Raw genomic sequence first — 71,096 nt, 5'->3', positions numbered from 1 at the left:
GTGCTGGAATCTGGGTGCCACTGAGGCAGAGAGTAAAACTGACCCTGGCAATGCTCCCTCCCCACCCATCCCACCAGGCTCATCATTTCAGCCTCAGACTGTCTCAGCAACTGAACACAAAGTGTGTCCACCAGCCAGGATGGTGAACATCAAGCAAACAGGGCAGGGCAGGAGTTTTCTCCCTTTTTAAGTACCTACAAAATATCCCTGGATCTCACCTCTTGGCCTCCAAAGCCTAAAATATTTATTTTCTGACCCTTTACCAAAAAAGTTTGCCAACTCTTGACCTAGAAGACAGCACAGAAACTTAAGAGATTTGGAAAAATGTAAAAGTTAAGAGGTATGTAAGACAGAATAAAAAGTCTGGAGTCTCTGAAAGAAAGAATACAGTGAATGGGAACACAGGTAATTTTTTAAGAGATGATGGCTGAGAAATTTTCTGAATTGATGCAAGAAGAGAATCTACAGATACAAGAAGCACACACTAAAGCAGGACAACTAACTGGAGAATATCAAAAACAATAGGAATACCTTAACAGCAGCTAGAGAACTAGGCAGATTATTTCCAAAAAAAAAAATTATTTGAAAAAAGATCCTATAAGTAACACATTTTTAAACTTAATTTAATGGACATATATAAAACCTAAGAATGATTAAAGGAGAGCCATTCTTCTCAAACACACATAGAACATTTATAAGAATTGACTACAATCCAGGCTATACAGCAAGTCTCAGCAAATTCACAATGAGAAGAAAGGGTCTTCTTTAACTGGTGCATCTTGGGTTCTATATCATAACACTCTTTTCTAGATACTTAGGAAAGAAAATTCAATAGTATGTTAAGGTGTTGGGATAAAAATCATCTGCAATGAGAAGCTCTTACCCATGCCAACTGTCTTTAGATGCACATGTGGTTTTAGGTTTGGTATCATCCACTGCTGTTCTGACTGATGCTCTGACACTTGTGCCTTCTCCAACAGACAGAGATGCTACGGACCTGAAGACAAGAACAAAGTTTACTGCTTAGAAAACCATGAAAGGAGGAGAACATATTGCTCTCATCAACCCAAATGCAACTTGTATTAATACCTTTATTATCTTTCTAGTTTGGGTTTCTCAAAAATTGCTCAGCTTTTAGTGTAAATTTTCCTCCGAAACCAAAGTTGGAGTATCCCTAAGAGCTCGCAGTTGCAAAATCATAAGCAAAAGAATGATTCTTAAGTATAACCAGCAGTGGGATATAAATAGACTTTAGGCTGTTTATCTGGGGCAGATCAGGCCTTATGTCCAGGGAGAACGCTAACGACAATGACCACTTACTTTATATGGGCAAACCAGAGCCATGGAAACTAAGCTTAGGAGCAAAAACTTTAGGAGACTCAATCTAACTTTAGGAGACTCAATCTAAATGAATACTTTTTCAAACAGCATACAACTTATACAAAAATATTCTAATTTTTACAACCAATAAACTTGAAATATTACTCAGAGCTAAATCTCTGCAGTTTAAAATTACACAAGTAACATGGGTTCCCAGTAAAGATGAAAAAATTTAAAAGAGAGAAAAGAATCATCTATAATCTCACAACCCAGAGATCACCAACATTAACATTTAACATCAACTTCTTTTGGACCTTTTCAATACACACATACATACACACATATACAGGGCTCCTACTATACATGCTGTAGTCTTGATAAATATCCTTTAGAAAGAGACAATCTACTAAGTAAAAAGATGTTCACTAAAATATAGTTTAAAATAAACTTAAATGTCTAATAATAGAAAATACTGTATTATATAAATTATGGCCAATCTGTACAATGGAATATTAGGAATTTATTAAAAATTAACTGTGCAAAGAACTCTTAATGACATGGGAGAATGTTTATAACATAATATTATGTTATGCTTGTAACGTAAGAGAAAACAGCATGGATAAACACCTGTACGTATATTATGACCTCAACTGTGTAAAAAAAGTGAACGCTGTTATTACAGATGATCTAGATATTAACTGTGGTATTGGTAAATTGTGATTTTTTACTTCCTTTTTTATCCTTTTTTTTTGTTTTTGTGATTTACCCATAATAAGCATGTATTATGTTATAGTCTGATGAAAAGGACTATGTTGTTTTACAATAAATATATAAAGATTTGTCCTGATAAGACAAATACCATTAGAAACCAAAACCTGTTGAACAGGATCATGCTAAATTCCTGGCAAGGCTTGGTTACTTTATGAGTCAGTACCTCACATGTTCCATTCGTAAATCAGCAACAATACAAAACAACTAGAAACGTATGATACACTATACAAGTCTTATTCTGCTTAGTCACAGTAATGACTCACCCCTTGTACTCTTATTTGGTTTTCTCAAATGTTCTGCACTGCTCCTTCTCTTTCTATAACTTAACTCAAAGTAGAGCGCATGCTACAAATATATAATATTTGACCATATATTGTACAGACATTTTGAAGTTTTTTTTATGTTCCAAGTAAATTTTAGGGGCATGGAACTAGCTTAATTTTATGCTCCAACTTCTTACAACATCAGGAAAGAAGTCTGTATATCAAGAGTTATATAAATTTATACACTAAGGGATACATGTACGTGTGCATTTATACATTCCTAGCATTTTCCTGATTAAAAAATATTTATTTCTATACCAGAAATCACAAAGGAATACACTATGACTGCAATCTGGAACTATTTGTTTTTCTGCTTTATTTCTGTTTCCCAAAATAGCTTATAAAGTACTAATCAATTCTAATGGCAAGATGACCATATTGGAAAATCACTAGGAGAAGATACTTATTTGAAGTATCATGGAAGCAAATGTAAGCACCTGTAACAGCTACTGTGCAAATCTATTAGCATAAATTCTCTCATTTGATAGGCCAAAAATAGTACTAGCAATAAGCAGACAGCTATAACGACAACTAACAACTATTTAATTTTACATGCACCAGGTACCGGATGCATTTCTTCATGTTGTCTTCAAGGTACCATATAAAGGAATGGTTAAGAGCAGAGGTTCTGGAGATAAACTGTCTGGGTTCAAATCCTGGCTCTACCACTTCTTACCAATGTGACCTTTTGCAAGTGACTTAATTCATCTGTAGCTCCTCTGTAAACTATATAGTATACTCTGTAGTATCTATCTTCTAAGTTGGTAGTAAGGATTAGATGATGTGTACAGAGTACTTAAGCCAGTGTCTAGGGCATAGTAAATGAATAATAAATTTGAGCAATCATTATTTACTCCTTGCTGTGGAGTGTTCAGTTTCCATTCATGAAATGAAATATTCTTATATCCATTAAAACTTTGAGATTTCTTCTGGCCTGGGGCAAAGAAGGGGGATGAAAAGAGTCCTGCATAGAACATTTTGCAAAGGGTGAAATATTAACATTCAGACAGCAGCTGGTCTGCAGGTGCTCTAATTAGTTTGGCCAAAGGGTCCAAGATTATTGATCTCAGTGACAGAACCCTAATGAACAGGTTTCCATAGTGATAGGGTCAGCAATCAGAGCCCATGAAATTGCAATGTCTGCAGAGATTCCTATTGAGCCAATTCACTTTTAGTGAAAAATACTGTGATTCCCTAGAGATGTATGAGGAACTCTCTGATGGGACACTGCCTAATGTTTGATTAAAAAGAGGTGGGGGGAGGGGGAAGGGGAACCCTCCTCAAAGTTAAGAAGAAGAACCCTCAGCCTTGGAGTACAAATGAGCACCTACTTTTCAAAATTTAACAGAAGAGTTTCTTTTATAAGTAAAACAATGCTGTACAGAATTTGGTAAAATGTCACACTATTAACATTGACACCTTCTACAAATAAAAAGAAATTTTAGAAGAGAAAGAGCTCCCCTGAGGAAATGTCTATTTAAATCTAGTAAACAATTCCCCAATAATATATTCCATATTTAATTACCCTGATGCATCCACTCTTAATTTCTTGAAAGCAGTTTGTAGACTCTCCTCCTCTCCATCCTTGGCTTCAGATTTCATTGTGAAAGTTTTACACTACTATGGATGCTCCCGTTAATACTAAAAAGAAAATAAAATGAACAAAGTGAAAACAGGTGAGTTCAAACATATACTTTTGTTAAAATCTATATTCCTGATACTACCATTGCTTGTTAGGGGGAGAAAAAGCAAATTTCTACTTCTAAAAGGAAGTTTCAATGACTAGGAAACTGTAGGTTTTATTTCTTAAGAGAAGACACATGAAATAATACAGAAAAAGTATATTTATTATGATGGAATTTAAACTGTCCAAATACTTGATGCCAATATCCTATTACACAGTTTTGGAAACTACGTCACCTAAAATCTGTGTTTAAGTATACTTTTTAACAGGAGGTGAAATCTCTCCAGTTGTAGAAGTCTAGAAACCTACAGACAAAATGACCTCTACATCAGAAATATAAGGGAAAAGCTCAACATATAGGACTCTGAGCTTTAAAACACTACTGAGGGGACTGCCCTGGTGGCGCAGTGGTTAAGAATCCGCCTGCCAATGCAAGGGACATGGGTTCAAGCCCTGCCCCCGGAAGATCCCACATGCCGCGGAGCAACTGAGCCCATGTGCCACAACTACTGAGCCTGCATGACACAACTACTGAAGCCCACACGCCTAGAGCCTGTGCTCCACAACAAGAGAAGCCACTGCAATGAGAAGCCCAACGAAGAGCAGCCCCTGCTCACCACAACTAGAGAAAGCCTGCGCGCAGCAACGAAGACCCAACGCAGCCAAAAATAAATAAATAAATTTACTAAAAAAAAAAAAAAAGAAAAAAAAAACCACTACTGAGTGTTTGTCTCATCCAGCTCTAAACATTTCAGGTAAGAATAACTTTGTGACACATGATAGCATTTCTCTAAAGCAATCCTGACCCAGATATCAATGTTTATACTCATATTAATATTCATACCCACGTATCAAGATGTTACCATTACTAAGGCAGGATTGCAAACAAGTTTCAATGATACTGCTTACTCCACACTCAACCTTTGTTTTCTTTAGCTTCAAATACCTTCTTACAAGAATAGATGAACTATACTTGCAACTCAAAAACAAACTTAAAACAAAATTAGCTAAAAAAAGAGGTAGAAAGTAAAGGAAAAAACTGAAATTGTTCTATAGATGTGCCTTTAAATGATCACTTAATCAACTAGCTTGATTAACCAAAGTTCTCCATTGCTTCTACCCTGATTTTTATATTTAAACCAAAAAAAAAAAAAAAAAAAGATGGGAGAGAGACCAACCAAAGCAACAAGAGATACAATAGAGAAGTTAATAAATTCTTTGACTCTAGTCTCCCATTTTTTTTTACTCAGGGTAAAAAATTTCTTAATACCACATCCTGAACAAAGCATAAATCAGTCTCTATAAACATATCACAGGGAATCAGAAAGAAAAAAAGTAAAACAAAAAATATAAGATGGGGAATTTTTGAAGCGAAGAATTCACTTTACCTCCTCTATTTCTAGAGTGCCCTTAGGCACTCTCAGAGGGAGCAGTGCCTCTCTGTGGATCCTTGGATCCTCTCTGATTCTATATCTGCTCATTTCTCAGGGGTGGGTTTGATGTTATTGTGAGACCTCTAATATTCTACAGGTCACGGTGTCATAACATGTTTGATATAATGTAACCATGCAGTACCAGTGGCAAAATTAAGAAGCAAGTGATCAAGACTATTTGTTTCATTTATTAATGTGTAGAAGGTATTTTAGGCAGATCTCTCTGGGGAGCACTGAAAACAGTGTCAAAAGAATTCAGCTAGCTTTCACCTCAACTTCTTAAGACAAAAAATTTAAATACACTCCCCATATGTATTTTGCTGGTTTACTTAACCAGTACATCAATTTGAGGAAACATTATCAGTTCCACATTTCACTGGTTCCTAATTCTTCAGGATTCAGAGGAGGACCCTCTCCCAGATACACAATAATGTCCTATATACTTGGGGAGAGGGGTGAGCAAAGATCACGTATTCTATTATTTTTGAAGCTCCACAGCATCTAAAAGGGTGCTTCTGTAGTCTATAAACAAATTCTTCCTGCTGAAGAATACGGGGATACAAGGGAGATACAAGGGAGAACCTGACACCAGGACTGTGAACCCTATTCCTGTAAGGACTGGAATCTCATTCCTGCCCTAACACTGTGCTAAGATGCTCTGCACCCAAACATGGAACTTTTAATTACACAGTGTTAACTTAACATTACTGCAGGTGACCTCTAGATGTTAATACAAACTCAGCTAATATTCTTGTTGACACACTAAAAGATCCATCAGTTAAAAACCAAAACAGACCAAAATAAAACTGGCTACAGAGTAAAACTTTAGGAATGAAGTTCCAACTAAACTAGTCTCAGACTTCCAGCATTTTGATTACTCACCTTTTCCCTCAGTTATATTAACCCAGGGCAAAGGTGAATCTTAGGCATGACCGTAAGAGCTAAATCAGAGCATGTCTGTAATTACAAAAAGGCTTATTATGCTCCTCCCTCTTCCCAGCTTCCCATTCACTCAAGAGCTGTACAACTAACTCCGGGAAACATGTACATGATTTGCCCTTCTTCATTAATATTAAATTTGTGGGAGGCATTCTTGCAGTTTTTACTGCTCTAACTTCTTGAAATTGAACAATCCCCCCAAAGATCAAACTTCTACTTTGTTTTAAGTCAAATCACATGGGGCCTCGGATTTTCCCTAACCTTTCAGAAAACACAAAATTCTTTTAAGTTCCTCCAACAAAAGGGCAAATTCCGGATTTTCTCTGACTTTCAACGAAGAGTATGTCTCACAATCTTATTTACATCTTGCAGTTTTAACCAATACCTCTTTGAACCTCAAGCCTAGGTCCAAATTTCCAGGACCCTGAAAAGAGCTGAGAACGATCAATAAAGGATCTGCGCGCCAGAGTGTCATCACAATGTTAAAGATTTAGAAAATTTCCCTGCCCACCAGGAAGTGTGGAATCCGGGGAAGAAAATCGCGTCCAGCAACTCTGGAAGACGCAAACAAGACTAAGTTGCAACAATCTGCCCCCGAGACAAAACACGTTCACGCTTCTCTCTACTCACTCAACCCCTACACTCTAGGTGCAAGAGCACTATGTTAATTCTTTTTACCCAGAAACTGGATCGGTCGTGCTTAAACATGGGGAAAAAGGTCGGGACCTGGGGGGTTCGGAGACAGGGGAGCTGTCCAGGGCCCTAGCCGTGCCCGCCCGGGGTCTCCCGCTGGAAAGCTGCTCCTTGAGGATACTCCCCGGGCCAGAATGAGAGACTTGGGTCAGGCCAATAGGCAAGGGATGCAGGAGGAGGCGGGGGCAGAGCCGAAGAGGCACACAACGAGACTGGGGCTCAGGAACTAGCGGGAAAGGGCGGGAAAGGGCAAAGGGCGGCCGAGAAAGGCGAAAAGAGGAAGCTACGGACGAGAGGGAGAGGGCGGAGGCGAGGGACGGGGCGGGAGCAGCGGAGGCGGGAAGGGGCGAGAGAGCGGAGCTCGGGCAGGGCCAGGCCGCAGCAGCGGCGGGGGCGCGGAGAAGCGCAGGCCCTGCCCGGCCCAGGCAGCTAGCGCCGGGGGAACAACGCGACGCGAAGCTGGACGGCCCAGAGGAAGCCGCCCGTGGCCAGACCGGGCCTGGAGGCCGAGACGCGGTGCCGCAGCGTCTCCCCGTCACGTCTGGGCACGCACCTCCTGGCGCCAGGGGCGCTCCGGTGAGCCAGTCCGGTCACTTCAGATCGTCTCTCCCCGATCGCGGCGCCTGACTGACCCGGATCTAAATCCGCGGAGGGGGCGACCCGCCCCTCCGGAGTCGCACTGCGCCTGCGTCACTCAGACACGCTCCCCGCCCCCTGTTCGTGCTCCTCCCACCCCAGTGACTAGGCAACGCAGCAGGCGGTGGCTGCGCAGGCGCGGGGCGATGGCCGCGCCTCTCAAACGCCTGACGCCCGCCCCTCGCGAAGCACGTGTTCCTGACGTCATTTCCTGTTTTTCTCTTCATTAGTCCCGCCCTCCGCAAAGGATTCGCTTTGGACCGGGTTTTGGGGTGTGCCTGCTTCCTCCTCTCGGTCAGGTGAGTGAGTGGGCGTTGTTCTTCGTTGTCGAGCTGCCTCCACTTCCCCGCGTCTCCCTGTGCTTGGTGCTCCACCTGGAGTCAGCGAGGCTGCGGAATTCTGCGGGGTGAGGCCGGAGTGGGGGGATTTTCACAGCGACGGAGCCCGTCTGAGCGCTTGGCCCAAGCCTCCTCGATGCTGGAATCTGGACGGCCTGCGACATCTCCAGGGCTCCGACGCCAGCCCTGGACTCCCGGGGATCTTCCAGGGCTGCAGAGAAGCAAGGAAGTATTGGACACGGTCAGGACCGTGAACGTGACGCCGGAGTTGGAACTGAAATGCCTTCGCTTTAATACGCCTGTTGTTTGACTTGAGGCAACTGCGTTTCCCTCTCTGGGCCTCATTTTCTCCCTTACGTTAAGTGAGGACCTTGGACTGTTTCAGCGAATCTCGTTTTTTTCAGGCATGGACTCCTTTGAGAATCTGGTGAGAACTGTAGAACACCTCGACAGAGAAATGCACATGCATACTAAATTTTGCAAAAAGTTTTGGACAGTCCACTTAAGTAGGTTATTTTTAGGGATCTTTTCCATTTGTATGACTCTGACGGTTGCTCAGATGGCAGGCAGAGAAGGGGTGGGCTGAGCAACAAGCTGCCACTCCCTCCAACACCGAGACTGGTTCTGCTGCGCTAGCTGTGCCCCTCCTCACTCACCACGCCCCAGCTCCACGTCTGCACTTCTCAGAGCTTTATAGGAAAAGATGGCTTTCCTCAGTAGAATGGGCTAGAGTTGGTTATGGCCCAACCTTCGTGTGAGGTTGTCACCTGAACCAAAACTTGACCCTCCCACTCCCCAATACCTTAGCTGTAATCACCTAACTAGATAGGCTGCTGAGAATAGCTTAGTATATTCAACTTAACTACAGCCAGATCTTGGAATGCCTGGCCCATGCCTGGGAATGGAATCTACAGGTCATTGGATAAGGTTGTTAAAGCATGTCGCGGGTAAAACATTTTAAATCCTTCTTGTTCATAGGAGAGGCTCAGTAACTGACAAGGGATGAAAAAAACCTATTGGGACTTACCCGGTGGCGCAGTGGTTAAGAATCCGCCTGCCAATGCAGGGGACAGGGGTTGGAGCCCTGGTCCGGGAAGCTCCCACATGCGGCGGAGCAACTAAGCCCATGCACCACAACTACTGAGCCTGTGCTCTAGAGCCCGCGAGCCACAACCACTGAAGCCCGCGGTGCCTAGAGCCTGTGCTCCGCAGCAAGAGAAGCCACTGCAACGTAGAGTAGCCCCTGCTTGCCGCTAGAGAAAGCCTGCGTGCAGCAATGAAGACGCAACACAGCCAAAAGTAAATAAAATAAATTTATTTTTTTAACAAAAGAAAGAAAAAGTCCTGTTAATTGTGAAGTTCCAACATCAAACCTAATGATGCTAATAATGACTACCCTGTACTATGCAGCAGCCATGCACATGTTCACACATTTAATATTCCTGTGTTTTTACACATTTTACAGATGAGGATGACTGGGACTCAGATATTAGGTATCTTGTTCTAGCTCCCGTTCTGTGTCACACAGTGCTAGGAAGTGACTGAGTCAGGATTTAAACAGTCTCAAAAGCCTGGTCACCCACTGCTGCCCATCTCTCAACATCTCTTATAAAAGAATAAGCAACAGGAAAGTATTGGGATTTCCCTGGTGGTCTGGTGGTTAGGATTTGGTACCTTCACTGCCGTGGCTGGGGTTCAATCCTAGGTCGGGGAACTGAGATCCCACAAGCTGTGTGGTGTGCCAAAAAAAAGGGAAAATGTGCATTTTTTCCATCAGAAGATGTCAAGGGAATTTCATCAAGACCAAATACATGTTTTTAAGCTGTCATTTGAAAGTATTCCTTCGGGTAAAACCACACATCCTTGAGGGCAAGGACTGCATCTAGATCAGTTGAATTCCCAAAGCCTAACACAGTTCCTGGTTGGTTAGTTCCTAGGTACGTACAGTTTTGGTGAATTCTTCATTTTACCTTATTTCCACCCATACAGCGTTAAAATCCTAAAAACTGAAACGTCTTCAAATGCTTTGTTTTAGGTAAGCATGTCTCCATCATAAAGTTGGGTGGCTCATTCTGAGGATGTGGCTCATTGATCGGGGAGTATTTGGAAGGCGAGAACCTCTCGGGAATAAAGTCTGTTAACTCACACTACCTGATGTGGCCAGAAATTTCAAGTCATTAGATATAGGCCTGATTCACTGTGTGGTACCTCATGACAGAATGAGAGAGAGAAGCCACAAAATGTGACCTGAGGGAACAAAAAGCCCGATCTGCGCTCCTACATCAGTGACACAGGATCTTTCCAGCCAAAGAAAAAGCCCTGAACTTATGTGGAGACTATATTCAGGAACTTAATGCACATAGTAATGCCATCTAACCAGAAAGCTATGGTAGCTGTAAAATTCCTTTAACAGTATACTTCCTTCTTGGTACATGAACCTTATAAGTGATTGAACAGAGGAAACCTAGTTCCATCAAATTATACTCAAAAGCAATCAATTTATATAGGAAGGTAACTTTTTTTTTTTTTTGCGGTACGCGGGCCTCTCACTGTTGTGGCCCCTCCCGTTGCGGAGCACAGGCTCAGCGGCCATGGCTCACGGGCCCAGCCGCTCCGTGGCATGTGGGATCTTCCTGGACCGGGGCACGAACCCGTGTCCCCTGCATCGGCAGGCGGACTCTCAACCACTGCGCCGCCAGGGAAGCTCCCCACTGGCTTTTGAGACCTGTAACTGGGGGCTTTTGGCTCCTTTGACAGTTGATTTTAGCAGCACGGCCCTTCACAGCAGTCTCTTGTTTGGGGAGGAATAGGCGAGAGGTGGGGAAGTGGAGATTAACTGTGTTTTCCTGTCATTCTATTCATAGCCCCCAAACCTATTATGATCTGTTAGTTGATAGTTGCCTTCCTCAAATATTGGCTCACAGAAAGGGGAGGGAATGGGAATTTCGGGATGCCTTGATAAGTGACCTCACTCTATCCCTCTAGGCACTGGTTCTGGTTAAATCTGCAGCAGCTTGAGTCCCAGGACTCAATCCTCAGAGCCTGGAGCGGGGATGGGAGGCTTTTCCTGGTAACTATTGATCACCAGCAGGGGGAGCGCGAGGATCGCAGATTCTCTTAAGTGTGATTAAAACCCTTTACAGAGTAGAGTGGGTTTTCAAAACTGTTGAAGACTGATAGTTATGAATCACTTGCCTTCTAACTCAAATTTTCATTCAACTTTGCAATTTAAACTGTATGATGACATCAGGAAGGTATTAAGGCCAAGAATTAGAATCAACCAGTAAAGCAACAGAAGAAAAGAATCTGTAAATGGTGAGGACAGGAAGGGATTATTGAGAAGAGCTACTGGGGTGCTGGTAATACTGTTTCTTGATCTGATGTTGGTTATAGGAATGTGTTCAGTTTGTGAAAATTCATCAAGCTATAACACATAGCATAGGTACATTTTTCTGTATATGTATTAATTTCAATAAAATGTTTTAAAAACTAAAAACAAAACCTCTATGTATAACACAAGATATGTATTGGATTAGGGTGACTGTTCTTTTTACCGCATAAATCTTAACCTTATCGGAGTCACAAGACCCTCTGAAAAAGACCCAAGGTTAAGAACTTTTGCAGCAGCAAAATGGAGAAGAGGAGCTAAGCATATGAACAGATAGTTCACCAAAAAAAGAAATACAAACATATGAAAAGATGCTTACTTTCAGTCTTCAAAAAAATGAATGCTTGTTAAAAGTGCACAGAGATACCAATTGTAACCTATCGGGTTGGCAACAATTCCAAACTTTGAGAGCACATTCGGTGGGGTTGGAGGTAGGGGGTGGGCAGTAGGCAACAGGCTCGCTCAGATATTACTGGAGGGATTGTGAAATGACAAGTCTAGGCATCCACCCTGTAGATGACATTTGTAGATCCATGCAATGACTTATGTAAAAGGTTAGCCATTGCAGCATTGGTTGTAAGAGCGAAAAGATTGGAAACAACCCAGATGTCCATCTGTACAGGACCGGGCACAGAAACCGTGGTGCGGCTCCATGCAGAAGCGCTAGGTAGCTGGAAACAGAGGAAGCTCTTTGTGGACTGAGGAAAGCTCTCCAAGATACAGTGAGTAAACAACAAACAAACAAAAAACCAAGATGTGAGCTAAGAATATATATTTGTATTACTTGTGTGTGAATAAAGAAACACTGAAAAGGTATACAGGACAGCAAGAGAAGCAGGTCAGAGCATGGGGGGGCGGGGGAGCCAGACTTTGCACCGTGGACCTTGGGTTCTGATGTTTGAATCCTGAAGTATCTTACCCACGCCAAACAACAGCCGCGGCAGATTTAAAGAGCCCTGTTCTGAAGCTGTTGAGCTAAGCTTCTAGGCTCTCATACTTGTTATATCTGCCAACTGCACAATGGCTGGGTTTGGTTTTTTAACTTTGAATGAAGCTGTGTCTTGATGAGAGTCTTCAACTTATTCTGCATTTGAGCTGCTGTGTCACGGTTTCCTGGCTCAGACTCAACTCCCAAGAATTCTTTCCTTGCCCTGCCTGTGCTCTAAACCAGTCTGCCGCCCTCTCAAGGGTTGACATCTACCTATAATTCATGAGCATCTTATTCTGCCTGAGGGAAGAGGAAAAGGTTTCACCAAAAGAGTGCTCCTGTGCCCTCAGATGCCATCTGAGACCTTGGTCTTCGTCTGTTCACCTTTGCCTGTCTCTACCGCCATTCTTTTCCCTTCCCACCTCCTTAAAGTGTCTTCCCTCCAAGACCAGCCCCCACTGTAACGTCACTTTGGTTCCTGTCTCTTGCACCTTCTCTGGAAACTCACACCATTTTTTCTGTACGTGCAAACATACATCATGTCTTCTCCTGTATTTAAAAAAACAAAAACAAAACAAACAAAAAAACCCAAACCCACAAAGCCCCTTTCTACCTGGATTCCCCCTAAGTTCCTGTCCTTTTTCTCCCCATTAGACCATAGTCAGTGTCTCTCCTTTGATTCTCGTTGTTCAGTCTGCTGCAACCAGACTTCCATCCTCACTGAAACGCTTCTGGCCAAGGGCAGGAGTGGCTTCCTTGCTACTGAATCCAACAGCCCCTTTCGCAGCTCTCACGTTGCTTGAGTTCTGAGCACTGTCTGACGCTGGTCATGGCCTCCTCCTCAACTCACTCCCCTTCCAGCTTCTGTGGTCCCTGCGCCCAGGGCCGTCCTCGCTGCCTGTCCTGCTCCGTCTCCTCCCCAGGCTCCTCTTCTGCTCATCTGCGGTCCTCAGGCCTCGCCGCACCATGCTTCTCAGCTCATTCACTCCCTGGGTGAGCCTGTGTCAGAGAATAGAGAAATCCACTCTGACTAGCTTGAGTGGAAAAGGAATTTACTGGAAGGGTATCAGAAAGCTCACTCAACAAAAGGGAGTGCTGAACAGCCAGGCCTCATCAGACTGGGGACACAGCCTTTGCCAGGGGCCAGGAATTCACAGGCAGCCCCTCGCCATCAGATGCCACGCATTTGTGATCCCTCCACGCCGCTCTGCACAGGATTCAGGTTCTGAGGGGAGAAGCCCTGGGTGGCCCTGCAGCAGCCGTCAGCCTTTGTCCCCCACTACCAGTACCCGGGGACGACCACTGTCAGCATTTTGTCGCAGTGCTGTGATGTGCCTAGGAGCCAGGCTGGCTCTGTTAGAAGTCCGGCTTCACCACACCCACCCCTCTGTGTGGCCTTGGACATGCTGCCCAAGCCCCTGTGCCTCCATTTACTGCTCTGAAAAATGGGGGTAATGACAAGACCCACCTCAGAGGGCTTGGAGAGGATCGAGTGAGTGATTTGATAGGACGCTGCCAGGTTCCTGGTGAGTGTCCAACAAATGTTAGCTGCTATTATTATTATTATTTTAAATGTACCTATTTTTTTAATTTAATTATTATTTTTTTGGCTGCATTGCACAGCATGTGGGATCTTAGTTCCCCGACCAGGGATCGAACCCGCACCCCCTGCAATGGAAGTGTGAAGTCTTAACCACTGGACTGCCAGGGAATTCCCTAAATGTATGTATTTTTATTGCTGATAAACTATGTATACAGTTTTATATTCTGCTTTTTTTTCATTAACTATTGTAAGCATCTTCCATGGCACAAAATATTCCTCAAAAACATTTTTTTTTTTTTTTGGCCGTGCTGTGCACCATGCGGGATCTTAGTTCCCTAACTAGGGATCAAACCCATGCCCCCTGTAGTGGAATTGTGGAGTCTTTTTTTTTTCTTTAAATTTATTTATTTATAATAAATAATAAATTATTTATTATAAATATTATTATTTATAATAAATAAATTGTTTTTGGCTGCGTTGGGTCTTTGTTGCTGCGTGTGGGCTTTCTCTGGTTGCAGCGAGCGGGGGCTACTCTTCGTTGCGGTGCGTGGGCTTCTCATTGCGTTGGCCTCTCTTCTTGCGGAGCATGGGCTCTAGGCACGCGGGCTCAGTAGTTGTGGCTCGCAGGCTCTAGAGCACAGGCTCAGTAGTTGTGGTGCTCGGGCTTAGTTGCTCCGCAGCATGTGCGATCTTCCAGACCAGGGCTCGAACCCGTGTCCCCTGCATTGGCAGGCGGGTTCCTAACCACTGCACCACCAGGGAAGTCCAGGAAGCACAGAGTCTTAACCACTGGACTGCCAGGGAAGTCCCCAAAACATAATTTTAGTGACCGAATTCTAGTCCATTACTTATATTCATAATTTCTTCTGGAGTTAACCATTCCTTTATTTTTGGACAGTTGTGTCTGTGTGTGTTGTATATGTGTGTGTTTGCTATAGTAAAGAACTCTGAAAAACAGCACATACTATGTGATTCCATTTATATAAAGTGCAAAAATAGAAGTAATCGATGCTGTTAAAAGTCAGGACTGAGGTTATATGGTGGGGTGGGGGGCAGAAGTCACTGGAAGAGTGCAGGAGAGGGGCAGCCTGTGGTGCTGATGACATACAGTTTCTTTATCTGGGTGCTGGGCCCATGGGCCCGTTCTAGGTGTGAAAATTCATCAAGCTGTATTCTTAGGACATGTGCATTTTTCTGTATGTATATTATACTTCAATAAAAACAAGAATAAAAATGAACTCAGAGCTGAAAAATCCTTGTTTGTGTGTATATATACACATAAAAACGTGTGTGTATATATATCTAAGAATGATTATTTACTCAGAGTAGAATTTTACACCTGGAACACCTGAGTGAGAAGGAATGAGCTGTTTAAAGTCGCCAGTAACGCACTGATAAATTGCCTAAAAGAAAGGTTATCAGCCATTCACACACTCAGGGTCCACCTCCCTACACCCTCTCCAGCAGTGAGATGATCTTGTTTAAGTCTGCCTGTTGTAGCTGTCATTCCTTTATAAGGTCACTTTTATTTACCACATTTCACTGAGATGGTAGGAGATGGTTCCCTGCACAAGGTGCTTCTGCATACGTTACCTTTTATAATGTTAATAAATTAACTGAGGAGTCCCATAAACCCTGGTTAGACATATTAACTTGCTTCCTGCCAGGACCATTTTCCCGTGTGTGGAAATATAACCCGTGGCGCTGGTAGTACATTGGGTTTTCTTGTTTCCCTGTTCCCCTTGCCCTAAGATGTTTAGCACATGGCATCTCTTCCTGGGGACAGCACAGTTCCCCAATCCCAGTAATAGGCTCTAAAGGAACCTGGCTCAGGTAAGTTACAAGCTTAGATGGACAGACCCATTAATCTGAACTCTGCATGTGGCCTTCTCTTCTCAATATACCTGGCCAATCTTTGTCCATATTTCAAATTCAGATTTCCATTCAATGTACTGCTCTCACTTGCAGTTACCCTAGCAGTGTTAGTCTAACCTCATAGAAAGAGAGCTTTGTTAAAATGAACTACTGTTTCTAAGTCCTTTGTATTTTGCAAAATGTATTCACACATGACAGCTTGAATCCCCAAAACAATTCTGGGAGGTAGGTATATTTATCTCCATTTTACAGTTGAGGCCCAGAGAGGTGAAGCCACTTGTCCGGCTGGAGATTGTCAAGGTCAGATCTTAAATCCCTGCTCTTCCTAAAGCATGGTGCCTTCAGCAAAGGAGAGCCAGAAGGCTGAGAATTACTTCGGGGATAGGAGAACCTGCTTTGGTTGAAGGAATAATTGCTGAAGAGGAGTTGAGGATTAGAGGCCACAGAAGGAGTGCAAGCATGTTAGGCCTGTGGTTATGAGAGCCTGTGGCTGGACCTGCTCTCGTTATTATGGGGCCCGGGGGTGGGGGTAGGTCTCTGGGACTCCAGAGACCAGGGCTCCCTCTTGCTCTCTCCAGGGCCCCCATTTCTACCACTTCCTGCTGCTCAGCCCTTGGGCAAGTCACTGTACTCTGAGTCTCAGTTTCTCCACCTGCAAAATGGATATAACTACCTCTCTCTGCCAATTTAGAAGAATTACTTTGAGGATCTGGTGAGATGGGGCATATGATGCTGCCCTGGGAATTTTATTTTATTATTTATTTATTTTTGGCTGCTTTGGGTCTTCTTTGCTGTGCGCAGGCTTTCTCTAGTTGCGGCGAGCAGGGGCTGCTCTGTTGTGGTGGCTTCTCTCACTGCGGAGCACAGCCTCTAGGCACGCGAGCTTCAGTAGTTGTGGCACACTGGCTCAGTAGTTGTGGCTCGCGGGCTCTAGAGCCCAGGCTCAGTAGTTGTGGCGCACGGGCTTAGTTGCTCCGCGGCGTGTGGGATCTTCCCTGACCAGGGCTCAAGCCCGTGTCCCCTGCATTGGCAGGCAGATTCTCAACCACTGCGCCACCAGGGAAGTCCCGCTGCCTTGGGAATTTTAAAGTGTGGGGCACAAGGAATCCCTTAAGCCGTGTCAATTGTGCTGAGGTTGAAAAACCCTGACCTACGCCTTCACCAGTGCTGGATATTGCCATTCTTTTTAATCTTGCCAATCTGGTAGTTCTAAAAATGATACCTTATTTTACTTTGTACCTCTTCAGGAGAATGGAGTTATTTTTACTTCCTCCTTAATATATTATTTGATTTGTTTGTTTGTTTATTTTTTGGCCGAGGCTCACGGCTTGCAGGATTTTAGTTCCCCAACCAGGGATTGAACCCAGGCCCCAGCAGTGAAAGCGCCGAGTCCTAACCACTGGACCGCCAGGGAATTCCTTGCATTTGTTATAATGAACATGTAATATTTTTGTATTTTTTTGAAAAGCCATTAAAGGCTTTTTAAAAAGCTATACCTCTTTGCTGGTTCGTATGCAGTCTATTCTTAAGGTTTGATCGTGTAAGTGCCTGCTTGTTTTTCCCTGATAAGGTGTAGCAAGAAATCCTCAATGTGGGCCTTGAGAAGCTGTCAGTATTTCAGGTTCAAGTCCCCCATCCTCTGGCTTCAGAATTTCTCCATTTCTCTTCCAAAGTACCTTCTTCCAGCAGACACCCAGGCCCAGGAGCCACCTCCGAGGATCATTTTAGTCCAGAGACACTCCTCACCACAGACCAGGGCTCCAAGACAAAAGCTTTCCCAGGCTGACCTTAGGGCACCCGAACACCTGCCATGGACTCAGCTGCCCAGACGCCAGGAAAAATAAAATCCTCAGGCTCCTTTCTTAGCTGTGAAACCTGAGATCCATTCACCCTGTGCACCTCCCAGGCATTGCAGCCAGCCAAGGCCATGGGGCTTCTGCAGAACCTGGGGCTGCTGGTATCAGCTCTGGTGCGTCAAGGATGTGCTCACATTTCCCTCCTCTGGGTCCTGTCCAAATGGAAAAGGGCTAGAGCCCTGCCCCAAGCCCAGCCCAGCATGGCAAGGACCCCTAGAGAAGGGTCCCACTCCTTTTACTTGGCCCAGAGCAAGCCATAGCCAGCCTAAAGGAAGTGTCCATGGAGGACTGGTTGGTATTACCTGGATCCTCCTGAGAAAATGTCCCACGTGGCAGAAATGGCGTAGGCTTGCCTGAAGCCTTTGCACATGGCCCAGTAGCAGACTTTCAAAGTGGGCAGGCAGCTCCTCCTGGCCCAGGGCCAGGCAGGCAGGGCTTCTGCTCGTGGTTCTATGCCTTTGATGTGCAGCTCACTGTGGCTTTACAGGAAGTAAGGGCAGATGTGAGGCTGCCTCGTCTAATGGCTCTGTCCACTCTCTGGAATCCACACAGATCCATTCACACAGTGGGATGGAATGTCCACCCTGTGAGGCCATGGATGCCTGAGACGCCCCTGCATTGTTGACTTAGAAAGAGAGAGAGAAAGAGAAAGAGAGACTTAGAGAGAGAGAGAGAGAGAGAGAGAGAGAGAGAGAGAGAGAGAGAGAGAGAGAGAGAGAGAGAGAGAGAGCGCTGTTAAGAGGCTCCCGGAGGGAAGGGAAGGGAGTGATGTGAGGGAAAGAACACCCACCCACAAGTCAGGGCCTGAGTTCTGCTCCTGCCTGGCTCTTTCTCTGGGACACATAAACCACTTTACTTCTTTGGGCCTCAGCTTTCTTGCTAATCGGTTATGGATAGCACTAACTCTTTTCCAGTTTGCAATTTTCTTAAATAAAAACATTGTCAATTAGATAAAGCTGGCTAAAATAAATGAGAGATTTTAAATGAAGTTTAGAACCAGTCCAGTTCCTGTTGGTTAGTTTTTCTTATTCAAAAGTAATAAGTGCTCAGAACAGGAAAAAAAAGAAAAGAAGATAGAGCCAAGCGAAAAGTAGTTCATAGAGAATTCATAGAGAACACCCAGAATTCCACCGATCCAGAGACCGCGCTTGTTGGTGTCTTGTTGGGATCCTTCCAGAAAAGAGGTTCTTAATGTGTATTGGTGGATGGGCTTTGGGGGAAGAGAGCCCCTGAATGATTTAACAAACCCCCCTCATGAGCCATTTAGGATGTTTCCATTATTTTACCATTACAAAGAATGCCATGCAGAGAGAAGCCAGATGAAAAAGAATTAGAACTTAATGAGAAAACAAGAAGAAAAACAATCTAAACACCTGACAAAAATGCTTTAAAGGGCACAAAAGGAGTGCACAAAAATTACCATTCAGAGACAAAGGATTAGTGCTCATTTTCAGCCATTTACATTTAGGTCAACAAATATTTACCGGGCAGATGCTGTTACATGCCAGACCCTGTGCCAGGTGCTTCCCACCTGAAGAAGAGATCTTCTTCAGGTGAAGCAACCAATCCCACGGTCTGCTCCTCAAGTCAATGCCCAGCATCTGTGATGTCCTGCCCTGGCAGGAAGGGCCTGCCAGCTCCCTGTTGAGTCATTGACCTGTGAGCATGCCCAGACCTTCCAACAAAGTATCCGTGAACAGATGGCCACGGCATGGGGGCAGCAAGGCCCAGACCTTTGAGGACAGACTATGCTGGTGACACTAGAAAAGGTTCTGCAGCCTCAAGAGGGGATGAGTGGGGATGGAGAGAAGCTGAGTCAGCCCTGACTGGAGGATATAAACTGCTGTCCTCCCTGCAAAAAGCCCGTGTGCCTGAGAGCAGTGCTTTTCCCACTCGTGTGTGTTGATCTCCTGGGGGTCTTGTTAATTGTGGATTTCGATTTAGCAGGTCTAGGGTTGGGCCTGGGATTCTGCATGTCTTACTAGTTCCCAGTGATGTGCTGATACTTCAGACCAGACTTTGAGTAGCAAAGCCCTAGGGCAGTGGAATCACAGTCTCCTGGAAGAACTTTAAAAATATGGAAAGTTTGGGGCTTCCCTGGTGGTGCAGTGGTTGAGAGTCCGCCTGCCGATGCCGGGGACATGGGTTTGTGCCCTGGGGACACGGGTTCGTGCCCTGGGAAGATCCCACGTGCCGCGGAGCGGCTGGGCCCGTGAGCCATGGCTGCTGAGCCTGCGCGTCCAGAGCCTGTGCTCTACTGATTCAGAATCTTCTGGTCCATTTATTCAGTAGTTCTCAACCGGGACTGCATGTTAGAATCATTTGAACAGTTTTTTAAAAAGCCGATTCCCAGGGTCAAGAATCACGTGATAGCCTCCCTTCTTCCTTCCCTCCCTCCCTCCCTTTCTCTCTTGCGGCTTTAGTTTGAAAGTCTCCCGCAGGTGACTCTGATGACCAGCCCAGTTTGCTTGGGGACCAGAGGCAGTGTTTCTGAGTCCTGGCCGCACATCAGAGTCACCCGAGAGCTTTACAACATGTCGATATCAGGGCCCCTCCCCACAGACCAATTGATTGAGAATTTCTAGGGGCTGAAGCAAGTGGTTAGCGTTTCACAAAGTTCCCAGGGTGCAGCCCCAAGGGTAGAGACTGATATAAAAATCATCTTGGGATTCTCAGTGGAAGTACAAGTTACCACACTCTCTGCCGAACATTCAGTTCAAGGTCTGGGGTGAGGGCCAAGAACCTGTATGTTTAACAAGAGATGCTCATGAGATGGCAAGTTTGGGAAACGTTAAGGCAGAAAAAAGATCCTTGGGTTGGAGTCAGAAAGACAGTGCTCCTGGCTGTGTGACTTCTCACAGGTCACTTAGCCTCTCTGAGATTTGTATCTCCATTGATAAACCAGAGATGATAATAACTGCCTGAGGCAGGGATGGATAAGATCTGTTTACCCATCCATAGGACAGTTGTTGGAAAGTGGCTGCTACAGGCCAGGGACTCACATACCCAGCTCTGCTTTGCATTTAAGTGGGGCAGCCACAGGGTTCTGTCCAATGGAATGTGAGCAGAGTGAGGAGTGCTCACCTGGTGTTCTGCTCTCTCTTTACTATCTGCCCATAAAGATCTATGCCCATTGGATATCAATGCCTGGGTGATCTTGGAAGCCGCAAAGGCAGGTTGACAGAACCCCCTGCCACTCCCCCCACCGGCTGCTAATTGGACTTAATGTGAGTGAAAAAAAACTTCAACTGGGTAAAGAAAGTCACTGGGATTTGGCAGTTTAGCTGTTACAGTAGCTAGTGCTATATTAACTAACACACTGCCTCGAGGATTGTGGCAAAAACTAAGTTATCAAAAGCAGAGGCTGCAAACAAACTACATGAGGGCTTAGCTCTGGCTCACAAGTATGTTTGTTACAAGACCAACTTGGGGTCTATGAGTTGCCACAATCCCCACCACACCCTGTGGGATCATACCTGGCCGGCCTCATATTTACAGCATTTATGGCATTTCTCTGATCTCTGTGGCTTCCTGAGTCAGCGGGCCCTGATGTAATAGATGTAGAAGTTAGATGTATTCGCTGTTAGGATTTTTCACAGTGAATTCCTTTAGGTGACTTTTAATTCCCAGGAGAACCATTCATCCTGCCCAGAATTTGGAAGCAAAATCTCCTGAGTGATCCTTACTGGCTAAAGGATGTCGTCCAGCCCCACCCCACCCTGTGACCATTTCAGCATCTGTTCTATGGAGGTAGCAGGAGGAGGAGAAAAGAACTCAGGTGCTGGGACTTCCCTGGCGGCCCAGGGGTTAGGACTTCACCTTCCAATGCAGGGGGTGCGGGTTCGATCCCTGGTCAGGGAGGTAGGATCCCACATGCCTCGTGGCCAAAAAACCAAAACATAAAACAGAAGCAATATGGTCACAAATTCAATAAAGACTTTAAAATTGGTCCAAATCCAAAAAAAAAAAAAAAAATCTTTAAGAAAAAACAGCAACAAAACCTCAGGTGTATCTGGGGATCAGGTAGACGCGGATCCCAGCTCCAGCTCTGCTGGTTCCTAGGTGGTGATACGAGGTGAGACATTTTCTGTTTGCCGAGCCTGTTTTCCCCTCTGTCAAGTGTGGACATTAATACTCTTCTTGTGGGATTTCTGTAAAGGACCTGGCTAAAGGACACTGAGATGACCATGTTAATTCCTCCCTCTTTTCCTGTAGTGTGGGGACCAAGACCGGCTTTGCCCCCAGTAGTAAGGGGAAATCCAGTAGTATCTCTTTTTTTATCAACTTTGAATTCTTCTTTTTTTTTTTTTAATTTATTTTTGGCTGCGTTGGGTCTTTGTTGCTGTGTGCGGGCTTTCTCTAGTTGTGGCGAGCGGGGGCTGCTCTGTTGCAGTGCGCGGGCTTCTCATTGCAGTGGCTTCTCTTGTCACAGAGCATGGGCTCTAGGCCCGCGGCCTTCAGTAGTTGTAGCACGCGGGCTTCAGTAGTTGTGGCATGCGGGCTTCAGTAGTTGTGGCAAGCGGGCTCTAGAGTGCTGGCTCAGTAGTTGTGGTGCACGGGCTTCGTCGCTCCGCGGCATGTGGGATCTTCCCAGACCAGGGCTCGAACCCGTGTCCCCTGCATTGGGAGACCTGCGCCACTAGGGAAGCCCCAACTTGAATTCTTTTGAAAAGATACAAATAATGCGCTTCTATTGTAGGTATATTAATCTGCTCTGGCTGCCATAACAAAATACCGGAAATTGGGTGGCTTAAACAACAGAAATGTATTTTCTGGAAGCTGAAAGTCCAAGATCAAAGTTGCCAATGGAGGGCAAACTGAGCAGCTTATTTTCCTGGTGCATCTAGTTGCTCAATGATAAATAAAACATTATAGCAAGGTAAGCAAGGATATATTAAGGAATTTATGTAAAGTTCCCATGAATGTTTAGGATAAACTATGTGTCAGCAAAGGCATTATGGGGCTTCTCTAGTCATGCCTCAGTCTCCTGGGGTGAAAGTGTGACCTTGGACCAATGAATGACTTGACATCGCTGAGCCTCACCTCCCTCATCTGGAAAAAATGATTACTGTGCAGGTGAAATGAGGTGATGCATGTAGAGTGCTTGGGTTGATAAATGCTTGCTGTGCTGTTGTTCACATTATTGTCATGTTATGACCTTATGGCTAAAAACAGAGACTCTGGAGCCGGTCAGCCTGGATTCGAATCTCAGCTCCACCACTTTCTAGCTAGATGACCTTGGGCAAGGTCACTTAGTCTCTCCGTGCCTCAGTTTCCTCCTCTGTCAAGTGAGGCTAATAGGATTATTGTGAGGGTTAAATGAATTGATGGTGCCTGGACACACAGGAGTGCTATGTAAGTGTTTGTTCAATAAATCATAATGTGTTCCCTTCTGCCCTTAGAGGTCCTTCTGGAGAAAAGTTAGAAAATAACAGCTTCAAAGACAGACGAGCTATTTCCAGACACTGATTTATAAAGGAATGTATTTCTATAACACCAGTTGTCCTATTTGCCTTTTAGAAGATTTGAGAGGCAGAATGCGTTTATAATGGTGGAATCTTCGGCAGGTGGCTGGCCAAATTCGAGCTATCTGGGGGCACGGCCCACTTCCCTATGGCTCCTGGTGCCCTTCCACCGAGCCTGACCTTGGACTGGTGGCTTTTCTGGCACGGGCCAGGGGTGGGCCAAGGGGAGGAGGAGGAAAGGAGCTCCCGGGATCCCCCTCGCCCCTCCCCCACTCGCCCAGTGAGTAATGACATTCACGGGGATGGGAGGGAGGGAGCGAAGGAGAGGGGCAGGCTCGGCGAGGCCATGTGATGCTGGGCGAGAGAGAGCCGCCACCGCCGGAGCCTCCTTCTTTCTTCCTTCTGATTTCGGGCTGTCATGGCGACCCCCAATAACCTGACCCCCACCAACTGCAGCTGGTGGCCCATCTCGGCGCTGGAGAGCGATGCGGCCAAGCCGGTGGAGGCCCCCGAAGCACCCGAAGCGGCCAGCCACGCCCATTGGCCCAAGGAGAGCCTGGTTCTGTACCACTGGACCCAGTCCTTCAGCTCGCAGAAGGTAGAGCCCGGAGGGAGCAGGGGAACCCGACCCATGCACCAGGAGGCTTGGGGGAGGGGATCCGGGAGGGCTTAAGGGGTCTGAAGACCTGGTGAGAGACTGGAGGGTAGAATCGGGGGCTTCGGGGCCCGGAGGATGGGGGAAGCTGGGCTGCCCTCCCGGGAGGTGACTGGCCCTGTCTTGGGCCCCAGGAGCACCGTCCCTAATTCTAGGAACACCCGTTCTGCCTCTTTCCCTCCCAGAAAGACCCGGTCTGTTGAAGAGCTGAGAAGAGAGACAAAGGCAAGGGGAAGGGAATGGGCACTGCTGGGAAGGCGGCCTGTCGGAGGGGGCTGCTGCTGCGGAGGGGGGAGGGGCGCTTCCTGGGGTCCAGCCTCCGGCCCCAGTAGTCCCATCGCAGGCCCTCCCCCCCTCTCCCCCACCCCCGCGCTGCTGTCCCCATGCCACAGGCCTGCGGGTCAAAGCTCCTCTGCCCTTCTGCCCGGCTGGGGGCCTTCTGATTGGGGCTTGAAGGGTCTGACCCTAGCCCTCCCCCCACCCCACCCCCAATCTTGAGCTGAGAAGGAAGGAGTTAACCCAGCTCCTCAAACCAGCTCAGCAGGCCCGTAAGGTCTGTGCTTTTTGCTCTTAAAGGCACAGACGGCCACACGGTCCCATCTCAGACTCAGGGGAGCTAGAAGGCGGTTGGGAATGCAGCCTGGTGTTGAGTTATCGGGGTTCCCGCTTCCTGGGGGTGAGGTCCAAGCACTGAGCCTGCAAGACCGGGGGCCTCTAGGAGCGCAGTCTCACCCTGGGCTCTCCTCTCTGTGGGGTACGAATTCAGCACCATGGCCAGGTCCCAGCAGCCGGTCCTGCTGGAGCCTAAGGGTCACCCATTGCCTGACCCTTCGACTTCTCTTCTCCCTGAAAGATCCTTTTGTTCCATTCACTCACTTTCCAGATGGAGAAACAGATTCCTTATAGAGAAATGGCCTTGGAACCAGGCTCTTTGGTTTGATTCTTGGTCTAGGCTCAGTTCCATCATCTGGAAAATGGGATAATAATAACAATAACAGCAACTTCTTCTAATTGCAACCCCCTCTCAGGATTGCTGAGGGTTGTTGAACAGGCGGTACTGCTTAGTGTTCTACACTAAGCACTGGTCAAACTTGAGCATACATTACTGGTTCAAGCACAGAATACTGGGTCCCACCCCAGAGATTTTGATTCAGCAGATCTGGAGTAGGGCCCAAGATGCTGCATTCTAACAGGCTACCAGGTGAGGCTGATGAAGCTGGTCCACTGATCCCCCTTTGAGTAGTTCCTAGTTTAAAGTACAGACTATGAGGCCAGAAAGTCCCCAGCAGGAGAGCCATCTTCTCCAATAATTCACCATGGAGTTTTTGGTAGGTCACTTTGCTTCCCTAAAGTCTCAGTTTTAAAATCTGTAAAATGGAGCTAGTGGCAGTACCTTCTTCAGAAGGCTATTGTGATGGTGAAATGAGATGATGCACAAAAAGTGCTGATCGCAGTGCCTGGCATGGTGTCAAGGCTCTGTTAATAACGGGTGTTATGATATCACTAAAGTGCTAGGTAAAGGAGGGGTTGGAGTTAACCAAGGTCATGCTGGGACTCTTCTGTACATGCATGCTGAACACCTACTGCATGCCAGGCTCTATACAAGTTGCTGGGGGGTTTGGGAATGAATCAGACTGACCTCCAGATGCCAGGATGTCCTCCTCCCCAGAACCTCAGGAGCCAGGCCCCAGTGACCAGGAGGTAGGAGGGTGGCCCTTCCCCTCACCATTTCCTGAGGGAGCCTCCTGAATATTCCTTATTCAGCATGAGCTCAGGGCTAAGGTGGCCCCTTAGTCAGGGATGGGACCACCCACTGCAATCCCATTTGTGACCAAACCTCTGAGAACTGCACATCTCACTACTCCTCTGCTCAGAAGCCTACAGTGGCTCACAAGTCCTTCCAGGAAAAAGCCGGAGTCCTCATAATGGCCTCAGGCCCTACTGCAGGATCTAACCTTGCCTGGGTCATGGACCCACTCATCATTCGGGGGAAGCCTATGGACTTTTCTCAGAATAGTACTGTTAATTGAATAACATCAAATACATAGGAGTATTAGATTAGAAGGAAAACCAATCATACTGAAGTAAAGCTATTGACATATTTTCAAAACAAATTTGTTACATAATAATATGTGTTTCTGCATTAACCCATAGTATCACATGACCTAGTGGCAGGACTAATAACTACTGTAATGTTGAAGTCGTGACGGATGTAATTGCAGCAACTGTGAAGTGATGAAAATACCTGATCCCTAGTGGTGACGATATTACAGGCACTGCTAACACCACCATGCTTTGTTGCCTACACTCATAATGGAAGAGAATGCTAAGTGTCAGCCTGACATGACTGAAAATAAACCTGTAATTTTCCCATCCTAGTTTGAGGACTCCCTGAATTTATTCATAGACCCCTGGGTCTAGGAGTCTCAATTAAATGTCCCTGTGCATGACCCTTTCTGACCTCCTCTCCTTTTGTCACCTCCATCCATCCTGCTCCAGCAGGATGGCCACCTCACCATTTTTCAAACCTGTCAGACACGCTCCCACCTCAGGGCCTTTGCACTGGCTGTCCCCTCTGCCTGGATCCCTGTGTGGACTACTCTCTCTTTGTTCTTTGCTCAAATGTCACCTTCTCAGAGAGGACTGCCCTGATGGGTCGCCCTACTTAAAATTGCCACTTGCCACCCTGATTCCCTGGCACCCCCAATTTCCCTTACCTTGCCTTCCCTTCCCTTGCCTTCCCTTACCTTATTTTCTTTTTTCCGATGAGCTCACTATCTTTTGACACACCGTCTCATTTTAACTGCTTCTCATCTGTCTGCCTCCACCAGAATGTCAGCTCCCTGAGGGCAGGGATCTTTGTTTTGCTCACGGCTGAGTCTTGAGCACTTAGAACAAGACCTGGCACAGAGCAGGCACTCAATAAATAAGTGTTGAAAAGTGGCGCACTTGTAAGCCATAAGATGTTACATAAAAAAGGCATTTGATTCTGCAGGCCTAAGACTGGTGTAAGAAATAAAGCTTATTAATTTTTTTAAAGTATTTGTGATAAATAAACTACGACTCCGAGACTCTAAGTGTCTTTTACAAAGTCACACGGCAACTAAGTGGCTGGGCAGAGACGCCAGCCCAGCCCATCACAGTTTTCTCATAAACAAGGGCCCGGGTGAGGGGGGACAGTACCTCGCCATGACAATGAAGCCCCAGTGGGTGACTTTCAGGCACCCGCAGGGGGGATAGTTTGCCCAGAGTTGGCTGATGTCTGGTCACACTGAGTGGTGACCACCTAAGTCTGGCGCAGTTCCAGGAGGTAAAGAAGGCAGATGGCCTTGGTGGCCGCGCGCCCTCCCCCTGGGCCTGGCTTCCTCCCCCGCCCCCTCCCCTGCAGGATGGCACATGGCTCTGGCCTGCAGCTCAGCTAAAGGAGAAAATCTCCTTGGCTGCTTGCTGGTGTGATCCTGAGGCAGCCCCAAGCAGGACTGTTGTTCCTCTAAAGACAGTCCCCTCCCCAGGCAGGAGCCCCACCGGGCACCCTCACTGGAGTTCAAGGGCAGTGCCCAGGGAGTGGTCCAAGATGGAAGGCCAAACGTCTGGACCCGCCAACGGCAAAGGCCTGATTTAGTTTCTGTTTCCGTCCGTTCAGAGATCCCAGCTTGACCCAGACGCTGGGTGGTTGGGCAGAACCTGCCAGGAGGATGCCAGGGCAGACAGGAAGGGAATGGGAACTGCCACCTAGGTATGTACAGGGGTCATCGATGCTTAACAGGAATAGACCTTGGCCTCTCTCTGGGGCGCCCTCTCTTTCTCCTGGGCTGGAGCTAGAAGTAGGGGGGAGCATGTAGGAGTGGAGCTTGCCATCCTTTTGCTGGGGGACCTTAGACAAGTCTAGCCTACTTTCTGAGCCTCAGTCCACAGGCAGGGGATAGTTGGGCTAGGTGATCATTAACCACCTGCCAGCTCAGAACTGTCAGGAGGCTCTCTGTTCGCATCTACCAGGTCATATGTTTGTCTGGGACCCCCTGGAGATTAGGGAAAGACTCAGGAGGGGCCAGGCCCAGGACTCCCTGGAAGGAGCCCCCAGGGCAGAGAACACTGGTCTGAGAGTCAGGAACCATTGCTTCTTTTAGATCTACTGCTAAATTGGCTGTGTGGCTCTGGGTCAGTTAGTCGCCCTCTCTGGACTTTCGTTTTCTCATCAGCAAAAACAGGAGATAGTCTCTGCTCTGCCCTCCTCTGGAAGGCTATTGTGAGCATCCAACCACCAGATGGGAAGGTGTCTGGGGACAATAAAGGGCTAGGCTGATGTTGGCAAATTATTTTTCACTTCACTTTGTTTCTCAAATAATTTGAGAAATTTTGCTACTGATCATGGTGATGATAAGAATTTCTGCAAATTTCATGGCCAGATTCACGTTTGGAGGCCAGGCTGAGAGTCCAATCCTGATAATGAGAATTATGAATAAGCACTAGCTATATACCAGACACTGTGTTGGTGCTACTATTAATACTTCAATTCTGCAAATAAAAAAACGATGAAGGCCAGAAAGTGTAACGAATCCGCCCAAACTCACACAGAAGAGCCAGAAATCCTATCCCAGGTACGTCCAGCAGTGACACCCAGCCCCGTAACCACCAGGCAGCTCTGCCCCTTGTCCCCAGGGCAGAGCTGTGTTCCTCCCACCACCAGACCCCGGGGATGTATCCCCCATCCCCTACCCCAGGGGCCCAGGAGTGGGCTGGAAGCAACACGGTCCCCTCCAGTGTGGGACCTCTGACCTCCCTCCCCGCACGCCCCGCCCCCCCTGGGCCGAGTGTCCCTGTGTGTCCGCCCGCCTTCCCCGCTCTGACCCTGGCGCCTGCAGGTGCGGCTGGTGATCGCCGAGAAGGGCCTGGCGTGTGAGGAGCGGGACGTGAGCCTGCCGCAGAGCGAGCACAAGGAGCCCTGGTTCATGCGGCTCAACCTGGGCGAGGAGGTGCCCGTCATCATCCACCGCGACAACATCATCAGCGACTACGACCAGATCATCGACTACGTGGAGCGCACGTTCACGGGAGGTACGGCGGCCGCGCGGGCCCTGACAGCGCCCCAGCACCTTGGGAAGCCTGGGCAAGCCCCGCGGGCCCGGGCTCCCCCACAAGGAACCACGGGCTACAGGCAGGGCTCAGATGCCGCCCAGGAACCGCAGAGCATGGCCACAGGTCCCTGGGGACCCCACAGATCTGACCCCCCCCCTCCCCGGTACTGAGGGAAAGGGCATGGCCCAGACACCCCCCTTGGAGCGGCTGGGGCTATAGCCTCCTTGCCAGGGGACTCTGGAGTCACAGGCTCGGCCACAGACACTCTGGAGCCCATCAGGCGTGAACGGGACCCAGATCCCCTTCTAAGTCCCCACAGACAGGATCCAGATCTCCCGGGGATGCCAGGGCTTGGCCAGGACCCAGCCCCCTGAAACCCTGTATGCATAGTCAGGGCCACAGGCTCTTCCGGAACCCCCACAGACATGGGCCCGGATACCCGAGAACTTTGCAGACATGAGCAGGGCCCGGCACCCCGGAACCCCACAGAACCCTATGTCCTCCGTCCCTACTTCCCTCCCTCTGGCCTCGCTCAAGTCCAGAAGCTCAGTGCCCATGGCAGAGGCTGCAGATGCAGCTGAGAGGTCAGGGCCCGGACATGCACTGTTTTAAAAGAATATGAATTAGTTGCCAACATTTAAAAACCAAGGAGAGTTCAATTTCAAACATCCAGGTTTCCAGCTTCTCTCCAAGTCTGGCAACACTAGGCCTAGAGACCCACCTGGCAACAAGCCCGGGCAGGTGAGGAGTTGCCCCTCAGGGGACGGCTCGGCAGGGCTCCAGTGAGGAGAGGTAGGCGGGCAGGATCACTAGGGTCCCCTGTCAGCCTGGTGGGGACTTTCTCTCAAGAGTCAAGGAAAGGGGATGGGCCCCAAACTTCTGGACATGTCGCGGTTCCGGGATGCTGAGGTTGGGGAATGGGATGCCAGAGGCTGGCCTCTCTGAATCAGGGGGGCGGGAGGCCCGACACAGGGCCCTGCGTGCCACCGCCCAGCCCCTGGCCATGCCCCGCAGAGCACGTGGTGGCGCTGATGCCCGAGGCGGGCAGCCCCCAGCACGCGCGGGTGCTGCAGTACCGCGAGCTGCTGGACGCGCTGCCCATGGACGCCTACACGCACGGCTGCATCCTGCACCCCGAACTCACCGCCGACTCCATGATCCCCAAGTACGCCACGGCCGAGATCCGCAGTGAGTCCCGGGGTCGGGGTCGGAGCGCAGAACCCTCAGGGTAACCCGGTCTTCGCCCACCTCCTCCCTCTTCCTCCCATTCCTGTATCTCTTACTCACTTTCTTCCCTTTATCTCTCCTCTTCTGCCTTCTCTCCTCTTCCCAATGGATATCCCTCTGCCTCTGCCTCTCTCTCCATCCCTGTGTCTGTCTCTGTCTCTCACTCTGGCTCTCTCTCTCTCTCTCTCTCTGGCTCTCCGTCTCTCTCTCACCCTGTTTCAAGCTGAATATGTCTTTCTCCCTCTCTGGCAGTCTCTCTCTCTCATTCCCTTCTCCTGCCCCCTCCTCTTGTCCTGCCATCCCATACAGAGGCCATAGGGCTATCTGTCCCCCTAGAGGCTTGCCTGTCCATGGGAGCTGGGACACCTCTCCACAGGCATCTCAGCCCCAGACACCTGGGGTTGGCAGCCCAGGGTACTGAGTGACATCAGGGCTGGCATCACCAAGGAAGATTGCCCAGATATTGCAAGGCCCCGGGTCTCTGAGTTCTGATTCAAGCATCCCCATATACTGTCCTAACTGCCAGCCTGATTGTGCCCACAGCCTACTTTATCCTTTCATTTTTTTCAGTACTCAGTAAATAAGTGTTGGATTAAATCAGATTATCCATCAACAACTGTTTATAGACTTTGGTCCAGGCTCTATGCAGACACCATGGGGTCCAATATACAGATGAAGCATGACGATTCCAAGTAGATAATAGGTGCTCGGTAAATGGTCACTTCTTCTCTCTCAAAGGAATGAGGCTCACGTCCAAGGGTGGGCCAGGTTGTGGCACTCGATTTTGTCTCTTTAGAGTGCCCTTGAACAGGACTCAGGACATATTTATATTGTCCTCTCCCCATTGAGTCAACAACATTTAACAACATTTATGAAGTCTCCTATGACCCAGGCCCTGGGCAGGGGGCTGGGGACAGAAGGGGACTGTCACAGCTTCTACCCTCCCAGGGTCACAGTTTCATGGAAGCAGAAAGACAAATGACCAGATAATTACAATGCAGGACTAAGTAAATTTGAACAACCTCTCAGGAGGGCAGTCTGGCCCTCTATATCGAATATTAAAAGGCCCACACTTTGGAGACTGTCCTGCAATGACACTTGGATGTGTGCACCAAAGAAGTACGTACAAGGATATGCATTGCAGCATAAGGGGTAATAGCAAGAGGCTGGAAATAACCCAGTTGACCATGATTTGGGGACTGGGTAGATAAATTCTAGTACATACAAACAATGAAATACTGTGCAGCTGTTAAAAAAAATAACAGGCATGTGGAATGCTCTCTAAGATATATTAGTAAGTAGGGAGAAAGTGAAGGGCAAAAAAATGCATCTAGTGTACTATCATTAATATATGTAAAGGGGGATCGAATGGATACACAGGTGCTTGCAAACACAAGGAGTATTTCTGGAAGGACGCATGAGAAGATTGGGAGAGCAGAACTAAGGGACTGCAGATTGAGAGGAGAGAGATTTACTTTTCACTGTACGTTCCTTAATATTGTTTGAATTTTTAAACAAGCATGCATGTATAATCTATTCAAAACTAATTGATTTGGGGACTTCCCTGGCGGTCCAGTCGTTAAGACACCGTGCTTCCATTGCAGGGGGCATGGGTTTGATCCCTGGTCAGAGAACTTAGATTCCGCATGCCACGCAGTGTGGCAAAAAAACAAACAACCCACATTGATTAAAATTTTTCTAACCTAGTACCAATCAGTGTTATGATAAGGGGAACATAGAGGCAGTGGGGCCAGAGAAGATGCCCATCCCAGTCCAAGAGATGTCCAAGTGGGGCTGGGACCCAGGGGAGAGGGCAGGCCAGGTTTGGGCCCCACCACACACCTGCCCCACCATGTCCCATACTTACTGGCTAAGAGTTCCAGAGAAATCCTGCCCCAGTCATGGAACAGACCTCAGGATCTTATCCTACTTAATGCTTCCACCTCCTCTTGTAAAACCCACAGCTTACAGCTAGACTTTTAATGTCAGATTATAGGACACTTTGTCTCTCCCATTAAGTATAATTCTCAAGGTGCTACCTTGAGTTCCATCACTGACCCACATTCCATCACCCAGGCCTTTTCAGCATCTTTAAAAGGCCAATTTCCCAGGAAAGGTGATCAATATGTCCCTGAATCTTCAGGGAAGTTGCCTCACCAGAAGTGGAAGTTTCAAGACACCAAGCTCTCTTATAGTTTTTTTAAAACAAGTTTTTCCCTGTGGATTACAGTGAGTGAGCTCTAGACTGAGAATCGGACAGATCCTGATTCAAAATCTGCTTGTCGTTTACTAGTGTGGAATTTACTAGCCTCTCTGAATCCGTTTCTTCACTACAGAAAGGGGTGAGGGAGACGTTCACTGAAGCATGAGCTTGTCCACATTTAGGGTGATATTCATTTCTGGCAAACTCCTACTCATCCCCTAGAGTCTCCTCCTCAGTGAGGTTTCTTGACACCTTGTGCCCCAGGCAGGTGGCCCTCTGGGTCCCACAGCATTCTGTTCACTCTTCATTAGAGATTGATCATGCTATGTTGTAGGTATCTCTTTTATGGTCTAGGGCAGGATGGCATCTCATCCATCCCTATGTCCCAGCCTGTAATGACATAGTGTCTCCTAGTTATGCCTGTTGATATTGTTACTTCCTGGACTACTGTTTGAATGGGACCTATTCCAAGTTGTTGGGGGGAAGGGAAAGGAAGAGCACCAGGTATCAGAAGAACGGGACCTTTCCTATTCTCTCCCCAGGACATTTAGCCAATGCCACCATGGACTTCATGAAATTGGACCATGAAGAGGAGCCCCAGCTCTCTGATCCCTACCTTTCTAAACAGAAGAAGCTCATGGTGAGTGACCCCAGGCCTGCTCATTCCCCTTTCCCACCATCTTTTCCATGGAAAAGAAGAACTGGAAGAAGCTGGTTCTAAGTAGAGAGTCAGCTGATGACATGAAACGGGAAAACCACTGGTTTGCTTTCCCAATCCTGTCTCCTCTGTCATTTACTGGCCCTTTGACCTTGAGCAAGTCACTGTCGCCCTGGAGCCTCACTTTCCTAATGTCTTAGGTTGTGTCCCTAAGAGCAGAGCATTGGACAGAGGTTCTGGGGTAAGCGAGGTATTGAGGGAGCGCTCTAAGGAGAACCCAGTAAGGATGAGATAGGATGAAGAAGGGGCTAAGTTCACCTGATCCCACAGGGAGCTCTGGAAGATAAATGGTGCCACAAAGTCGATCCACCTTGAGACAAAGGGACAGACTTTTATACCCTTATATCAGCCAATCATTGACCTATTTATTTCCCAAGTATTTCCAGGAAACTCCTCGTTGGCTGAGAACAATTCTCTGGAGAAGGGGAAGCTGTGAGCCACTGTCAACCAACTCTCATGGCAGCTGGTGTATGAGAGTACCAGCCCCATGAAAGGGATCTGGCCAGGACAGTCAAGCTCACAGGACTATTGTGAACACCAGATGAGGATGCCTTGTAACAGTGGGGGTATCCTATACACTTAAGGGGATATAAGGAGACTGGGTTTGCAGAAGGGGATTTGGGCCAAGAGTCTTCCATCCCTGGTCATCCTTGCTCTATTGAGGCCAACTCAGCTCCTCTAGCACCTGTCTGTCCTGCCCCCAGGCCAAGATCCTGGAGCACGATGATGTGAGCTACCTGAAGAAGATCCTGGGGGAGCTGGCCATGGTGCTGGACCAGATCGAGGCTGAGCTGGAGAAGAGGAAGCTTGAGAACGAGGGTGGGTGCCAGTTCTGGGGTAGGTGAGTGCTGGAGCCCATCCAGCCCACTCTGTCCATGACAGTCCCAGCATCTTTCCCCCCAAAGATCTTAGAGGACCATCCAGGTGGTTAGGATCATGGGCCATGGAGTCAGAAAGACCTAAGTTTAAGTCCTAGCTTGGCCACTTGCTAGTTGAATGACCCTGGGCCAGGTGCTTCACCTCCCTGGACCTCAGTTCCCCATCCATAAAATGGATGGTCTTATAATAATAAGACCGACCTCAGAGAGATGTTGAGACACTGCATGAAATAATATACGTAGAATACTTAGATCAGCGCTTAGAACACAGTATTTAATAAAGGCTATTGAAGATGATGATGGTAATGGTGGTGGCGATCGCTATCCACTACACCATCTCCCCTTGCCCCGACTGAAGGATGTACTATGGCTCCTTCATGCTGTAGGAGCCAGACATCTAGGCTCACCCGGACTCTCTGACCTTGACTCTTTCTGTTTTCAAGTGCCTCTCTTCTCTGGACGCTGAGCATGCCAGCTACATTTCCACCACCACACCTTAGCTCCTGCAGCTCTTCCAGCCTGGAGTACCCTCTCCTTACCACTCTGCTCCTTTTTGCATCTATACACCATCCTTGCCAGCACCCTTCTTCAAATTTCATTCGAGACCTTCCCATTTTGCTCTATTTTAGGTACCCTGTTAGTCTGGTCTCCTCAACAATGCAAATTTGTGGAACCCATTCAACATGCACTGCTACACTCATAGCTTCACACACACGCAGAGATGTCTGTGTATGTGGGAAGGCTGTGGAGCACAGTGTTCTAAAAGATGGGTTTAGAGTGAGACAGATATGAGTTAGGGTCCTAGCTTTGCTGCCTATACCGTGTGACTTGGGCAAGTTCCTTTCCTTATTGGAGCCTCAGTTTCAACATCTGTGAAACAGGATGGTAATAGTAGAATTTAAAACCTAAACTCCATCTTGTTGAACTCTTTAAAAAATGAAAAACACTCAGCACAGCGCCTGGAACATACCAGTTAATTACATATGACAGGTAAAGGCACGTGCATTCTCCAGGTGAGAAAACTAAGGCTCAGAGAGATAAAGTGACTCGCTCAAGGTCACACAGCTCTTAAATGGCATAGTTAGGGTAAGAACAGGTTCCCTCTCAATGGGTCCAATGTTCTTCCAGCATTTCACAGCTGAGGCCTCAAGCAAATGGCACACACAGATACCTAAGGTCCTAAACAGGAACAGTGTCATGCATGCTGAAGCCAGCCGCCATAAATCCTTTCTAGAAAAAGGCAGAGTACGGCTAAATGAGTAAAAACAATGCATACCTCAAGAAGGAGCTTTCTCATTTCTATCAGAGAGGGTGCTGGAGAGGGGCCATTACAGAAGAGTGTTCAGGGGCCAATGGAAGTAGCTGGACCACATGTTGCCCATCATCCAGCAGGTTAAGCCAGGCTCTTCATATGATGGTGGTCACAGGGATACTGAGAGCAGCAAGAGAGCAAAGCCCCAAGGTGCAAATATGTTTTAAGCCTCTACTTGTGTCACATTTACGAAAGCCCCATTGGCTAAAGCAAGTGACATGGCAGAGCCAGGATTAAAAGGGTAGAGGGTTGGACTCTGCCTCTTGATGGCAGAAGCAGCACAGCCTTTGCAAAGGGGCAAGCGTGCAGGAATGGGAGGAATTTGCAGCCACTTTTGCAATCTACTCAGGGGTGAGGTGTTCTGATTTTACAAAAGTACTCTGGTTGCTGTGAAAATGGATTTCAAGGGAGACAGAAGCCCAGATGAGATGGTGGTGGCTTGGACTGAGGTGGTGGCAGTGGAGATGGGGAGGCACGAAAGGCTTGAGAGGTATTTTGGAGATAACATGGGCAGGAACTTGCTGAAAGGTCAAGGGTATTGGAGGGAGTGGAGTAAGAGGGGATAAAGGAATCAAAGATGACTCATGAGGTTTTGGTCTGAGCTACTGAGTGGTACCATTTCCTGATATGGGCAAGGGGGACCCAAGAGTTCAGGTTTTTTTTAGATTCCGCACGTAAGTGTCACCCCCAAGAGGGGATGTCACATAAGCCATTAGGTATTCTAGTCTGACTTTCAAAGGAGAGGTCAGAATTTGGAGGTGGACATTTGCAAGTCTTCAGCATACACACGGTGATTAAAGCCGTAGAATTGGATGATGTCGCCTAGAGGGCAGTGGAGAGAGACAGAAAGAGGAATCAAGACCTGCTTATTCGTTATTTATTGCTTATAACAAACTGCTCCCAAACTCAGCGGCTTAAACAAACAAAAAAAAACAATTGTCGGGCTTCCCTGGTGGCGCAGTGGTTAAGAATCCACCTGCCAGTGCAGGGGACATGGGTTCGAGCCCTGCTCCGGGAAGATCCCACATGCTGCAGAGCAACTAAGCCTGTGAGCCATGACTACTGAGCCTGCGCTCTAGAGCCTGCGAGCCACAACTACTGAAGCCCGTGAGCCTGGAGCCCATGCTCCACAAAAAGAGAAGCCACCGCAATGAGAAGCCCGTGCACTGCAACGAAGAGTAGCCCCCACTCGCCGCAACTAGAGAAAGCCCGTGTGCAGCAAAAAAGACCCAACACAGCCAAAAATAAATAAATAAATAAACAAAAACAGGCAGCAGGCTAGATTTGAGCTGAGGGCCATAGTTTTAAAAAAAAAAAGGGGAAAAAAAGCATTTGTCATATCACACATTTTCTGTGAATCAGAAATTCTGGAGCAGCTCGGCTGAGTGTTTCTAATTCAGGGCTGCATGATGCAGGGATAGATGCATGATGCATCCATCCCTCCCCGCAACTCTTCCCCCGTCTCTAAGTCAAGCCGTTGGCTGGGGCTGCAACACCCTGAGCTGAAGGGTCCACGATGGCTCATTCACGTGGGTCTTCACTAGAGGTGTCAGTTCCCCACAGCTGTTGGCCGGAGACCTCAGCTTCTCACTACATGGGCATCTTATTAGGGCTGCTTGAGTTTCTTCACAACACGGCAGCCGGCTTTCCCCTGAGCAAGTGATCCCAGAGAGACAGAAGCAGCGGAAGCCACATGATCTTTTTCTGTCACTTCTGCCACATTCTATTCATCTGAAGCAAGGCATTAAATACGGCCCATATTCAAGGGGAGAAAAATTGGGCTCCACCAAAGAGATAAGTATCAAGTAATCTGTGAGCGTATTTTTTTCTTTTTTTTAAATTGAAGTATAGTTGATTTACAACTTTATATTTATTTATTTATGGCTGCGCTGCACGGCTTGCGGGATCTTATTTCCCCCACCAGAGGCTGAACCGGGCCCTGGGCAGTGAAAGTGTGGAGTCCTAACCACTGGACTGCCAGGCAATTCCCTACAACATTATATTAGTTTCGAGTGTACAGCGTAGTAATTCAGTATTTTTACAGATTGTACTCCATCAAAAGTCATTACAAGATAATGGCCATAATTCCCTGTGCTATACAGTGTGTCCTTGTTGCTCATCTGTGTTACACATAGTAGTTTGTATCTCTTAATCCCATACCCCTAATTTGCCCCTCCCCCCTCCTTCTCCCCTTTGGTAACCACTAGTTTATTTTCTCTCCCTCTCTCTCTCTCTCTCTCTTTTTTTTATGGAAAGGCATTTTATTTTAAATATAGCAGTGTATACATATCAATCTCAAACACCCAATCTATCCCTCCCCGCAACGCTTCCCCCGTCTCTAAGTCTGTGAGTCTGTTTCTGTTTTGTAAATAAGTTCATTTGTATCATTTTTTTTTTAGATTCCGCATATAAGCGATATCATATGATATTTGTCTTTCTCTCTCTGACTCACTTCACTTAGTATGATAATCTCCAGGTCCATCCATGTTGCTGCAAATAGCATTATTTCATTCTTTTTAGTGGCTGAGTAATATTCACTAGTTTATTTTCTATATCTGTGACTCTGTTTCTGTTTTGCATATACATGTGTTTATATTATTTTTTAGATTCCACAGAGAAAGACAAGCACTGTTTCGTATTTTAAAACTACCACATCTGCCCTGAGGCTCCCCCTCATTGAGAGAAGGGTAAAGACAGACGAGCTGGCAAAGCTGATGAGACACAGTGGCCAGTGAGGCGTGAGGACTCTTGTGTCATAGAACCCAGAAAGGATTGTGTTTTAAGGAGGGAGAACAGTGTCAAATGCAGCTGAGAGGCTGAATAAACCAAGGAGAGGAAAGCGTCCCTTGGGTTTTGTCCCATGGCTGTTGGTGGTGACCTTGCCAGGAGCAGTTTCACTGGAATGTCAGGGCAATGGCTGAAGAGTGAATGGGAGGTGAGGCGTGAAGATGGCTAGTGTAGACAACCCTTTTGAGAAGTTTCGCTGTAGAGGGAATAGAGAAATGGGGTGGTGCCTGAAGAAGGCTGTGGGGCAAAGGGAGGAATGTTTTCAAGATAGGAGATACAACTGCGTGTTTTCAGGCCGATAGAAATGCCTCAGTGGAAAGGAGAAATCAGTGATGCAGGACCAATGAGGATTGAGAGGGTGTGCTTCAGGCAGGGTCCCCAGGGGACACACAGGGCACCCTCAAATTGAGTAAATCAAAGAGGCCTTCATAAAGGGACTGTTTACAGATGTGTGGGCGGGACACAGGGAAACCACAAGGAAAAGTGCAGTACCTGGACCTCGGGTTGTGAGCGATGGGGGCAGTTTCAGGAACCAGAACAAAGAGGGCCACCTGACAGGAGCTGTGACTTTCTGGGTTCGATCCCTGGTCGGGGAACTAAGATCCTGCCTGCTGCCTGGTGTGGCCAAAAACAAACAAATAAGCAAACCAACACAGCCAGCCTGTGGCAGCCTGCAGAGAAAAAACTGAGGGAAGTAAGACTCTGACCTCACCCTCGCCCACCATCCTATCTCCCACCTCTGCTCCCCACTGGCCAAACACCCCTGGAGCCAGAGGGCACGGAGTCCCATCAGTGTATCCGTCAAGTTGGCCTCCTGGGGGCCGCAGAGCAGTGTGGGGAGGGGAGGAGAGTGGCTCTAGAAAGGGAAAGGGAGCATGTGCAGCGTTGGGTGGGTGCAGAGGACCACGGAGGGCCTGACCTTGAGCGAAGGTGGCTCACACCCTCCCTTGTGTCAGCAGGTGGTAAATGCAGGGGCCTGGCATTGTGGGTTTCATGGTGGGGGGTAAGGGCTTTCATGTCTGAAGGTTCCTGTTTTCTGAATGAAGCATGAGGTGACGTCATCAACAGAGAAAACCACCGGGTGTGAGGAGAGAAGATGAAAGATGTGCGTCTCTCTGCAGGGGGCGGTGAAGCGAGCATCCCCCAGAGCTGCTACAGGACTGCTACAGGACCTGGGCAGGGCTGCCGGCCCTCCCGGGCTTTGTGGTCAGGATTTAAAGTGTAACTGGTAAGGGTACCTGTCTCCAGCACACTCAGCTGGCAGACTTGGAGAAGGCACAAGACAGGGTTCATCCAGGGCTGCGACTTGGCAAAGGGAACCCACAGCTGCAGGAGCGGGGGAAACCGAAGACCTTCTGTTGACATGCCAGATAGATAGCTACCCGCGCCCGTGGACATTATGCAGTCATGGCTAGCAGTATTTGCCTACAGACAGAAACACAGGAATGGACATACTTAAATAGCGATGCACACTTACACACTCATGAACATCTGTCTGCAGGCAACCACCAAGTGCACGTGGGCATACCCTTCACTTATGCATGTGGTAATCCCCCCACTGCATGGACACAGATGCCCATGTGTGCAGCTGTCTACATGCTAATACACAACCAGCTTCATGGATCTGAGCAGGCATTCACATGGGTAAACATACACACCACGCAGGATGCAGACACATAGGTCCACACACAGACCCAAATAAAAATGTACCCATTGAAAGAGGCCTACGTGTCAGTGGAGATACATATGTATGTATGATGAAGCACTCTCTCAGGTAGATGTCTTACATTTGACAGCAGCTTAGATTTGTTGAGAGACGGTGCCCTGTACTCCCTCTTGTTACCAAGGATAAACTGTTCTTGAACTAGCTAAACCTAGTCCCTTCCCTTGTGTACTTGATGCCATCCACGCTCATCCCTTCAAGGACACCACATCAGTGATTCTCTCCACTCTGTCCTGTAGCATCACCTCCTCTCGGCTCGATCATTCCCATCAACGTGCTGTTTTTTTCTTCCCAACTTACAAAGGCACTCTTTTTAAAAAATAATTAATTTATTTATCTTTTCATTTTTGGCTGTGTTGGGTCTTCGTTGCTGCGCACGGGCTTTCTCTAGTTGTGGCAAGCAGGGGCTACTCTTCGTTGCGGTGCGCGGGCTTCTCATTGCGGTGGCTTCTCTTGTTGCAGAGCACGGGCTCTAGGCGCGCGGGCTCAGTAGTTGTGGCTCCTGGGCTCTAGAGTGCAGGCTCAGTAGTTGTGGTGCACGGGCTTAGCTGCTCCACAGCATGTGGGATCTTCCTGGACCAGGGCTTGAACTCGTGTCCCCTGCATTGGCAGGCAGATTCTTAACCACTGCGCCACCAGGGAAGTCCCCCAAAACACTCTTGACCCGTCTCACATTATCGGCATATCCTTCCCATGACAGCAAAGCTCCTTGAAAGGGTGACCTTTGCTCACCGTCTCTGATTCCTCTCCTCCCTTTCTTTCTTGGACTCCCTCCCAACCAGGCTTTCAGCGTCAGCATCTACTCCCACTCTTCTTGTCAAGGTCACCAGTCGCCAAATGCAATCGCCAATTCTCAGCTCCTTTTCTGTGACTTCCCGGCAGCGTCTGAAGCCAGCTGAGCGCTCTGTCCTTGGAACACTTTCTTATCTTGGCTTCTGGGACACCACACTCACCTGGGTCGTCTCCCACCTCACCGGCTACTCCTTCGCACACTCCTTCGCTGGTTGCTTCTTGTTGCCCAATATCTAAATCTTGAGGCCCCGAAGCTCAGTCCTTGGTTCTGTCCTCAGCTCTGTCTCCACTCACGCCCTTGATGATGCTGTGCACCTGTACCTCTAACTGCAGACACATCATCTCCCCTCAGAAGTCTAACAGGCATCTGGAAGATTCCATATTCAAGAACAAACTTCTGATCAGAGCCTTCATTACACTTTAGCTCCTCCTCCCCTGAGACCGTGAGCCCCTGGAGGGAAGACATTTGTGTCTTGTCATGTCTTCATGCCCAGCACATACTACCAGATAAACATTTGTTGGATGAATGAATGAACATGAGGACACAGAGTGAAAGGGGAAGGCTCAGGCTGTGAGGGTGAAGGGTATTAGACTCATGGAATTTCTGAGCTGAAAGGAACACCTCTACAAAAGGGCAGAAGCAAGCTTCCCAAGAAAGCAGACCTCACCGGAAGTGGAGAGGAAGGGGAGAGCATTCCAGGCATGGGGTGCAGCAGGGGCAACGGCCCAGAGGCCAAAATGGGCGTGGCTTGCTTGAGGGGAACAGTGGGCAAGTGGGCAATTTGTGAGAAGTGAAGATCAGAGAAGTACTGGGTTGGCCAAAAAGTTCATTTGGGTTTTTCGTAAGATGTTCTAGAAAAAACCAAACGAACTTTTTGGCCAACCCAATACATTGGAGCTCATCCAACTACTGAAAGGGCTTAAAAGCCATGCAGAGGAATCTGGACATTAATGTGTAGTCACTGGGGAGAATTTCAGGTTGTTGAGCAAAGCAGTGATGAAGGAGACCAAAGGGGCTCCAGAATTTCAAGTCTAGTGTTTCCTAAGTACACAGGCTAATTTTAGATGTCCCGTGACCATGGCGATAACTAACATAAAACCACACGATGAGAATTATTCTCTTTTTAATTCTTTTGATTGTATTAAAGAGTGTTAGTATGACGCTAGTATTTAATTCCCATAAAGGGGTTATGTATTACCACCTGCCCTTTTCTTCAAACAAATAAATAAGTCTTGGGCTCGGGGATTTTGGGCAGGCAGTAGTATCCAGATGGAATTTAATAGCGTTTGTTTTGTCTTTTGTTAAATGTACTTTTATCATTGCACATAGGTTATGGCAAATGATACTCTTAGTGATAGTTTCTTTTCTCATTCATCACTCATTAAGTAAAGATTTAGTGAGCCAGGCACTGTTCTAGGTGCAGGGGATACAGCTGTGAACAAGACAGACCCAAATTCCTGCCCTCATGGAGCTTCCATTCTGGTAGAGGGTGGCAGCCAATAAACAAAATGAGCACGTACAGTATATGGTGGAACACTGGGGAAAAGTTGTATGGAAGAAAACAGAGCAGGGGAGGAGGACAGTGACTGCTGGGATTGGGGTTTCAATTTTAACTGGGTGGTCAGTGAAGCCCCCCGAGAAGATGGCACTGAGCCAAGACCTGAAAGAGGTGGAGGAGTAAGGCCTGTAGCTCTGTGGGGGAAGAGTGTTCCAGGCAGAGCAAACAGCAAGTGCAAAGGCCCTGGGGTGGGAACGTGCCTGGAATGAGGAACTGCAAGGAGGCCAGTGTGGTTGAAGAAGGGTGAGTCAAGGCGGGGGACTTCCCTGGCGGTCCAGTGGTTAGGACTCAGCGCTTTCACTGCTGTGGCCCTGGGTTCAATCCCTGGTTGGGGAACTAAGATCCCGCAAGACATGGAGCACAGCCGAAAAAAAAAAAAAGAGTGAGTCAAGGGGGAAAAAGTAGACTCCTAGGTCTGAAAGGTACCTGGGGGCCAGATCACGTAGGACCTTTAGACCATTAGAAGGGCTTCAGCTTTGACTACGACAGGGGGTCACTAAAGGGCTTTGATCAGAGAGAAGGACATGACCTGACTTAAGATTTAACAGGATTCCTCTCTCTGCTGTGCTGAGAATAGACTCTAGGGAGTCAAAGGCAAACGATAATGGTCGTTAGGACCAGGATGGTCACATCGGAGGTAACATCTAACTTCGGATGTATTTTGAAAATAAAGCTGATGGGAACTGCTGACAAAGTGTATGTGGGGTGTGAAAGAAAGAGAAGAAAGAATTCAACATGGCCTGCGTGGCTTTTGGCCTGAGTGGCTGGAAGGATGGAGGTGCTGTTACTGACATGGGGATGAATGTGGTGGGTTTGGGGGTGACGATCAGTTTTGGACATGTCGCGTTTAAGATGCACAGTGGACTCGCAAGGAGAGCTGGAAAATGGGCAGTGGGATATATGAGTCCGGAGTTTAAATACATATATTTGCATTTAATAAGTCAGTTGATTTAAAGAAAACAAATAATAGAGGTAGTATATGCATCTGGCAAAAATCATGAAAGAAGTGCAGGAGCGGGTGACCTTGGGGGAACACTGCGGCAGGCAGACAGAAGCCAGAGGCGTCACTGAGAGAGGAGGGCGTGTATGGCGGAAGAAGAGCTGACCCTCCCCTCCCCCATCTCCTGTCACTTCCATTCTAGGGCAGAAATGTGAGCTGTGGCTCTGCGGCTGTGCTTTCACCCTTGCTGATGTCCTCCTGGGAGCCACCCTGCACCGCCTCAAATTCCTGGGACTGTCCAAGAAATACTGGGAAGATGGCAGCCGGCCCAACCTGCAGTCCTTCTTTGAGAGGGTCCAGAAACGCTTTGCCTTCCGGAAAGTTCTGGGCGACATCCACACCACTCTGCTGTCAGCAGTCATCCCCAACGCGTTCCGGCTGGTCAAGCGGAAACCCCCATCTTTCTTTGGGGCATCCTTCCTCATGGGCTCCCTGGGTGGGATGGGCTACTTTGCCTACTGGTACCTCAAGAAGAAATACATCTAAAGCCAGGCCCCGGGCTTGGTGTCTGACTGTTGGTGTCTCTGTCCTGTGTGATTCCCAGTGAGCTCTCAGTAACGCACCGTCTCATGCACACTTGGACAGCCCCTCCCACCCCTTGTTTGGAGCAATTCTATCGTCAGTCTGAAAACATTCCATAGTTTAGGAGTAGATGTTGCCACTGCCGTGAGTTGAGGCCACGGTTCTACTGAAGGAGAGAAAGAGTGAGTGGGAGAGAGAGAGAAAGAGAGAGAAACAAACAAAAACACGAATGCCTTTTTTTTTTCGATTCAAGGTCTCAAGATGGAACTGTGGGGACTGGTTAGGATCCAAGGTGAGTCCCAGGTCATTTCATTCACCAGGGCCCAGATTCTGGGAGGTGCTGGGGGCTCGGAGGGCCTGACCCCCGCCTCCCCTTCCCTCTTGCCCAGGGAACTCTTCCACAGGACAAAGCCAACATCAAGACTTGACTCTTCTAAGCGCTACCTCCAGGTGGGGCTGGAGACCTGGAGACCCCACAGGAGGCCCCTGAAGACTGGAAGGGGCTTCATTCTCCTCCTGGAAGTGAACTGAGACAGCACTGGCTGGGCCAAGGCAGTGACTTCCAGCCGCAGGCCATGTCTGGGGCCGACGCCATGAGCACACCCTCCCATCCCCCTCTTGATTTGGCCAGTGTGCTCGGTCGGGCACTTTACTGGAAGTCCCTGAAGGCAGTGTCCATCCTCCTCTTCCCACCCGGAGCTGAGTTTTCCCACCATGTGAGGTGGACTTTCAGGAAAAGGCACATTGATCTTCTCTCGGAAGTTCAGCCCTGGCCGGAGCGCAGGGGTGGGTCTGGAGGTGGATGTCCCTCCTCCAGCCTCTGCCAAAGCCACCTCTGTTAACGTCTGCCTTCCCCTTCACTCTCGGGGCTCCCCCCACGCCCTACCATGCCATGCAGGGGGGTTTCTGCGTCCACGCTGCCCGTCCTTGCGGCGTCTCACTTCCCTGTGCCTTTTGCATGTTGGGAGAGGGTCTGGGTGTCACTGCTGCTCATGCTTAGAAAACACTGAAAGCCCCCAATAAAAAGCATCAAGGAGGAGCAGCTGCTTTTCATTTCTAAACCTGTGCTGTCCATCTAGTTCTCGTTTCCAGAGTTTGGGGCCAGAGGGGTGGAGGTACGACGTTGAGACTCAGTGAGTCTGACTCTCGTGACTCTCACCAATGTTTTGACCATTTCACTTCTGGTGAGAAGGAAGAGATGACTGATGGCTGCTTGGGGGGCCCAAGGCTGGATCTGGGGAGGCCAGGTCTTTTGTTTGTTTTTTGGCTGCACCGCATGGCTTGAGGAATCTTAGTTCCCCAACCAGGGATCAAACCCAGGCCCAAGGCAATGAAGCTCTGAGTCCTAACCACTGGACTGCCAGGGAATTCCCACGGCCAGGTTTTATCCAATAGGAAAGGATAGACAGGATGTTAGAGCACATGTCCAGTACTTTAAGGCCCAGCTGTTGAAGAGGGTCATGCGACTTCCACACACGGTCCATGGGTGAGAATTTAATTACCAGGCTTCACCCAGCTGCAAAGGAGGCTGGGAAATGTAGTCTGTGATTGGGCAGCCTATTGCTAAGGAAGGAGAGAACAGATCCTGGTGGACAGCCAGCAGCCTCTGACATAAGGAAGCACTGAATGGGAAGAGGCCCAGGCAGACTGCCGGAGAGAACCATAGACTCAAAGACTTCACAGGCCCCACCTGCCAGTTCCACACGTGCAGAAACTGAGGCCTGGGATGGGCATGTGTCTGGTTTGGTCAGGATCGCACAACAAGTGAGCTAGAGCTAAGTGTCCTTTCCCTGGTCCCTTTCTGTCTCGGAATGTCATGGAGAGCAGCTCGGGTGTGGAAAAGAGTCAACATGCGTACGTTTACTCAGAATCCATCAGCTGCTGAGCCTTCTACCAGGTGCCATGGAGGGTTGCAGAGATGGACAGGGTGTGGGGCTGAGTTCAGTCTAGTTGGGAAGACAGACACCACCACCGCCAGGACTGCGGTAATGGGCGCCTCCAGTGTTTACAATGCTGAGAAGGTCTATCCAACATTCACAGAAGGATGCCTGTTGGGGAGGACGGTAAGGGCTGCTGAAGGTCATATCTCCTTCAGCTCATTGGCTGCTCACTGCCAAAGTCACAGAATCATCTGCCCGGGCCATTCCAACGTTATCTCCAAAGACCTGTTTGGTCCTTCCCTAGCAACCCGGGCCCACATTGCCTAAAACCCTTAGTTTTCTCATCTCTAAATGGAGCTAATAATAATAATAGCTGCCATCCTTTGAGTACTAACCAGGTACTAGGAAATTCACATAAATTATGTCTAAGTCTGCAAAGCATAGCTTTTTATGTCTCACTGATGAGGAAACAGAGGCTCAGAGAGTGAGCACCCAAGGTACAAGTGGTAGATTGGATTTTTGGATTCCCTAATAGGGTTATACATCCACAACCCTTGCCATGTGACTTTGCAGCACCTCCCACCGTGGGTGGAGTTTATTCCCTGCCCCATCAGGGTACTGTCCATGTGACCATCTTGGGCCAGTGGACTGTTAGTGGAAGGATGTGATGGGAGTAGAGGCTTTAAACGTACCATGTGGGTGCCTCAGTGTTCATCACGAGAAGAGCAGGCCCCAGGTAGTTGCTGCCCTTTTCATCTGGACCTTAGACTGAAAGCAGAACAGACTTGAGCCCAGCTTGTGGCCTCGAACCAAGGCCAGCTGGTCCACTGCCTGAAGCAGAGCTCACCAGCTGAGGCCAGCCCATATCTGCAGAGCTGCAGCCCTTAGCTTACCTGCAAGTGGACAGCACCTCAAACACCTACTTTACCTTGGCGCAAAGGACCCCACAGGTACACGGATGTCCTTTCCCCTCAGCTCTCCTGGAAAACACTTCTCTCACTCTCCCCCACCTCCTAGTTAGCCCTGAAACCAGACTATAGTCTCGGAGACTCCATTCATTCTAGAGGTCCTGGGACATGGCCTTCCACATTCGACTGCATGTTTTAACTATCTCTGAGTCAATCAAAATTAAAACACTGACATGTATGGGGCTTCTTTTTCCTGAATTTTTTTTTTTTTTTTGCCACACCATGTGGCACGCGGGATCTTAGTTCCCCAACCAGGGATTGAACCCGTGCCCCCTGCAGTGGAAGCACGGAGCCTTAGCCACTGGACCGCCAGGGAAGTCCCTCTTTTTCCTGCTTTTAAAGTAGTTATAGTATTGATGGCACATTAGGGACTTATTGTGCACTTGAAAGACTTTTATATAGTGCCTCCCAAAGACTAGGTCCTGTCCTAAGTAAGCCCTTTACAAGTATCAATTCATTTAATCCTCACAACAACTCTACAAGGTAGGTACTTCTATTATCCCCATTTTACAGATGAAGAAACTGAGGAACTTGTTCAAGGTCAGCCAGTGTGGAGGCAGAGGCAGAATAATCTCCTCCGTCCTTTGTTTTTCTGAGTGTGTTATGTAAATCATCTCTGCCTGAGCTGGGACAATGTTGGGGTAGCGTAGGGGAACACTCTGCTTTTGACGCTTAGCACCCTGTGTGGATGTGCTCATTTCATTGCCTGTACCTGGCTAGACTGAGGGCAGAACCGTGTCTCTGAATTAACACCGTGTCCAGCATAGTGCCCCTCACCTAGCAGGGCAATGGATGTTGAGTGAGGTGAGGCATTATCCCCACCTTACCCTTCACAAAGAGGCTCAGAGATTCTGACCTGACCGAGGGCACACAGCTGTAAGTTCTAGTCAGCACGAACGCAGAGTCTTTCTGCCACCAGATTCCGTGCTAAATATAACACCATTTATTCTTTGTAGTGACTGCATTATATTCCTGATGTGGTTACCATAATTATTTAACCAATTGGCAACAGTTAGATAAATCTTGACAACTTTGCACTATCACAAATAGCTGCAATGAAATCTTTGTGTTTATCTTTGCCCACCTCTATGAACATTCCCATAGCCTAAGTCCCTAGACTGAGACTGTTAGGTCTGCACATTTTTTTGGTTTGTTTTTGTTTTGGGCTGGGCCACACGGCTTGTGGGATCTCAGTTCCCTGACCAGGGACTAAACCCGGGCCAGGGAAGTGAAAGCCTGTAACCCTAACCACAGGCCACCAGGGAGCTCCCGGGTCTGCACATTTTAAGTCTGGATACGACCAGGTTACCATCTAATCACGTGGGCCCAATTTACCATCTCCCCTCTCCCTCAGGTATGGGAGGACCTGTTTTCTACACTGTGTGTGTTCAATTTTAAAACACCCCAGAGACTGTATTAGGGATTTCTGGGACAATTTCTGAACGTGACTATACTGCACGGAGTTTCCCTTAACAGAATCTACCCTCTCCTTGATATCGAAATTGGAGACCTTTTTAAAAAGGCTTCTGCGGTTCATCCCTCTGGGAGCTAGGTCCAGCTCCCCATGTCCAGGAAGTCCCTAGAAAGCCAAGCAATCAGGTCTACACTGCATTAGGCTGTCGATGCAGAGAAAAGCAGGGGTATGATAAAGTGCGCCCAGAGATCAGCTCCCCGGTCACTCACCGGGAAGCCAGCTGCCACCTCAGCTGAGTGCGAGCTTCTTTTCATGTTGTTTCCTTAAATAAAAGTCATAACCAGCTTGGGAAGAACTTTTCATCAAGCGGAGCAAAGAAATATAATAGAGCAGAAGAGTTGATGAGGTTAACCAGTCTGTGCCCGTCATTTATCAGATAAGGAAGTTGAGACCCAGAGATGTTGAGTGACTCGGCCAAGGTCACACAGAAGAGCAGAAAAAGCAGTGGTGGAAGCCAGCTCAAAGCCGGGCGTTCACACTTCTAGCTGAGTGCTCCTTATAACATAGCAGGGCGCATCCAGGACCTCCACTGACAGTCCTTTCAGTCTGCCTTTCTTCAATCTCTGTTGCTCTTGAACATGAGGGGAAAGTTAGGTTTCTTGAGAAGGGATCTCTGGATGAAAATCATGGCAGCTCATCTCCATGCCTTTGTGCATGCTGTTCTCGCGTCCTTGGAGTCTGTTCTCTGCCTAACTGCTTGAACTCCTTCTCATCCTTCAAGACCCAAAAGAACTATGTGCTGTGAAAATATCCCGTGATTCCCCAGGGCACCTGGTTGTCCCCTGCTCTGTGTTCCCAGGCCCTGACCTTGGCCAGCACTCGGAACACTCTATGGTGGTTGTTGACTCCTTATGCATCTTCTCCAGGAGTGAAAATTCCTCAAACACACAGAGGTGGGCTTCCCTGGTGGCGCAGTGGTTGAGAGTCTGCCTGCCAATGCAGGGTACATGGGTTCGTGCCCTGGTCCGGGAAGATTCCACATGCCGCGGAGCGGCTGGGCCCGTGAGCCATGGCCACTGGGCCTGCGTGTCCGGAGCCTGTGCTCCGCAACGGGAGAGGCCACAACAGTGAGAGGCCCACGTACCGCAAAAAAAAAAAAAAACAAGAAACAAAAACGCACAGAGGTAGCAAAATCAAACTTTGCAACCCCACTCACACCTTAAGCTCTGAAGGGATAGATTTTGGACCACAAGCTCCAGGAGGGAGGGAGTTCATTATCCTGTCCTAGCTCCTGGCTCACAGGATAAACTCAAGAAGGGTTTGGTGCTGCCAACGGAATCTGAACAGGGAAGTTCTGCCAAAGGAGGAGCTTCAAATCCTGGAGCCATTGGGCTTTTGACAGATACTACGTGGAGGGGCCAAGCAGGTCAGGCTGACCTGACGGGAGAGGGCGCTAAAAGGTACGAAAAGTCCTCACACGCGTATAGGCCTCCAGGGCTTTTTCACAGATGACCTCATTTGAGTGAACTTTGTAACTGCTCTTGTGTAACCTTCCTCTTACTGCCAAGAAAACTGCTCCCAAATCCGGCTGATCCAGGCCTCAGGACTCTGAGACACAGATGTGGCACAAAGGGAAGGAGTAAATCAGGCTGAGAAATACATGACAACATATCCTTAGGTCACAGGATTGAGGAGAAAAAAAATAAGAGTGACTACAGCCTTGAAATTCCCCTATACACAGCGAGTAGCTCCAGTAAGAATTACTCTCCTTTCATAAAATGGGCTGAGCTGTCCTGGTTCTGGAATTGAGGGTTTTGGAAAAGAACACACGAAATGCAGGAATGTGGGATTTCATTATCTCTAGTTTAATTTGCCTGTTTACACACACGATCTGTATGTGTACATAACAGTGGTGAGAGCCATTCTCTAAATACAATCTGGTACTCAGACGACGACAGATGCATGTGGAAAATGAGGCGCCGGTGAACGAACCTTAACACGGAGAGACAACCAAGCACGGTGGTATTCTGCGATCACAGAGGCCCTCAAAACCCTCTTGTTCAGCACCTGGGGAACAGACACTTTTCAAAAGACAATACAAGGCTACTTCAGCAGGACACCCAGACCCCAAAGGGCACTCCAAAGAACATATTAGTTTCCCTGCCTTCTCCAGAGGAGCCATAAAGTTCTAAAGGCTTAATCAAGAAAGAGGAGGCAGGGGGGTTATCACCTGCTATGCCCATGTGCTGGGCATTTCACATACATATTCCCTTCATCCTGACAGTACCACCTCCATTTTACAGATGGGGAAATTGAGGCTTGACCAGGGTCAGACACGATTTGGACCCACATCTCACATTTGCCTAAACTTTCAGCCTTGCCACGCTGTGTCACACAGGGATTGAGAGCATGTTCCCTAGAGACAGGCAAAGGTGCTAAGACTGAACAGGAAGTGGCAGAAGACTCCTCAATATACAGGATTCGGTAATGGACGCTTTCCGCAGAGTCAGAGTAAGGCTGAGCCTGAGTCAGACCTGCAGGAGAGAAACGTCTGGACATTTAAGTGAGACAAGTGAACTTCTGGCGTCACCTTGCGCCTGCTGCCTTTTGGTGCTGAACGTGAAACGTAGGAGAGATGTCAATCCCTTCAGCAAGCCCCTGCCACCTACCCCAGCCCCACTTCCACCACCCCCGTTTTCAGATGTAAGCCCCAGGGGGCAAAACAATTCTCCCGGGGCCCATCATAGCTTGCCAACGCTCCCAAAGCACCACGGTGACACCTTCGAAATCTCACTGTCAGGTGTTTCTGCCACCTTTGGGTACAATGTTTCACAGCCCACATTTTGATCGATACAGGTTAACCTGTGGCCAGATGAGATACGAACTACATATTTTAAGTACATATTTATACGCAATACATTTTACACTGAAGATTTTCCAGACCTCAAACTCCTACCAACCTAAGCTTGAGTTAAGCCAGGCGAGTGCAGTGCTTATCAGTTAATGCTATTACCAGGCTTGACTGGGGCGGGAGGGGCGTCAAAGAAGCTTCCAGGATGATTATCCAAAACGCACGGGGCTTGGTTCGAAAGGCTTAAGAGACACCCTGAGAGAGGGAAGGGGTATCTCATCACAGAGCGGTAACTGTGCCTTGGTGGGGCAGAGGGGACAGGGCATCTCACCACTCCCAGCACTCCCAAGGTGAGGGCCACACAAGGACAAGGCTGGAAATTGAGAAGGGCTGCAGAGGGGAAATAAAAGGTTGAGTTCAAGGGCAGATGGACAGGCCCGTTTGGTCTGGTTTGGGTAGTGGTCCAAGTAAGAGGAGGGTGGGCCAAAGTCAAGCTGCCATTTATGAGGGACATTTTTGCAGACAGGTTGGCTTCTTGCCATCAGAAGCAAGGGAAGATATTTTCGTCCACTTCTGACTTAGCATAACCTTGTCCAAAAGGGTAAAAGTGCCTTGGGCCACAGCGATGAACACAAGGCTTATTACCACACAACTCTGAAGCACCACTCAGTCTACACCACTGACGGGTGGTCAGGGGAGGTTCAGTGCCAATATGCATTTTGCAAAATTACCCTGACTCAGCTTAAAATTCAACAGGTTATGAAAACGTCTGCTCTCCGGTTTTATTCTTAACAGAGAAGAGTCCCGTGTGCTTGAATTCAATACCGTAGGCCAAGAGTGTTCTAAAAAACCCTCAAAGCAATCTACACATGTGCCAAAGTGCAGAGTCGTGAGTCATTTTCTGGAGTTCTGTCAACAAAGAACAAACGCCATGATTGTTATCAAAAACTATAAAGCATTCACTCACAATGGGGGGGGGAAGTAAACTTATTGCTCCGAAAACCAATATATAATAGACAACATGGACAGAAAAGTATCAATGTTCATTACCTAAAAATCATCCAATACTCTGTCGCAGAGGCACTCCAGTTTAACTGTTTTGGTAGCTAATCAGAAGCCACTTGCAATATTTGACATTCCGCGGACGAAATAAATACTACAACCAGAATGTGTCTTTCAGGCAGTTGGTTGTTTCATAAAGAATCCTGCTGGAAATAAATGCTTCTGTAAAACTGACCAGAGGGAGCTACTGTTAAATAACAGCAATAGCTATTGACACAGAAGACAAGGAAGAATCAGGGAGCATCTGATGGCAGCAGAAGAGAGTCCTGAGGCCCCGGCCCCACTTCAGCCACACAACAGAGGCTTTCCCGATCCCGCCCTCTCGCTGAGCCAGAGCTTGGCCCTCTTCGGCCAAAAGGGATGTTCCAGATTAAGGTCAAGTCTTGCCAGGAACGCAAAGTGCCTGACTGGGAGTGGCGGTGCTTGTGACACAGGGCGATGCCACCAGGGACAGTCTGGGGCCTGACCTTGCTCGCCCCCCAGACTCCACCCCACCCCCACCCCACACACTGCCTGGTAAGCTTCCTCCAGGAAGCAGGATCAACAATTTAGTCGATAACTAAGAAAGATAAGTGGAAAATCTATTAGCCACTGTCCTGCTGTCAGCCCTTTTGCTTCTCTTTTATTTCTTGTAACCGTCTTGCTTCAGATTCAAACTAGAGCTCTGGGGAGGAAGTCCTGGAGAGAAGGATTTCAGATACCAACACCCGTACGTCCCGTACCAGCCCAGCAGACCGAACAGGGTGCCAAACACTTTCTGGGACAAGTTGTGAAAGTAAACGGCCGTGCACAGAAACATCCACACCCAGATGAAGGTCAGGAGGCCCAGGGCGACCCCCAGGGTGGTGATGGCCGCGTGAAGCCAGTGGCTTCGGTCCGTCCTCAGCTCGTGCAGCACAGCCATCTCCTCCACAATCATAAGGACACAGAAGGTGAGCAGGAAGGAGTGGCCTGAGATGTCAAAGCCATGCCAAAAGCCTCCTTCCCCGTGGCACTGCTGCTTACTCTGGTGCTCCTTTCTCACCCCCTCCAGGGCTGGCGACTGGTAGCAGCTGCCTGTGTAGTGCTCAATGTTGGCGAAGACGGCTGTGCCCACGTACCAGATGGCCGTGCCCACAAGCAGTGTGCTCAGCCGCCGCAGGACCAGGCCGGCCTTGCCCATCAGGTGGTAGTTGGTGAGGGTGATGAAAGGCAGGAGGAGACAGAAGGTCCAGGCCCAGGCCATTTTGACAAAATACCTGGCAGAGGAAGAAAGTGGAAGTGAAGACGAGGACATAGCAGAGAGGGAACAATGTCACCACTCAGGACTCTGGACTCTCGAGGGAGGGAAAAAGGAGAAATAGGTGATAAAAGCTATAGACCACAACTTCACTCACTAAGTACTTTAAGTGTATTAACTATTGAATCCTTACACAACTCTAGGAGGTAGGTACTGCTATCATCCCTATTTTACAGAGAAGAAAACAGAGGCACAGAGAAGCATCGTGCCCAAAGCAGAGGTCATCAGTGGTGGAGCCGGGATTTAAACCCAGGTTCTGTGATCTTAAGCACTACGCTATTTGCTGAGGAAAGTAATTACAGAGCTTTCACATACATCCACTTTCCCACAGAATACTCACAGTTACCTCGGGGGGAAGGTGTCACTAGCCCCATATTATAGGTAAAGAATAGTTCAGTAACTTGCCAGGATCACACTCACATGACCAGCAAGCCCAGGTTAAACCAAGGTTTGGCCAACCCCAAAGCCCAGGCTTTTTCTACACCAAGGCTTTTTCCTACGTGGTAGAAATGATCAGACAGAGCATGACTTCATGCCAGAAGACCCAGGTTCAAATCCTGACTCCGACGTATTACCACACCTCCAGGCCTCCGTTTCCTCAACTGTTAAATAGAACTGAGGGGACCCAACGATTTTTAAATCCAGAGCCAATGATTCACTAGTTCCCTTTCAATAATTAACTAGCATAGAGGTGTGGAGCAAAACACCAGAATCCACGGCAACTCGCAAAAGACAGGGACTTGTCTGCCAGGCTCTTCGGCTCCCAGCTCACCCAGGCCAGATCAAGCAGCAGCTGTCTTGTCTGCCTCCCCTGCCTTCATCAAAGGTGGCTGAGCTGGGGACCAGGTGAGGTAAACACACATGCAAGAGGCTTGGGGCCATGACCACTCTCATAACCTGTTCTCAGCCCAGCCTCCACGGGTGGGTGAGGAAGGAAGGTGCACAAAGGACAGAAGGACTCTTCCTGGGTTCCAAAGGTTCTTCAGACACTACCCAAGGGCCTGTCGCTAAAATCTTCCCTGGGGCTGATATGCAAGGATCTGGCCACAGCCAAGACCTGTCAGGTATTTGATGAAACTGCTGGAGAGAGAAACCAGGGTTTTAAGTAGATAACCAAAGTTGGACTGACTTTTGGGAGATGCTGCAGACACTGCACCTCCCAAGGAGAGTCGAAGCTCACGTCAGGGGAGGAGTTTTATCTTTCAGAGTTTCCCTTTACTATTGCAACGGTGTTTGCGTCGATAAACTTAAAATCCAAGAGATTTAAAAATAAAAAAAAAAAAAAAGGAGGGGGTGGGTGGACTTAAGGAGAAGTCTCAAAGGGCCCGGCTGGGATGGTGTTCCTAGGCCACTGCCATGAACTTTGAGTTACTGAGAAAATCCAAGCAGATCCAGGGGTAAGGTCACGGACTGGAGGGTTCCACTCCGGGGCGACTGTCTTGGAACGGGGGTTGGCATGGGCTAGGACAGGCTCTCAAAGGTGGGGGGCGGGGTGTGCTGGCGAAAGAAGGCAGGTCTGCTTGCCCCACCCAGGTGTGATGGGATTCTGTCAGCAGCTGGGGGGTATCAGATTTAGGGCGGAGGCGCAGGGTCTGACATTGGCAGGCAGGAGGGAGGTGGCATCTCCCCCAGGGCAGGGGCCAACTCCTAACCCCACAAAGGGAGGCAGGGGGAGCAGCGACACAGGCCGGTTCACCCCCCTTCCCACCCCCCACCCCTACACACACACAGACACACACACCACCCTGCCCAGTCAAGCTCAAACTGTCTGGTTTGGGTGTGCAAACGTGACTTGCTAGTGACACTAGCTATTCCGGGGTCCCTCCATCGCGACACGCGTGCAGACGCTGCTATCACGAAGGGGAGAAGGATCTCCCCTTCCAATGACTCGTCCATCAGGGCAGCTAACCCCCGGCTCTCTGGGCAAGGCGACAGCTACGGCAGGGACAGGAGAGGACCCGGGGCGCACTCACACGTTGAAGACGTTGCGCTTGTTGCTGAGATAGCTCTCGGGCAGAGGGGAAAGCTCCTTGAGGAGGGAGCCCGCCAGCATGGAGGCCACCAGGGCCCAGGGCAGGTAGCGCCGTACGGCCGCCCGCACCAGCGTCCCCCTGAGGGCCCACGCGCAGCGCTCCAGGTGCTCCATGCCCGACCTGTCGGCCTCCGTCAGCCTCCCCGTGCCCTCTCGGCCACCGTCTGGCCCTTCGTCTTGGCCGGCGCCACCGCCTCCCTTTGAGCGCACGCGCGCCGCTCGCAGACCCCGCCCCCGAGGAGCGTGAGCGCTCCGGAGCCCGCGCGCTCCCCCTCCTGGCCACCGGCGGCCCCTGCAGCGCTCCTGTTTCCAAAATCCTCGCTTGCCTCCTTGCCTTCTCGAAATCCCGCCGCCAGGGTAACATGCTCCCGGTAAGGAAAGGCACACATCCTCTGTGCCTTGCTCTGATCGGAGGAAAAAGCGCTTGTGGAAATATTTGCTGGAGGTGGGGAAGAATAAACGTAGAGTTGTAGGAATTGGAGCAGTGGTCCCAGCATCATTTAGTCTCTCTTGGAGATGCTTCCTCCATCTGAGCCTTAGTTTTCTCATCTGTAACATGGGGAGCCAAGAGGAGATCAACCTTTCCCGAGTTAGTTTATGAACTCGAGGTTCATTATGGTGGTCCAGACATACGGACATGAGAAAATAAATGCATAAAATAACCATTAGATTTGCATTTTAAATTATTAGCTTTATTTTCACTTTTAAAACAACTGTGATTGGTATTGAGAGAAAATGCTGGACGCTGGGGGTTAACGGCCATCAGATGAGGGCGTTGATGACTCAGTCACTCGTTTATCACAGAGTTAAACCCACTCATCCCCTGTCATGGCTGGGTGTCTAATTGTTTCCCAACCTTGCGGCATTTCTTTGCCACTGTATTAGTTTCCTAGTGCTGCCATAACAAATTACCACAACTATGTTGGCTTAAACGAACAGAAATTTATTCTCTGACAGTTCTGGAGACCAGAGTCTGAAATGAAGCTGCTGACAGGATTGGTTCCTTCTGGAGGCTCTGAGGGAGGACCCTTTCCGTAGCTCTCTCCTAGCTTCTGTGACTGCTGGCAGTCTTGGCATTCCTTGGCTCGTGGCTGCATCACTGCAATCTTTGCCTCCGTCTTCATGTGGGCTTCTCCCTTCTGTGTCTCTGTGTGTCCTCTCTCCTTCTGTCCCTTATAAGGACACTAGTTATTGGATTAGGGTCCACTCTAAATCAGGATAATCTCATCTTGAGATCCTTAATTATATGTGCAACGACCCTATTTCCAAATAAGGTCACATTCCTAAGTACCAGGGATCAAGACTTTGACATATCTTTTTTTGGGGGGGGGGTGTCACCATTCAACACATTACGTCCACCTTAACTGTTTTTGCTATGTCCGTATACCACCAATACTATTATTCCTTAACATTTTTCTTTAAACAACACACATTTAAAACTGAGATACTTATTCAATAGCCTCCCAAGCAGAAATATCCATGGAATAATAGATTCTGTGTGCCAGTTATGTTTTTTCTATTACAAAAAAAAATTTCTATTGAAATATGCATCATCTCTAACTGCCTAAAATAATCTCGTGTCCCTAAACCAAGGATAGCTACTGCACTTTGGGAAACACTGGCCTGATTTACACGTATAATACAATGATGTTTAAAATCTCTCATGCAGGGAATCAATAAACTAATAGGAGTAAAAGTATTAATGCCTTAAAACTGTCTCAAGGTGATCGGTAAATTGCATTTCTCTGATCATAGTTTTTATGTAGCAAGACGTCTCTGGGTCTTCAAAAAGCTAGGTTGAAAAAAGCAAAGGTACTGGTGATTATACTAATTTGCCTTTTCATGATTGGAGATAAAAACCACACAGCTGGCAAGATGTTAATTGTGAAGGCAGCTTATAAATAGTATCTGAAACCGTCTGTATCTCCTGAAGATTGTCAGGTGCTGAATTATTGTTACTTTCCATAGCAAGCTGCATAATGGTTAAGAAGAGGGAGGTAGGACTTCCCAGGTTGTGCAGTGGTTAAGAATCCGCCTGCCAATGCAGGGGACATGGGTTCAATCCCTGGTCCGGGAAGATGCCACATGCTGCGGAGCAACTAAGTCCGTGCACCACAACTACTGAGCCTGCGCTCTAGAGCCCGCAAGCCAAAACTACTAAGCCCGCATGCCACAACTACTGAAGCCCACGCGCCTAGAGCCCGTGCTCCACAACAAGAGAAGCCACCACAATGAGAAGACTGCACACCTCAATGAAAAGTAGCCCCCGCTCGCCGCAACTGGAGAAAGCCTGCACACAGCAACAAAGACACAATGCAGCCTAAATAAATAAATGTATAAATTTATAAATAAATAAATAAATAAAATAAAGAACAGGGAGATACACTGGACATTATTAGCTAAGTGGTCCCCCTTGACGAAATGCTAGATGCTAATCCCCCACCCCCAAGAAAAGGGGAAAGGGCGCTAGGTGACAGAAACTCTAGACATCACCCAGAGGAACCAGCTAAAACATACCTCCTGTATGTTTCAGGATTTGTATTTCTCTAGAAAGGAAACGGGTTTGTTCTATTTGAAACTCTACAGCTTAATCCCTGGAGATTTTTGAAGACTGAGCTACACCCAGACCTGAAATTTTGTAGGTCTCTGAAGTTTTCTTTTCTTTTTTAAAAACTTCAACCCATGTGAAGAAATACATATTCATGTTGTGGGTCCAGCTGTGTGCTGGAGCGAACTCATATGGATGGCGAGAACAGATTGTTAAATTTTCCGGACTTCTGCCAGCTGATCGTTAAAGCCAGTATTAAAAATCACATTATATAAATGAACAATTAAATGCACAATTAATATTCAAAACCCATCATTTGCAAATTATTTTACTCTGTTTCACTATTACCTATGCCCCTGAGGTTGCTTACATCTATTGTATAGTATGTTACCGTGCAACTTTTCCCAGCTGTGTGTTCATTGGTGTCATATTTGTAGCTTGAAACCAGCCCTGGTAGGAGTATTTACACTAAGGGAAATGGCAGGTGCTATAAATCAGGGCTTTATTTGGTTTGTCAACTGTCTAGACTGGTATGCAGCTCCATTTGTCAAACATGGTTGAACTGAAACTATAGGTTGGCGATGGATACAAGAGTCCAGCAAACATCAATGAAAGCATTCTGGGAGAATCAGTTCGCTATATGGAATTTACAGTAAAGAGAATTTGTATATTTTATTATTTTAAAATTATGGCTACACATTCTTTATATTAAGAGAAAGTTGGGGAATCCCTGATGGTCCTGTGGTTAGGACTCCACGCTTCCACTGCAGGGGGCACAGGTTCGATCCCTGCTCGGGGAAATAAGATCTGCGGTGTGGTCAAATAAATAGTAAATAAATAAAATTTGGGGACGTCTCTGGCAATCCAGTGGTTAAGACTCTGCTCTCCCAATGCAGGGGGCATGGGTTCGATCCCTGGTGGGGGAACTAGGATCCTGCATGCCGCACAATGCAGCCAAAAAAAAAAAGAAAGAAAAGAAAAAAAAAGAGAAATTTATAATACACTTATGTACATACATACTTATACATTTTCCCCTAGAGAGATAGTTGTTAAACATTTATCAACAAATCACTGGTTGTGATCCAGTACACATATAAATATATATAGGTATATAAATATATATATTGTATATATATAAAAATATATATATTCATTCATAAGTGAATATATATGCTAATAAATATATAGGTATAGCTATAAATATAGCTTTATGACAGTTCATGACAGAGTTTGCCTCTACTATGTGTGAGGCACTCTAATATTTTCTATTCAATTATAAATTCAATTTTTTAAACATGCTGGTCATGACCCATTGAATTGATTTTACAACTCACTAGTGGGTGGGGATCTGTAGTTTGAAAAATACTTCGCTAGATTTGAAGGCATTGGAGAACCATGACCTGCCCTTCCCCACCAGGGGGTGATAGAAGACTACGAATATCAGGGCTCTGCCCTGCCTGAGACTTCAGTGGAATCGCCTAATTTGTTGGGTTTCATTCCTTCACTTATTTATTCAACAAATACTTGTTCGAATTATATGGCCTCTCACTTCCAGCAACTTAAAATCTAGTGAAGGTGATCATCATTAATTTATTTAGCCAACCAACACTTATTAACAATTTGCTATGCACCAAGCATTGGGCTAGATGTTAAGACCTCCAGTGTTTTGGATAGATGAGTTCCCTTAATACCCATAGATTTATTGCTGTTTATAAACACCATTTTGGGGATTTCCCTGGTGGCCTAGTGGTTAGGATTCCGGGCTTTAATTCCCATGGCCTGGCTTCAACCCCTGGTTGGGGAACTGGCATCCCACAAGCCGTGCGGCCAAAAAGAAAAGAAAAAAAAAAAAAAACCACACACACACAGACACCATTTTTCAGGCTTGAGGCAAGATGAGGCCGGGCCATCTTGTCAAACCGGAAAGCAAGGAAACCATAAGCTATCAAACACTGCTAAGGTCATTTCAGGAGGACACAGAAGCCAATCAGAAAGGCTCACAGGCCAAAGGTGGGACAGTTTGAGCCTCAATAAGAGTATTAACTGCAATGCATGGAAATACACACATATGTTTAAATCCAGACGTTCATAATGTACTTAAACTAATGGATACCTTTGGAGAAATCAACTCATCATTTTGACAACTAGTAAATAAAGGGAAAGAATCAAGCATTTTTCCTGCCACTCCTATGGGAACTGAACCACTGAATAACCAAGGAGGAGATGAATTTCTTGTTAAAGAAAATATCTCCAGGAGTAAATGAAGGGGGAACAACAGAATTAGACATGGAAATTTAAAATGTTAGTTTGAAATATGGGTGAGTCAGATTCATCCAAAAGAAGTCAGTTTGCAGTTATTCATAAAAAGAAAAGTTTGATACTGTGAAGCACTGTCAACTAAATCTCTACAGATCCATCTCATAAGGTTTAAAAATTTTAAATCAGATTATCATAATTATGACCTTTGCTCAGAATTTTATATTTTAGGTTTCTTAGGGTCAGGTTTTATAAGCACATGGCTTCATGTTTATTACAGAAATGGAGAACTAGAAGCAAAAATATGTCTGCTACAAAAAAGTAGCATTTTCTTGTTGAATGCTAAGTGTAATTTCATAAGCAAATTCCACATGTATGTTACTTTTGTTGCAACAGTTTGGAGATTATAGAATTTATCTTGAAGTCTGAGTCTCTCTTGGACAAATAAACACTCTGCTTTTTGAATTTTTTGAAAATCACTTGTCTTTTTATTTTGATGGTGGTTTTAGTTCTTTGAAAAATGTAAACTCACTAAATTTGTGAATGGTTGCCTGGAAATCATCTGAGGCTACAGTTGGGCTTTGGCCAGGTTGAACATGAATATATGAATATATGTAAACTAAAGATTAAATAAAAGGAAATGTAAGCTTTGACTGCCTTCTTGTAAAGAATTTTTCTTCTTTATAACCATATTACCACTGATTCGTAAGATTAAATTCTGCTGGGGTACAATCCCACTACTGGCCATATACCCTGAGAAAACCATAATTCAAAAAGAGTCATGTACCACAATGTTCATTGCAGCTCTATTTACAATAGCCAGGACATGGAAGCAACCTAAGTGTCCATCGACAGACGAATGTATGAAGAAGATGTGGCACATATATACAATGGAATATTACTCAGCCATAAAAAGAAACGAAATTGAATTATTTGTAGTGAGGTGGATGGACCTAGAGACTGTCATACAGAGTGAAGTAAGGCAGAAAGAGAAAAACAAATACCGTATGTTAACACATAGAATCTAAAAAAAAAAAAAGAAAAACAATGGTTCTGAAGAACCTAGGGGCAGGACAGGAATAAAGATGCAGACATAGAGAATGGACTGGAGGACACAGGGAGGGGGAAGGGTAAGCTGGGACAAAGTGAGAGAGTGGCATGGACATATATACACTACCAAATGTAAACAGATGGCTAGTGGGAAGCAGCCGCATAGCACAGGGAGATCAGCTCGGTGCTTTGTGACCACCTAGAGGAGTGGGACAGGGAGGGTGGGAGGGAGAGACAAGAGGGAGGAGATATGGGGATGTTTGTATATGTATAGCTGATTCACTTTGTTATACAGCAGAACTTAACACACCACTGTAAAGCAATTATACTCCAATAAAGATGTTTAAAAAAAAAAATTCTGCTAGGGTAGAATACCAAAAAAAATGTGAGTGTTTCCACTGGAAAAGAGATCTTTATTTTGACAGTGATCTTGGTCTGTTTTAAGGGTCAATTGGCCTGTATCACTTGATTAAATGCAAAAAGCAGAAGGTCTTTATGGATTAGGAGTATCATCAAAGATTCTTTTAAAAACATAATGTACTAAAAAAAAAAAAAAAACATAATGTACTTATTTGTTTATTTTCTGTCTCCCTTACTTGAATATCAGCTCTAGAGGGTAGGGAACATTGCCTGTTTTGTTCGCTACGGCATCCCAAGCGTTAGAACCATATCTGGCACCTACTAAGCACTCAAAAAATATTTATTTTGTTAAATAAATTAAAGAATAGGGCTTCCCTGGTGGCGCAGTGTTTGAGAGTCCCCCTGCTGATGCAGGGGACATGGGTTCGTGCCCCGGTCCGGGAAGATCCTACATGCTGCGGAGTGGCTGGGCCCGTGAGCCATGGCCGCTGAGCCTGCGTGTCCAGAGCCTGTTCTCCGCGACGGGAGAGGCCACAACAGTGAGAGGCCCCGCGTACCGCAAAAAAAAAAAAAAAAAAAAAGAATAATTATTAATATGCTGATGAAAGAATATGATTTTAAAATTTAAATTGCTTCCTTATAAACAGAAGAGAAACAGCAGAAAATAATAATTATGGAATTAAAAAAATTTTTTTTTACTAGTAAGGGGTTCCCAAGATTTTAAATCGCTGTGAAAGGTGTTTCTGTTCCATAAGGCCTTGCAAGATGCCGCGGTAGAACGATAACGGGTTAAGGAGAGGATGTATGGGGCCATGAGAAGAGGACCCCATAGGATCAGGGAAGGGTCAGAGAAGAGTTCGAGGAAGAGATGATTTCTGTCTAAGCTGAGATTGGAAGGACTGGCTAGAGGGTGGCCAGAGGAACTGTGGGAAGCAGTCATTCCAGGAAAGGCAACCAGCAGGTGCTTTTTTCTTGGCTGGTGTGCATGAAATAATTCATTCCCACTTTGGCGGGAAGGGCCATCGCAGCCCAATAATCCTCCCAGCAGGCAGCCCTCTTTGGCCATATTTCCTAGCCAGAGAGCAGAAGTATTCATCCCCAGCACAAATTCCTTCTCTCTGAGCTCCCCTCTGCAATGCCTCCCCCATTCTGAACCTCTGGCCACCTCTCTTGCCGGCCGGAGGGGATGGCTAGCCACTCCCTAGGGTGAGGCAGCTGAGCAAAGCCAGCAGCTGCCAGAGGCCAGGCTGCCTGACTGCCAAACTGGGAGGGGGTTATATCCACTGGCTGTGCCCCCAACACACACAAGCCCAGGCTGCGCATCCTCTGGGCCCATTTGGGTACAGGGTCAGAAGGGCTGGTGCAGCAGGGCAGGGATTTGGCTTTGCTCATCTTCAGGCCCCAGGGCGAGTGGCAGGAGGGGCCAGGGACCCTGAGTACCTTCCTGCTTTCTCCTCTGGCCACTGAGTGCTACAAACCCCAGACCCTCCTCTCTGAAGCAGTCACAGGGCTGAGGCTTGGAAGGAGGGGGCTGGCTTTTTTTTTTTTTTTTTCCCGAACGAGCATTGGTAAAGTTAGAAGAAGAAAAAAGCAAGGAAGTGAATACCCCAGTGTCAGTACAGCAGTTACCTGTAGGACAGAGGGTAACTCTAACCCTAACATTTGATAGGGTTAGAGGGCATGGGATCAGAGGGTTTTGCAGGTGTAGGCAGTGTTCTTTACCTGGGGATAGTCACACAGATGTTTGTTTTAAAAATATTCATTAGGGGCTTCCCTGGTGGCGCAGTGGTTGAGAGTCCGCCTGCCGATGCAGGGGACACGGGTTCGTGCCCCGGTTCCGGGAGGAGCTCACATGCCGCGGAGCGGCTGGGCCCGTGAGCCATGGCCACTGAGCCTGCGCGTCCGGAGCCTGTGCTGCGCAACGGGAGAGGCCACAGCGGTGAGAGGCCCGCGTACCGCAAAAAAAAAAAAAAAAAAAAAAAAAAAAAAAAAAAATTCCTTAAACTATAATTTGTATTTTATAAATCTTGTACATTTGTTATATTTCACAATTTAAGAAATGGTATTTTTTTTTAAAAAAAGGAACACCAAACTGTGAATAAAATGCCTAGGTTCTGGGAAGAACAAGTTGTTTTTGTTTTTGCAGTCTTTCTCACCAAAGCATAGCACAGAATCCAGATGCACCTACATAGTAATTTAATGCCCCTATTCTTAAACCAGAGTTAAACATGAATTTTCTATTTTTCTAGTTTAAACATTTAGCTAGTTGTTTTTTTTGTTTTTGTTTTTTTATGGAAGTAACATTGATTTATAACATATACATAACATATACTGAGCCTTCACCAGGTGCCAGGCACTGTGCTAAGTGCTTTACTGTACTTGACTCTCTTGCTTCTCACAACAACCACACAGGTAGGTACTGTGATCAACTCCAGTCTACAGATGAAAACGCTGAGGCACAGAGAGGCTAAGAAACTTAGCCAAGGTCACACAGCTAGCAATCCAGCAGAGCTGGGATTCAGACTAGGGTCAGTGTACCCCAGGGGCAAAAACCTTAACCACTGGCCCACACTGCCTCCCAGGTCCGACCTCACCTGCCTGCTGAAATAACGGCCACCTAGTCACAACGCTCTGCAAAGTTTACGGTTGACAGGGTGTAGAGGCCACGTAGTATGTTAGGGAAGAATACGGTCAGACAGATATGGGTTCAAATCTAAACCCAGAGTTTATTACCTGTATAACTAGTCATTTCTCTCTCCCCTGAAAAACGAGAATGGTACCCGGCCAGCTTTGTTGCCCAGACAAGTAAGGGAGACATTATTTGCCGGGTATCAGGCACACAGTAGACACACAATAGATGATCACCTCTAGAATAAAGATGCTAATCTTTGGCGGCTCATAGCTTATGAAATAGACAAGGCCTATAGTGTCACCATCCCCACTGAACAGATGGGACGTCTGGCTCAGTTCTCATGCCTCCGAGCAGTGAGGAGTCCCAGAGGGTCCACGGGTCCCTAGCCGCCCCCGCCCTGTCGAATTCTTCGGGTCGGGCTTCTGGATGTGGCCGCCGGCCCCCACTTGGCGCCCGGCGCAGGAATGCGGGGCCTGAATGGTGGCGAAGATGGGGCGCTGACGCTGAGGCTTTTCCGCTCCAGCTGCGCAGACCGGCGACACAGCAAATTCCGTGGCCACACCTGGTCTTGCAGCTGTCCGGGCTGGACGGAGAGGTGGATTTCCCAGTCCTCCGGCCGCCGGCCCCGGAGGGTACGGCCTTGACCCCTGGCGGCCTTGGGCCAGGATGGCTGGGCCAGGGCACAGGAGCACCGGGCGCCCCCTCGGGGTTGAGCGCACCGGATCAGCCCCACCGTCCAGGTACTCCCCTTCACCTGGCCTTTTTGGAAGGGGGCTAGTCCTCTCTGACACCCAGGAGGATGAGGGGCTCCCTGAGTCAGAATGCTTACTGGGGGGCAGAGGACAGAGAGGGACCCCTCAGGAACATCCCTCTGGTTTTGGGGTTCTGGGGGTCCATGGGAAACCAGCTCCTAGGAGGTCACCCTGGGGTGAGGCACTTTCATCTCCCTGAAGTGTTAAGCCATGGTCTACTTTCCCTGCTCCCTCCCATCTGCCATCCCCTACCCCCAGTAGGGCAACAGGACTGGGCACAGGGCAAAGCAAAGGAGAATCTGAGGTCCTCACCAGCTCTGCAGCTGGTGTGGCGTTCAAGGCCTCCAGGCTGCAAAAACGGTCTCTGCTCACCTCTGCTCCCATCTCTGGACCACCTCTTACACTTCTGTCCCTTCTAGTCTTCCCTAATCTGTCTTTTCTCAGTTCTGCAAATGAACCAAATGCCCTCCAGCCTCAGAGCCTTTGCCCATGCTGTCCCCTCTCCGTGTACTGCCGTCCCTCTTGGCTCTCCCTTATGTTCCAACTTCACCCTCCCCCCATTGTTCTGTTTTCTGCTTAATCATCACATATTACTAATACTATGACTAACGGAGTATCTTGAAAATTCTTGGGCCATGGCTCTCCCACATGAAGGTTAGAATCAGCTTGCCAATTTCCTCTGAAAACTAGGCTGGAATTTTCATTGGGATTGTATCAAATCTAAGATTAATCTGGTGAGAATTGACAACACATGCAAGTTTACTAATAATGACATGATGTGAGTCATCGAGGATACAGAGACCAGTCACACAGCTCCTTCCCTCAATAAGCTTGTCTGCTCATGGTCTTCTTTTTTATTTTATTTCATTTCATGTGAGAAGATCTTATTGGGCTCATTTCACAGATCAGGAAACTGAGGCTCAGAGAAAGTACATGACGTGCCCTAGGTCCTATGGTGAGGAAGTGGTGGGCCAAGACTCACGAATCTGCCCAAGTCAATTCGGTTTATGGGTTTGGTTTGTGTGTGCCTCTGTGTGTTTGCATGTAAGGTGTGTTTCCACGCACCCAGAGTGGAACAGCATCTATATTTACAGATGGAGGTGCTGTGGGTTGAGTGGGAGTGCAGGCATGTCTGCTCTATTGGGCTGTGACTTCTGTTTGTGTTGACGTTGGGGTCTTTGGCAATGTGTGTACAGTGTTGGGGGTTTTAGTGGGTGTATTGGGTATAATATTTATGTGTATTGGGTAGAAAGTGTGTGTCAGGGAGACAAAAAATGGGATATTTCTGTTGGTGTGTGTGTTTTTTCTTATGTAAGACTTTAATTTGATACTTGTTGAAAGAACTCTTTTAAATTAAACTAAGACTTTTAAAACCATCTATACCTCTAAATTTTTATTAAGGTATAACTTAAAGTGCCCAAATCTTAAGTGTACAGCTAGATGAATTTTTATACACATGCACCCATGTAATCACCACTTGGATCAAAATGTAAAAGATAGAGCACCCTCAGTTAGAACTTCCTCATGCCCCTCCCTCAGTCAGCACCCCTCAAAGTAGCCACTGCTCTGACTTTCACCATGTAAATTAGTTTTGCCTGTTCCTGAGTATCTTGTCAATAGAGTCACACAGTGTTTGCTTGGGGAGGTTAGTAGCTAACACTAAACAAACTTGCTTTGTGTGCTGACACTTCCCGTATCTCACTGAATTTATCATAATAGCCACATAATGTAGTGCCTGTTTATTGTTCCCACTATACAGATGAGGAAACTGAGGCTCAGGGAGAGCTCACGACTTGCCTTGGGTCACCCAGAGCAGGGTCACCAGTCCAATGACACAGCTCTGGTCCTTGCCCACTACTAGACCATCCTGCCTCCCTCTGGGTAACCTGCCAAAGAGGTGACATGGCTTATTGGATGCAGAGAGAGCAGGAGTCAGACCTGGGAGCTCAAAAGTGCTTCTGGGTGTGCTTTATTTATTTTCCGAGGAGTCGGTGTCTCTGAATCTGTTGTGAGATCTCTCCAACTCCCCATTGCTGGATCAGGAACCACTCACCACCCGCAGCCCAGCCACTGTAGTGCTGCAGAGACACACCAACCACAGGGCTGGCTCCAAGAGTTATTTGCTGGGTGACTGTGAGGAAGTTGCCTCCTTTTTTGAACCTCACATCCTTAACTGTTGAAAGAAGATTAAAATCCTCATGCAGGGTTATGGTGGTAACAGATGGAAGGTACGACGGTATAAATTACCACAGCTGTTATTTTTTTAAAAGCCTTCTTATTGCAAAATAAAACATAAATACAGAAAGTCACATAAAACAAACGTGGGACCCAATAAGGCAAACCACTTGTAACCACCAGTTAGATCAAGAAATAGAAGCCCCTTAAATATTCCACCCCAATCACAGCTTGACTTTTATAGTATTTCAGTGTCTCTTTTTACTTTTATCACCCAAGTGTGCATCTCTAAACAGTCAAGTCCATAAAAAAATTTGCCCATATATAAAAAATGTATATCTTTTGAGTCTCTACTGATTTCCTCCTCCATTATGTTTTGGAAGGGTCTGGAGCATTTGACTGAAGAGTTTTGTTTTTTTGTTTTTTGGGTTTTTTTTAATACATTTATTTATTTTGGGCTGCATTGGGTCTTCGTTGCTGCTCGCGGACTTTCTCTAGTTGCGGCGAGTGGGGTCTACTCTTTGTTGCGGTGTGCGGGCTTCTCATTGCGGTGGCTTCTCTTGTTGCGGAGCACGGGCTCTAGGCACGCAGGCTTCAGTAGTTGTGGCACGCGGGCTCAGTAGTTGTGGCTCGCGGGCTCTAGAACACAGGCTCAGTAGTTGTGGAGCACGGGCTTAGTTGTGCCGCGGCATGTGGGGTCTTCCTGGACCAGGGCTCGAACCCGTGTCCCCTGCATTGGCAGGCGGATTCTTAACCACTGCCCCACCAGAGAAGTCCTGAAGAGCTTTGAAGAGTCTGGATCACCACTATTATTTTTCACATGTGTACCCCTCCCTCCAGCTCCTTCACTCCCTTGTTTGTATTTGGAGTGACATAGACCTGGGTTGCAGTTCTGAGTCTGCCAGTTGCTGTGTGACCTTGGACAAGTCACTCACCCACTCTGAACCTCTTTCTCAACTGGCAAATGAAGGGGTGACCCTGAAGATCTCTAAGGGCCTTCCAACTTTCTCAGCCTCCTTGCTCAAGCACCAGGCTCCTGCCCCACAGTTTCTTCTTTTTTTTAATCTCTCTCTCTTTTTAAATTACATCTGATGTACAATATTATATAAGTTACAGGTGTACAATATAGTGATTCACAATTTATAAAGGTTATACTCCATTTATAGTTATTATAAAATATTGGCTATATTCCCTGTGCTGTTCTGATAAGAACAGCACAGGTTGTTCTTAAAAGCAACTTTACTGGGTGAAAAGAATACTGGGATAAGAATCAGAGACCTGGCATTGGAATCCAGTTGCCACTGGAACTAGCTGTGGGAACTTGGGTGAGGTACTTAACCTCTCTGAGTTTCCACTTCCTCGTCTGTTGAATGGAGATCCTGATACCTAATCCATAAAACTGGAGCAAAACTTATATAAGATCATACCTTTACAATATTTAGTGCCTGGCACCTAGTATGTGCTAAATAAATGTTAACTGCTATTGTTGTTGTCATTATTTTTAGCTATTATTATAACTAACATTTATTGATTGCTTACTCAGGCTTTGTGTTAAGTGTATTAATTCACTGAATCCTCAAAAAAGTGCCACGAGGCAGCCCTATTTTATAGATGAGAAACCAAGGCACAGAAAGGTTAAGTAACTTGCTCACGGTCACACAGCTAGTAAGCCATGAACCTAGGCTGTCTGGATCCAAAGCCAGCAGTGTTAGTCACTGAGATATACTGCCTCAAATACTACTGCTATCTAGAAGAATGTCCCCTTCGCTTGCCCAAGACCAGAGAGAATTCCAGTAGAGGTAAGGATGAAGCAATAGCTGAATCCAGTGTGAGATTCTCCAGGGGTGAGAAAAGTTCTTACCCCGAAATGAGATCCCAGCCCAGGGCATTAATCTGGGCCATCCCAGATTATTTCCCGCCTCCATCCCTAACATTTTTATCCACAGGCAGCCTGCCGAAGTGAACCTGGGAACAGGCTTAGTCAACGAGGACAGCAGGGAAGGTCCTACCTGGTGGAGCGGCCAGGGATGTCGCTGTGTGTTTGCCACCGGTGCGATTTTCTGGGTTTCCCTGGATGTGTGAACACATGGGGTAGGAGATGGTGATTTTGTATATGTGGTTGGACTGTGAGGCTGTGCCTTCCTCAGATGTCTGTCTGTCTGTCTGTCTCTGTGAGGCAATGGGACCAGCTTGGCCCACCCCACTTCTGCCACCCACTGTGGCCAGCAACTCACCTCTGTGTGCCTGTTTCCTCACGTATAGAAAAATGGTTATGATGACAATGATAGTACCGACCTGATAGTGTTGTTCTGAAGACCGAACGGCCTCATTCCAGGTAAAGTGCCTGAAACGGTTCAGAGCACCGAGATAAGAACAAATACAGCTTATATATGTTAATATGATTAAATGTGTAAAGGATGGGTTTCTGTATATTTATGCAAGTGCACCTGAGGGCATCTATCAGAAAGGATCTGAGGGGCTAGGGGAGCCAGCTGTCTCTGTGATTCGTGGGAGGAAGGTATGCGTGTGTGAGTGTGTGCATGTGTGTGTGGTGTGTGCACGGTGGACGCGTGTGCATGCTGTAAGTGGGCGAGAATGTTCACTGCCAGAACCCTATTTACCAGACAAACTCCAGGCCCTAGGACAAATCACTGAGGCTCTGTGTCCCCACCTGTCCACGGGCGGGGTTGCGGCCTCACAGGCAGCTGTGAGGACCAAGTGAGTCATGGATGTAACGCTCTGGACCATTGCAAGTGCCGGGGACATGGGAGAGGTCCGTACGAAGTGCTCTGAGAAAGCGGGGCATCATCGGGACGCTCCTGGGTCGTTAGTGCCAAAGCCGTTTGTTTCTGCCTCCTCTGGGCTGCAGAGCTCCCTCTGGTAGGTCGTGGATCCCAGCCCACCACAGGCAGAAAAGCCCTCAGTCCAGTTGCTTCAATGGCCCAGAGAAGGATAGGAACTTGCCCCAGGACACCCAGCATACTGGAGGCAGAGAAGGGCTAGATTGGAGCCGGTGCCTCTTTGTCCTTCTGGCGTGATGAGAAAGCCGTGTAGAGGTCAGGGTCAGCACTTCGCAGCCCCCCTGCCTCTCTCTGCCCCACTTTCCCAGCACCCAGCAGTCAGCCCGGGCCGGGGGAAGCTGCCCCAGCGTGACGGTGTGTGCTTTGGCAGCAGGCGCTGTCTGGGCCGCCAAGGCTGGGGTCGGGCGGCTGCCTGAGGCAGGAATTCCATGTGTCTGGGGAGGACCCCACTCCAGTAGCCCGGTCCCAGCCCCCAGCCCTGCATCGCCACCTGGGCCAGGGCTCTGCTTGGCACCCGGAGACTGGGTTCTGCCCGGGAATTCTCCAAGGTCTCTGGAAGAGGAGGCTGAAGGATTACAAGTGCTTCAACTTTGGGTTTTTGTTATGTAACATCTTCCTTGTAAATCTGTCCATTCCCATCGCAAAAGCGTCACTTGTTATTTGTGGAGAATACAAGTAATCAGAGAAGAGAAAATGAAACTCTCAACACCGGAGTACAGCAATTCAGAGACCAAAGGGGCTCTGTCAACACACACACACACACACACACACCCCCCTGCATGTTCATGCGTGTATCTATGCACACATGCATGTGACATAGAAACCATCATAAGCATGCCCTTGCACGTGTGTGCTTGCACACTTATAACACACAAGCACATGCATACTCGTGTGAGTACACACAGGTACAGGCATCTGCATGGTCATGTATGTATCTGTACACCTACATGTGACACACGAGCCCTCATGTTTATGTGTATGTCCACGTGTGCTTGCACACCTATAACAAACACACACTCTCACAAGTACACATGTACACACAAGCACATGCGCGTGCACACACACTTAAAGAGCAACACTCAGTGCTCCACCGATGTGAGTTCATCTAATCCCGGCACCAGTGCTATAAGGTAGGTACCATTACTTCTCCCAGTTTACAGATAGGGTACAAATGGTTAAGTAATCTGCCCAAGGACACCCAGCTAGTGAGCATAAAAAGAAATTTTAAAAAGCATTTTTTAAAAAGAACAACAAAAAAAAACCCAAAAACAAAATAATGGGGATTTGAACCCAGATCCATGGCCTTAATTAATTAGGCTGCATGGCGCTGTTTGAGTGGCATCGCGGGGAATATTCCCGTAGGGTTTTTTCCCTATGCATCTAAATTCGGTT

The 71,096-nt window shown here is 47.6% G+C and overlaps 3 protein-coding genes across 6 annotated transcripts in view; 1 reads left to right on the top strand and 2 right to left on the bottom strand.

The window, feature by feature from the left end:
• OSER1 (oxidative stress responsive serine rich 1) overlaps window positions 1-7,908 on the bottom strand; it is a 10,608-nt gene extending 2,700 nt beyond the window's left edge. The window contains exons 1-3 of the mRNA XM_079945526.1: window positions 7,717-7,908; window positions 3,940-4,055; window positions 884-997 (exon numbers count right to left, since the gene is read on the bottom strand). Coding sequence (XP_079801652.1) covers window positions 884-997; window positions 3,940-4,016 — 191 coding nt within the window. The 5' untranslated portion in view covers window positions 4,017-4,055; window positions 7,717-7,908. The remainder of the gene's footprint in view (window positions 1-883; window positions 998-3,939; window positions 4,056-7,716) is intronic.
• Window positions 7,909-23,610: 15,702 nt separating this feature from the next.
• GDAP1L1 (ganglioside induced differentiation associated protein 1 like 1) lies at window positions 23,611-43,688 on the top strand (the record flags this gene model as incomplete). Of its 4 annotated transcripts, none has more annotated exons than XM_079944855.1 (6): window positions 23,611-23,790; window positions 28,710-28,902; window positions 29,938-30,111; window positions 32,896-32,993; window positions 33,776-33,890; window positions 43,265-43,688. In XM_079944855.1, 6 exons carry the CDS (start codon window positions 23,611-23,613, stop codon window positions 43,606-43,608), a joined length of 1,104 nt encoding a protein of 367 aa, XP_079800981.1. In that variant the 3' UTR covers window positions 43,609-43,688. The 4 variants fall into 4 exon arrangements, with proteins under 4 accessions (XP_079800981.1, XP_079800980.1, XP_079800982.1 ...); XM_079944854.1 differs by having other exon boundaries at window positions 29,896-30,111; XM_079944856.1 differs by lacking the exon at window positions 29,938-30,111.
• An 8,634-nt stretch (window positions 43,689-52,322) lies between these two features.
• FITM2 (fat storage inducing transmembrane protein 2) lies at window positions 52,323-55,340 on the bottom strand. Its single transcript, XM_079945948.1, has 2 exons — window positions 55,072-55,340; window positions 52,323-53,057 (listed from the first exon to the last, which is right to left on the bottom strand). The coding sequence occupies exons 1-2, from the start codon at window positions 55,242-55,244 to the stop codon at window positions 52,442-52,444; spliced, it is 789 nt and encodes a 262-aa protein (XP_079802074.1). The 5' UTR covers window positions 55,245-55,340; the 3' UTR covers window positions 52,323-52,441.
• Window positions 55,341-71,096: the final 15,756 nt, after the last annotated feature.

This window comes from Stenella coeruleoalba, assembly GCF_951394435.1.
Source record: "Stenella coeruleoalba genome assembly, chromosome: 15".
Taxonomy (NCBI): Eukaryota; Metazoa; Chordata; class Mammalia; order Artiodactyla; family Delphinidae; genus Stenella; species Stenella coeruleoalba.
Note: the sequence above shows the minus strand (reverse complement) of the source record. Positions and strands in the feature narration are given on the sequence as shown.

Coding starts and splice junctions, on each gene's coding strand:
- FITM2 (XM_079945948.1), bottom strand. CDS start 55,244: ATGGAGCACCTGGAGCGCTGCGCGTGGGCCCTCAGGGGGACGCTGGTG. Junction 53,058..55,071: donor AAGCGCAACGTCTTCAACGT/GTGAGTGCGCCC, acceptor TTCCTCTGCCAG/GTATTTTGTCAAAATGGCCT.